The sequence below is a fragment of the Arvicola amphibius genome, chromosome 1 (genome assembly GCF_903992535.2).
Source record: "Arvicola amphibius chromosome 1, mArvAmp1.2, whole genome shotgun sequence".
In the NCBI taxonomy this organism is placed as follows: domain Eukaryota; kingdom Metazoa; phylum Chordata; class Mammalia; order Rodentia; family Cricetidae; genus Arvicola; species Arvicola amphibius.
The window spans coordinates 36,477,324-36,549,412 of record NC_052047.1 but is presented as its reverse complement, the minus strand read 5'-3'; the positions used below and the strand labels follow the sequence as shown (position 1 = coordinate 36,549,412).

General features: G+C 45.6%; 1 protein-coding gene across 2 annotated transcripts; it reads right to left on the bottom strand.

Moving 5' to 3' along the window:
* Nucleotides 1–15,493: 15,493 nt before the first annotated feature.
* Rbm47 (RNA binding motif protein 47) lies at nucleotides 15,494–49,683 on the bottom strand. 2 transcript variants are annotated; one of them, XM_038319595.1, is made up of 6 exons: nucleotides 49,559–49,683; nucleotides 41,422–41,581; nucleotides 22,718–23,877; nucleotides 21,728–21,934; nucleotides 19,241–19,446; nucleotides 15,494–18,180 (listed from the first exon to the last, which is right to left on the bottom strand). In XM_038319595.1, the coding sequence occupies exons 3-6, from the start codon at nucleotides 23,844–23,846 to the stop codon at nucleotides 17,950–17,952; spliced, it is 1,773 nt and encodes a 590-aa protein (XP_038175523.1). In that variant the 5' UTR covers nucleotides 23,847–23,877; nucleotides 41,422–41,581; nucleotides 49,559–49,683; the 3' UTR covers nucleotides 15,494–17,949. The 2 variants fall into 2 exon arrangements, with proteins under 2 accessions (XP_038175523.1, XP_038175530.1); XM_038319602.1 differs by having other exon boundaries at nucleotides 21,728–21,931.
* Nucleotides 49,684–72,089: the final 22,406 nt, after the last annotated feature.

Genomic DNA, 72,089 nt, shown 5'->3' with positions numbered 1-72,089 from the left:
GCCCTGGTGCCCACAGCACTGAATGGCAGAAGAATGGGGGAGCCCTGCTAGGTTTATAGCTCCAGGAAGAGTTGAGGGTGAGGAACCAGGGTTTAATCCAAAAAAAAAAAAGACCAGTCCAGGAGTGCACTGGGAGCAAACTGAAGTAGGTGGCAACCATTCCAAACCATAGGGGCAAGTGCTCATCTAAGGATTCACATGTGAGCTCAGACACCTTCTTATGTGGTGTAGGGTGGAGCACGCAGTACCAACAACGCCGAGAAGAACAAGTGGACCAATAATACTGCTATATAGGGCTAGGGTGCCGAGCGCTGAATCACATTTCTCCCTGCGCATGTCAGCTGTGTAGAGAGAATAGTTAAGCATGACGTTCTATGTTTCTTTTTTCAAATGTTTCTGTTTATTGGTGGGGGTGGGGTCATGACACAGCATGCATGCAGAGGTCAGAGGGCAACCTGCAGGATTCAGATCTCTCCTTCTACCATGTGGGTGCCAGGGATCAAACTCTGATCACCAGCCATGTTGCAAGGTGCCTTTGCCTGCTGAGTCATTTGCTGGCCCCGTCACCCCACATTTCAATAAAAGAAAATCAGCTCCCCCTTTTTGATTTTGCCTTTTCCTTGTGTGTGTATGGTGTATGCATGTGCCCGTGTGTGCAGGTGCACGTGGAGGCCATAGGTCACCCTTGAGTGTTGTTCTTCAGGAACTGTCCACCCTGGTTCTCTTGTTGTTTGTGGTGGTGATTGTGGTTTTGAGATGGGATTTCACACGCAGGCCTACCTGGTCTGGAACTTGCTATGTAGACCAGGCTGGCCTCAGTGAACAGAGTTCTACCCGCCTCTGCCTCCAGAGTGCTGGGATTCCATCTACCCTGTTTTTAAAGAAAGAGTCTCTTAGTGACTTGGTGCTGGGCAATTAGGTGTAGGCTGCTGGCCGGAATACCTCAAGGATCCATATGCCTCTACCTCCCAATACTTGGGATTATAAGCAATCGCTGTCACTCCTGTTTTATTTGGTTCTGGGGACTGAACCGGGGTCCTCATGCTTGCCCAAGAGGCATTTTACCAACTGAACTACCTCCCCAGACCCAGCCAGCCTTTCCTACATCCAGACCGTGATTTCCATTCTTTTATTTTTCTTCTTTTTATATTCTTGGTTCTGGCTGCCAGCCTAGGTAGCTCCTGGGGTTCTATGCCCCTTCGGGACTTGAGAGTTTCTCTTCTTTCTCCTCTACCAGCAACAACAAACACAGAAAGGCGGGAAAGCTCGATGCCATTGTGCTGAAGGCGAGGAGTGAAATTTCTTGTGCACGTGAATAAAGAAATGTAATCTTGAGCATTTATTACAGGACAAGCTATATGGAGAAAATGCCGGAAAGCTGGTCATTTAGTAGAGACATTCCAGCTGGGAAGGGGACCCAAACGCCAGGAATTACCATCTGAAAGCCTGGGGTCTTCGGCTCTTCTTGATGAGCAATGAGTTTTCCTAGGTGCAAATCAGTTTCTTGATTGACATAAAAAAATCTATGGGAAATTGGGATGTACCCAAATAAATCAAGCTCCAAAACAGTCACACATTATGGAAAATGAGCCCTACATATAATCCTAACTTTTCCATTAAAAATATGTTTTTCAGCCAGGCAGTAGTAATGCATGCCTTTAATCCCAGCACTTGGGAGGCAGAGGCAGGTGGATCTGTGTATGCTCAAGGCCAGCCTGGTCTACAGAGTGAGTTCCGGGACAGCCAGGACTACATAGTAAGACCCTGTCTCAAAAACAGAAGAAAAGAAAAGAAAGGTGAAGTTGTGGCAATGAGTTAGCCCCAAATGTTTCCTAGCTGCCCCAGGACCCAGGTCAGACAGAATCTCCTCAGGCTTTTGACTAAGTTCTAGCATACTGTATGCATGGTATTTGGTCCGTTACTGAGTTAGGGACATCGGGACAACATAGAGAATTATTCCCACCAGCTTTCAATCTTCCCCCCTCATCTCCTCCAGCCAGGATACCTAAGTGCCATCTTTAGTCTCTTGCTTTAGAACAACCGTTTACAGGGCCTTTTTAAAAAGAGGCCTTTGTCTCATGCAGTCAGAGTTCAGGAAGAAAAAATCTTCTGAAAGTGGGGATCTGCCTCATCTCTCCAGTCCTGTCTGCCTGGGGCTCGGATCCCAGGAATTGCTTCTGGGACCTTCTGTAAACCCTCACCTTAATTCCATTTACCACACCCAGGCTTGCCGCCCAGTACCCAACCTTCTTTTCTAATCCTGTGCCCCTTGTCCCACAGCTTTGAAACTCAGTTCAAGGGGAGGGAGCGAATGAGCCGTCTCAACTGTCAAAGGTCTTCGCTATCTGAGCATTGCAAAAGCAAGCAGCCTAATCTCTATGTAGATAGGCAGGGGCCAGAGGGAGGCAGAGAATCTTGTTCGCCAGAGAAAAACAGAACGGGAGAACCAGATGCCTCCAAGATCATCTGACCCAAGGTACACAGAGGAGGAAGCATAGACCCAGAGAGATGAAACAGCTTTTTCAAAAGACCCGTGTAATACCTGCACTTAGTTACTCAACTATTAAATAATTAAGCTACCATGCTACCTAGTATTAGGCAATTCTTTTCCTGTATGATTCTCTTCACAACAATCTTGCAGGATAGGTACCATAATCTTTGATTCACTGACAAGAAATAGAAGCCAGGTGAACTGTCCAGGTACCCCCTAGATAAGCAGGAAGCCAGGCTTCCAACACACTCTAAGCTACCCTTCCTCTAACTATGAGCCTGCTTCACAGAGGTGTGAGCATACTGCACCGTCTTCTCAAACATGATTGGCGGGTGGTAATTGGTGTTTCATAAGTGACCAGTACCCTGGAGGTGGGGGGTGGAGATGGGAGAACGACACCTGGGCTCCCCAGGGCAAGAGGATTATGTTGCTAGACTCATCTTTCCACAGACCTCTCCAAGGGGCCTGGGAAATGTTGACAGACCAGTTGAGGTTGGATCGGGTGCCAGGCACACCGGTGCGTTTACTTCCTGCTTCACCATATCGCTGGCATTTTGCGATGGAGGACACGGGAGACTCAAGAGGATGTGAGCATTCTCACAAAACGGTGTGCGCTCCGAGGAGTGGGGGACAGGGGTCACTTTTCTCGGCCCCTTCCCTCCCTACCCCCACCCCCGCCCGATGCCTGCCGTTTCCTTCCTTCTCCTCCCGGTGTCCGTCAACCCCGGACCTTCACCGCAGAGCCTTTGCCAGACCCTCCTTCCCTCTGTCCCATTAAATGTTCTTTTCAGCAGACAGCGCCCTGCCCCAGAGGCTGCCTGAGAAGGTGATTCATGTGTGGTGCTCACAGGTTGAAACCTTTACTCCCTTTAGGTAACACGGTTGACATTTAAAGGTCAAACCGCCAAGTTTCCAAGTGAGGAAGGGGTTACACTAAACCAGGCTCATGTCCCTGTTTCTAGGGCTGTAGGGAGACTCTGCTCCTCCTTGCACGGTCCCCCGGGAGTGAGGCTTCCAGAGCTCTGCCCATGCAAAGTATATAAGCGAAACTTATTTGCATCTAGTCCTCAAACAAATGCCATACCTGCCGGACATTGGATAACTCCCAATCACCCCTCCTGTCCCAACACGGAAAGACTGAGGTCATGATTAAAGCTATAGAGCTTTGAAGCTGAGTGCAGGTGGGGTGAGGACACATGACTTGAAAGTTTCCAGGTTCTTCTGTTCCACGACAAAAGTTGTACCAGACTCACAGGAAAGGTACTAGAAACCGTTGATAAAGGCAAAGGGGTCTGAGGATGGGAGTGGGCTAGGTGCTAGTGAGCTCTAAACCAGCTGCGCTCGGAGAGATCCCCCTTCCCCAGGAGGCTTCTGGTCCTTCCTAGGTCATTTGCATAGCATCCGCCTCTCCCTCATTTGTGTATTGGGGCTTTTCTCAGGCACCCTCTGCTTGTTATGGGCCAACTGGCTTCTTCTATATGTTGATTTTTTTCTTTCCTTTATAAAAAAAACGTATTGGTGTGTGTGTGTGTGTGTGTGTGTGTGTGTGTGTGTGAGAGAGAGAGAGAGAGAGAGAGAGAGAGAGAGAGAGAGAGAGAGAGAGAGAGAGAGAGAGAGAGAGAGAGAGTTGGTTCTTTCCACCAACCCCATGGATTCTAGGGACTGAATCAAGTACTTTTATCCACTGAGACATCTTGCTAGTAGCTGAAGTTAATGGTGATTCCCATTCCCTATGCTCCGACCACTATGGCAAAGGAATAACCATGAACTAGCATTTTTGAGCACCTGTCCTGCATGAGATTCTATGCCCTTCTCTCCAGTCTTTATGAACCCTGGAGAGATGTCGATCACCATTCCATTCATTCTGCCGGTGAAGAAACCAAGTCAGTAAGGTGCGTGAGTTCTCACCCAGGACATCTGAGCCGGGTCCATCTGCCCCCTTGCCCAGCCTCTCCCTTTGTCACAAGCCCAGCTCCTGGTCTGTCACTGGCCCACGCTGCTTGATGAGAAATGGTTGTTGAACTTCCAGAAATCATCAGATTAGTTCATAAACATACCAGTGATTAAAATTCAAGCTATAAGGGACAGGGAGCTGGATGGCTCAGTGGGTAAGAGTGTTTGCTGCTGTTGCAGAGGACGGGAGCTGTGTTCTCATCCCCCATGTTGAGAAACCCCAGTTCCAGTGGATCCGACACCCTCTTCCCACCTCTGAGACCACATGTCCACACACACAAATCAAAATAAATCTTTAAAAAGTCATATACTTTAATTTTCAATAGCATTTAATTTTCATTAATATTTTTATTAATTTTATTAATGTTTAATAAAAATTTCCAATGTTCTATTCTTGCCCTACTTGGAAGGCAGAGACAGGTGAAGGTTTGTGTGTTCAAGGTCAGCCTGCTCCAGGACAGCCAGGACTGTTCTTTCAGAAAACAAAAGAAAGAAAGAAAGAAAGAAAGAAAGAAAAAAAGAAAAAAAGAAAGAAAGAAAAAAAGAAAGAAAGAGAAGGAAGGAAGGAAGGAATGAAGGAAGGAAAGAAGGAAGAAAGGAAGAAAGACCAATGCTAAAGGATCAGGATGGGGCCTCCCCTCTGGGAAGGCTAGTTAGAGCTATTGCTCTAAGCCATTGTTTCCATTCAGGCACCTGACTTTTGACCTTGAGACATTTTCTAGACATTTTATATACATAGCAGATCCTCAGGACGGGCAGTGGGCAGGGCTGGGGCTGTAGTTCAGTCAATGATTGCTCCCTTGCTTAGCACGCACAAAGCCCTGGGCTCTATCCCTAAACCCAAGACAAGTAAAGAAAACCCATAGAGGAAGACTAGTTTGCTGGTCTCCAGACTTTTTTTCCCCCAAAAGTAAGCTATTTTCGTCAAATGTCAGGCGGCAGCATATATGTGAAATGGTGGAGGGGCAAAACTGGCCACATCTTCCTCTCTGAGGCGCTGAGGCTAGAATTCACTGCATCACGCCTGCCAGACAAGAGCGTATACTCACCTCAAGCAAAGTAAACAAAACCATCGAAGAGTAATTTCCCGTACAATGGACCAGTAAATAGTTAAACACAATTGCTTTCTGGCTACTCTGACTCGCACGGTCTGTCACCTTTACTTCTAACCACTGGTGTCCTCTCGGGTTCTGTCCTTGGCCACACCCTCCGCTGCTGTGCATACGCTTCCTGTCCAGTCCCTTTCATGCCACACCCTCACCCACTGAATATATATGTTCAGATATGTGCAGGGGGGGAGGTGGTTTCTCTCTGCATATATATTCTCTGCAGAGAGAGAGAGACAGAGATAGAGAGACAGAGACAGAGAGAGACAGAGACAGAGAGAGAGACAGAGAGAGACAGAGACAGAGAGAGACAGACAGAGACACAAGGAGAGAGAGACAGAGAGAGAGACAGAGAGAGATAAAGAGACAAAGACAGAGAGAGACAGAGAGAGAGACAGAGAGACAGAGACAGAGAGAGACAGACAGAGACACAAGGAGAGAGAGACAGAGAGACAGAGAGAGAGAAAGAGAGAAAGAGAGGTGGTTTCTCTAAGAGGCCAACAAACAGCACCCCATTTCCCTTTCAGGTAAGCTGAAAAATGAAAAAAGAGCTGGAAATGGACACAAAAACCTACAGAAACCAGATTCATTCCTCGACTTTAGGAGCGGACAATTCAAAACTCAAGTCTATGACTGCATTTATAACCACACCAGGAAGAGCACAGTGCTTAGGACTGAACCTAATAAACAGCACTGACAGGAAGACCTGAGTCTCAATGACACTTAGTGCTGGCGGGCGCTGGCTGGGTGCAAGACTTGCTAAGCAGAGTAGCAAGCCCCACAGATGGGGTCTACAGATAGAGCGCACGCAGGATGGCCTTAACAACCTTTCTTTCCTTCAGCAATGGGAAAGCTGATCCTAAAATCCATACAGACCTGCAGTGCATGCCACACGGAAGAGTTCTGTAGAGGAACAGTATTAGAGAAAGTCTTCCTGATTTCACGGTTTTGAGCTGAGCCGTGGTGATCAAGACAGTGCTAAAAGCAAAGGCCAGTGAACAGAAAGAAAGAAGTCCAGTTCTGAGGTCACTCCCTTGGAGGAAAGGGTGCCAAGACCATTCCAGAGGGAAAGAATAATCTTCAGTAAATGTGTTGAGGCAACTCTCTACAAGAACGAAGCTGAGCCGTGGCTTGCTGTCACTGCAGCTCAGGCTGGAGTTTAATCCCCGCTGTTAGGCATATGAGGGTGGAAACTTAATCTCACTACATTGTAAAGAAATGGAGCATTTGGGGGTATGATTAGGATTAGATAAGACATTTAGGATGAGGCCCCCCATGACTGAATCCTGGTGGCTTTGTAAGAAAGACCAGAGGACAGACCTAGACACTTGGACTTCTGTCATGTGTTGCCCTGAGCTGTCAGGAGGCTGCCAGCAAGAAGGCCGTGGGGAGACTTGGCCGCTTCATCACGGGCCAGAACTGTGAACCAAAATAAACCCCTTTATATTTCACCTGGTCTGTGATATTGTGTCATTCGCAACAAAAAACAGGCTAAGACAAGCACCAGTCTCAAACCAGATGCAAAAGTCAGTTCAAATAGTAGCCCAGCGTTGTCTTAGTCATTAGAGAAATGCAAACCAAACCCACAGTTAGATGCCACTGTCTAGCCACTCAGAAGGCTGAATTCAAGGGAAGAATGAAAAAGAAAAGAAGAAAGACTGCTGCTTAGCAAAACAGATTGTCAGTTCCCTAGAAGCCAAACAGAATTTTCAGGTCACCTTGCAAAGTGCCCTCCAACAGAAATCAAAGTATGTGTTTCAGCCGGGCGGTGGTGGTGCACGCCTTTAATCCCAGCACTCTGGGAGGCAGAGGCAGGCGGATCTCTGAGCTCTTGGCCAGCCTGCTCTACAGAGTGAGTTCCAGAACAGCCAGAGCTACACAGAGAAACCTTGTCTTGAAAACCAACCAACCAACCAACCAACCAAACAAACAAACAAAAAAAATAGTGTTTAGACAAAAACTTGTACAGGAATATTGATAGCAACAATATTTACAAGAGTGGAAGCAATATAGATTTCTATCAACCATTGACTTGATAAACAAAAACTGCATATTACTCAGAAATAAAAATAAATGAAGTTGCTGATATATGCAGCAGTATTGATGGATGGGAGCCTCCAGTAGGTGAGAGAATCTAGCCGTACCTGCCGTGCATTCAGTCTGTTTGTGTGACTGTCCTGATAGGCAAGTCTACAGAGACAAAACACAGGTAAGCAGGCACCAGCAGCCATGGGAGTGAATGCTTAACGTGTGTCTTAGTTAGGGTTTTTATTGCTGTGAAGAGACACCGTGACCACATCACCTCTTATAAAGGAAAAGCATGTTGTTGGGGTGGCTTACAGTTTCAGAGTTCTGTATCTTGATCTGAAGGCAACAGCAAGTGAACTGTGTATCACCCTGAGCATAGCTTGAGCAAAAGAGACCTCAAAGCCCACCCCCACAGTCACACACTTCCTCCTATAAGGCCACAAATATTCTAACAAAGCCACATCTCCTAATAGTACCACTCCTTTAAGGGTCTTTTTTTTTTCCCAAACCACCACAATGGATGTTGGTTTTTTGAGAAAAAAGACAGCGATTTTTCTGGAAGTATATGGTGATGATTGCTTATACAAAAATAAATAAAAATGACTGAAAGGTATGCTTTCAACAAAACAAAGCAGTAATATTTATGTTAATTTTACTTCAATAAAAATAAAGGCCAAAAAAGAATGTTGTTTATCAGTTATGGAGATTGGAAGGGGTTGGAGGGAAGTGATTGGTGTAACAAGAAAGTGAGCCCCAAGGTTAGGCAAAGGCACTTCACTTTGTCACAGAAAATACAGGCCCTGGGGAGACCTAGGAGGCAGAACAGAGGACAACCAACCCATTGTGAGGCTACCTCTAAAGGAAACAGGGACATGATCAACCAAGGATGCCCCGTGACAGGTTAATCTTCATTGTCAATTTGACTACATTTATAGCTGCATGGATGTATGCGACAAGGTACGTCAATAATGGCATTTCCAGAAAGGATTAACTGAAGAGGGAAGACCTGTCCTAAGTGAGGACAATGTTACTATCAATAGGCCATGGTCCTGGGCCGAATACAAAGGAAAAAGCGAGCCAGAGACTAGCATTTGTCTCTCTGCTCCTTGACTGTAGACATGATGTAACCAGCTGCCTCACGTTCTTGACATCACACCTTCAAGATCATGAGGGACGGTGACCCAAAATAAGTCCTCCTTTCCTTAAGTGGTTTTGCTGGGACATTTTTGTCACAGCGATGGAAAAGGTAACCAATGCATTTGGGTATCTCCAGGTTCAGCAATCAGACATGAACCATTAGGAGTGATCAGGAAAAGTAGCAGAGAGGCTTCAGGTCATAATTATTAAACTCCTTACTTGGCCCATGAAACCAGTTCTTGCAGAAAGGATAGCATTGCCCCTCACTCACTGGAAGATCAGAAGTAGGTACATGAGCCAGAACAAACGCCTGGTCACACGGCACTTACTTAGTGGAATTCCATTAATCTCTGTGTGATATATACACCATTTTTGAATTTTCAAAACAGTTTTTGTTGTATAGGTATTTTCTGGATGTATAAATGTGCACCATGTTTCTGTTAGGTATCTAAGGAGGCCAAAAGGGCACCAGCTCCTCTGTAATTGAAGTTACTGTTGGCTATGACCTGCTACATGGGTACTGGGAATCGAACCCAGGTCTTCTGGAAGAGCAGCCAATGCTCTTAAACATGGAACCATCTCTCCAACTTCTGGGTTTGTTATTTCTTAATAAAAATAATTTAAGAAGCAGGGCCAGTGAGATTTCTTAGTAAGCAAGGTGCCTGCCACCAAGTCTTGACTTGGGTTTGATCCACATGATGGAAAGAATTGTCCTCTGACATATGCATGTGTAGACAGACAGATACAGGCAGACAGACACACAAATACACACACACAAAAGAAATACATTTTAAAGTTTAAAAATCATTCATACAAAATACTTTGGATTTTGTATGTAAGTATTAGTAAGCAATAAGTATTCTATTGGCATAGAAGTCACTGTGAACTAGGGATGATTGCCGGTGAATGTTTACCTGAAGATTTTTTAACATTATTCCTAAACATATGGGGGAAAAGGAGCAAGAAAAATCAATGTTTCTAAGGGAGGCCTTGACCAAACCTCCCAATCCTTTGGATAATTCTACTGAAAGCTGGGAAATTATGCTAAAAAGGTTATTTTTGTCCTTTTATCTTATTCTCAGAAAATTTCCCTCTGTTATAAAAGCTGGACTATGTTTAGAATCAGGTTTAATCTCTAAAATGTCTGTGAGTGTGAGCGTCTGTGTGAATGTGTGTGTGTGTGTGTGTGTGCGTGCACGCACTGAGTCAGCATAGCACTTTATATACAATTGAGGAAGTGTCAAACAGTCAGATTTGCACTGGGGGGTAGAGACGAGGTTGGTGAGGTGGGAATGAGAGCTTTGTCCCATGGTACACTCAAGAGTTTGGAACAAAAGTTCCAGAAAGGAGAGGAAAAATCCCAGCCAAAGCAAACTGGCACGACCTTGTGTTATAATCCCAGAGCCCAACACGTCTTGACCCCTGCGCCTCTAGTCCAGTCCTTTCAGGAACAATTAGGCTTCAGAGACACGTCCTTCCTGCCTCAGAATGACTAAGGCCTATTTAAGCCTCATGGTTGGTTAATCAGTAATGGAGATTTTTTGACAAACAAAGCAGGGCAAGCCAAGAAATAAGGGTGGCTAAAAATTAGCTCGGGAAGGTTGTATTTCTTGCAAATACAGGATCTGGTACTGCTTTCAAATATGGGTGTTTGTGTGTGCTGGAGAACTCACAGAACAGGCCTACTGGGGAAGCCTGAGCAACTCTCAATTTGTCTTGGGACTCTCCTCCTCTTTCTGTCATGTTGAGGGACAGAGGCCAGCAACACCTCTGCAAAGGCCTGCATTCCTGTGCCATGGTTGGGGTGGGGGGGCATTTGTGTCTAAGTGTGGTGGGATGTCCTGGCAGATGCAAGCAGCTGCCATAGACCCCAGAGAGGAGAGAATAGAAGATCCTGGAGGCTGGGATTTGGACCAGATAGAGGATTCTCCGAGCCTTGGCCATGCTTGAAAACTGTGGAGCAAGGCTGGGGTTGGCTGATGTTCTCCCGGGGCCATGAAGCATCAAACAGGGAGCAGTTAAAAGACACACCTGCAGGTTGATCGACGTGGGTAAATCCTGTTTGCTTGTAGTTTTGGTGGGAGGGGTGCACAGAGTGAGATGGGGATTTCACTACATTCCAGGCTGACTTTGAACTCACTGCTGACTGACCTTGGACTCTTGGCTACCCCTCTGCCTCATCCTCCTGAGTACTGGGATTACAGACATGCACCACCACGCCTGGCCCAAGGACCACCTGTTTTTGTTTTGTTGTTTTGCTTTTAAAATCCTGAAGCAGAAGGCCTGTCAGTGGACCCCAGCTTCCTTGCGACAGCTGCCAGATCACTTCCTCCTGCAGTGACTCCAGGACGAGGCTGCCCAATGGTTGGGGGGGGGGGTCTCACTATCTCTTCCTCCTCACAAGCAACGCCCCTGAAGCTCCCAAGAACACAATTCATGAGGTGCTTCCTCAGACCCTGCTCATCCTGCATATAGCCAGCACACTTGGCTTCCTGTCCAAGCCTGGGGGTGCAGATGCCCCTGCCTCAGAACACCGTCACCTGCAGTGCTGGAAGGAGGCAGAGGGTCAGTTTAGTTGGCTCCTGTCTTTCCTTCTGCACTAACAGAGTTGGCACTCAATAAATATTTACTGCGTAAATGATGAATAAAAGAATTAAAAGGTTCGGGCTGGGGATGTAACTCAGCAATAGAGTGTTTTCACAGCATGTGTGAAGCCCCAGCCAAAGAAAAAGGAAAAAAGAAAGAAAAGTCCCAAAACACAACTCAGGATTCAAATGGAAAGGTTTAAGGTGTTGGCATGCAGAGGAATACATGTTCATACTAGGGCTCAGACCTGTAAGGGGGTCTGTAACTCTAGCTACCCGGGAGGCTGGGGCAAGGGGCTTGAGAATGCAAGACCTGTCTAGACTACCAAACAAGTTCAAGGCCAGCCTGCGCAGACCAGAGACTGTCTTCTCAAACACAGTGAGAGTTGGAGCTGTAATTCAGTGGTGGAGCCCTTGCTTAGTGTGTGAGGCCCTAGGTTCAATGTCCAGGGCTGGAGGTGGGGCATGTGTATAGGGTCAGAGTAGATGGGGGTCAAGGATGGGCGTGGCCGTATGAAAACACGTCTACAACCTATCAGGCTTTTAAGATTTGTGAACTCAATATAACCTTATGCGGTCAGGTGACCTCCCCCCCCCCCCAAGATCAAGTGACTGGAAGATTTTGTTTTCTTCAAGGTCATATGACTGGTAAGAAGCAAAGCTGGGAGTTCCCCAGGCATTCTGATTAGAAACCCAAGCTGTTCAGAGGGACGCTCAGCCTGCTTGCAGAGGGAAGTGTCTGAATAATCATTTTCTATGCCTAGTGGCATGAGGACTTACAAAACAGAGCAGCGCTGGGCACTTCGCAAGGGGAGGGCACAGGAGAAAGGAAGACAGCCGTCCATTGGTTTCTAACCTTCCGAACCCTGAGACCCTTTAATACAACTCCTCACATTGGGGTGACCCCAACCATAGAATTGTTTTCATTGCTACTTCATAACTGTAACTTGGCTACTGTTGTGAGTCATAATATAAATGTTTTTGGAGACAGAGGATTGCCAAAGGGGTCTTGACCCACAGATTAAGAACCACTGCTTTAGCCCTTGGAATTGACAGCACCTGGAGGCAGAGGCAAGCAGATCTCTGTGCACTCGAGGTCAGCCTGGTTTACAAGAGCTAGTTCCAAGACAGGGTCAAACGCTACAGAGAAACTCTGTCTCAAAAAGAAAAGAAAAGAAAAGAAAAGAAAAGAAAAAGCAAAGGAAAACAAAAAACCTTGGAATGAAAGGAAAACAGGGAAAGCAGTCTGTAGATAATTGAGATTTTTTTCCTTATTAAACCCAAACTTCCCTTTTACTGTGGGCTCAGAAATGGGATCTATATCAATGAGTAGGGTGGGAGGGGGTATGCTTGTGTCCTTTTATCTGGTGATTCTTGAAAATATGTTTTAAAAAGGGGGTGACAGTGTCAAAGTCATTTCAGGGGAGATGACTCAGCAGATAAAAGCACTTGCTGCTTTTCCAGAGGACCCAGGTTCAGTTCCCAGCACTCCTATGTCAATTTACAGGCATCTATAACTCCAGTTCCAGGGGATCCAGTGCCCTCTTTGGGTCTCCTCCAGCATGCCATTCCACTGGACCAGCTGTGCCAAAACGTCACAATTCCCACCATCATGAGAAAAATCAAATTAAGGCAGGTGGTAGTGACACTCGCCTTTAGTCCCAGCACTAGGGAGGCAGAGCCAGGTAGATATCTGAGTTCAAGGCCAGCCTGGTCTCCAGGGCAATTTCCAGGACAGTCAGGGCAACACAGAGAAACCCCATCTCAAACCACCCAGCCTCCTCCCCAAATTAATTAAAATAGAAACAATTTTGATAGAAAAACGGAGTGTCCTAGAAAACTTTTACAATAAAAATACTACACAGCATTTGAGGTTATATACAAGAAAAATAAGACAATGCTAATTATCCCAACTTTTACCTAAATAAGTATTTATATATATTTTTGACAGATATTTATGGAATACCTATTCTTTTTAAAAAGATTTATTTATATTCCTAACCATTGAACTGTCACTCCAGCTCTCTATTTAAAAAAAAATTATTTATGTGCCTGTGTGAATATATGTCACCTGTGTACGGGTGCCCTCAGAGGCCAGAGGACCAGATCCCAGGAGAGGACACCAGGTCCCTGAGAGCCAGAGTTATAGGCAGTTGTGAGCCACCAAACATGGGTGCTGGGAATTTAACATATGCCCTCTGGAAGAGCAACAGGAGTTCTTAGCTGCTGAGCCATCTCCCCAGCCCAGAGAGTACTTATTCTATTGAAGAACCAGAGAACAGCTAGGCATGTGGTCCTCGCCTCACCTCTCCAGAGCGCAGGTGGTGGAGGCAGGAGGATAAGCCAGCTAAGTTTCTGCAGGTCAGCTTGCTCTACCCCCTGAGACTCTGTCTCAGACAACAACAACGTTTCCACCCCCAAACCCCAAATACTAAGAAACCGAAATAAGCCAAAACCACCACCAATCAGGACATAGCTGAAGACTGGCTTACAGAACTGGAGTGTGTGCTTAGTGTTGGTGTGGCCCTGGATTTGATCCCTGGTATCAAATAATCAGACAAACATGGAGGAGTGGAGCTGGTTTCCTGACACTGTGGTTAGTCTCTGTCATATCTTTGGGGCGGCTAGTGGCTAGAAGGCCTTTCTTCTTTCTTTCCTTCTTTCTCTCTCTCCCCTTCTCTCTCCCTTTCCTCCTTCCTTCCTTCCTTCCTTCCTTCCTTCCTTCCTTCCTTTCTTTGTTTTGTTTTTTTGTATCTTTAACTTGCTCTTATAGACCAGGCTGGCCTCGAACTCATGGAGATCCGTCTGCCTCTGCCTCTGCCTCTCAAGTGCTGGGATTAAAGGTGTATGCCACCACTGCACAGCTATCCTTGAATCTTGTAAACAGCTTGACCAGCCAGCCTTATGCTGTTCTCTCTTCCAGGGACAGCAGGAACTTCCAAACATCCCATCTTCCAGCTCCACTCCCCATGCTGCACCGGGGAGCACAGAACAAGGCAAGGACAGACGAGTGTTTCTTTTCCCTGTGGACCAGGCGGGCTATGCCGTTAGGGAGAACCTGGGATGGAGGCTCTGTGGCTCAGCTAGTCTCAATAGATAGATTGTGGGGGTTCACAATCGTATCTATCCTCACCCAGTGTGCCCCCCTTTCGGTGTTCTCTGCCTTGGCCGGGCAGCTCCACCAGAATAAGGAAACGAAGCTGCAGCTGCTACAATCAAGCCTGTAACAGCCAGGAGAGATGCAGGGCTGCTCTGCATGGGTCTGAACTGTCCCTAGCATACTGTCAGAGTATGAGGACTTTTTTTCCTTGAAGAAGGACAGAAGGTCTTGTTTTTAATAACACCGCCTAAACCACAAGTGATGTTAATCCCAGCTCCGAGGAAGCAGAAGGCAGAGCATCAGGGGTTCAAGGCCAGCTTTGGCTACAGGAGAGCCAGTCTTAAACAAACAAGCAAAGGAGTTAAACAATTTATTTTAATGGCAATGGGGCTGGAGAGATAAGAGCGCTTTATTTCAGAGGACCTGAGTTCAGTTCCCAGCACCTACACTGGGAGGCTCACAACGGCCCATCACTCCAGGTCCAGAGGATAAGATGCTTTCTTCTGGCTTCTGTGGGCACCCACATTCATGTGACAAGCACGTCTCTCTCTCTCTCTCACACACACACACACACACAGAGAGAGAGAGAGAGAGAGAAAGAGAGAGAGAGAGAGAGAGAGAGAGAGAGAGAGAGAGAGAGAGAGAGAGAGAAAACAAAACAAGGAGGGTGGAGAGATGGCTCAACAGTAAAGAGCATTGATTGCTCTTCCAGAGGACCCACCCGGGTTCAGTTCACAGCGCCCATATGGCAGCTCACAACTGTCTGTAACTCCAGGATTCAACACCCTCACACAGACATACATGCAGACAAAATACCAACGCACACAAAAGAAAAGCAAATAAAGAAATAAAAAACAAAACAAGCCAGGTGGTGATGGCACCACCTGAGATCCCAGCACTTGGGAGGCAGAGGCAGGTAGTTCTCTGAGCTCAAGGCCAGTGCCTTATCCCCTGGAGTAGGAGTGACCGGCAGTTGTGAGCCTCCCCAATTGGAAATACTGAATTTGTCAATCCCTTCACTGTTGCAAAAAAAAAAAAAAAAAAAAAAAAAAAAAAAAAAAAAAAAAAAAAATTAAAGGAAAGGAAATCTGAAGACTGCTTTAAAGAAAGCTTTATTTACCATGTCCACCTTGAGAATGTTCTCTGTAAATGCAGCGAGGTCTAAAAAGCTTTTACAAATACGAAGCTACAAACTAAACTAGTGGCATGTCTACAACTTTAAAACTCTTAAAAACATTTATATTAGTTTGTTCTTAATCCTAAAAAAAAAAAAGTTCACATTTCAAGTTATAAACTTACCTCAGTAGTGTACATGAAATGGTTGTGAAACGCTAGGAGTAGGTGAGACCACAGACAGCAGGGCCGCTGAAGCTTAAGTGGCACCACCGCCGCTCGTTCTCAGGGCAGTTGCCACGTTAAGATAGTGCATTTTTCCTTTTATTATTACTATGATAGTAGTTTTCCTGGCACTTGTAAAATACAGCAAGAGCGTGGGGAGACAGTGTTTCACCTGAGGACCTCCGTGGCTGCCCTTGGCACTTCTCTCACACAGTCGAGGGAGGAGGGCCTGATACGAGTTGCCTTAATGAAGGCACTCATCCCACCCTGTCCGTGCGGGTGCAGCTCAGAACATTGCAGAGCTCGTTTATGCCATTCAACCAGGATGGAGAGAATGCTTAAAGGCCTCAGCAGGCACTGGACAATTTAATAGAACAGTTAAATAAATATTCCTTATATATAAAAATTCATCTCTTCAAGAGAAGGGGAAAAAGAAGACATTCGGGGATCTCTTAATTTAAAAGAAGAGAAAACAACTAAACAGCTATCTAGGAGCATTGGCTAAGGGCATGATCCGAGGACCAATCCACAAATACGAGTTAAGCCCATTAGCAAACGCTGGTGGGAAGATTTGATGGACTCTGTTATGACATAAAATACAACTGTACCTTATTGTGCACCTTATTGCACGCCTCACGGTCCTGACTGAGCCCTTAAAAAATGCACATTGATGTAATTCATGAAGCAGATATTAGCATTTTCCTGTATTTTACATTCACTCTGTGAAAGAGAAGCCTTTAAACAGGCACAAAACACTGCATCTGTGTTTTTACTCCCTAAAAAAAAAAAATAACAAACACTTTTAATAATATTGAGATAAAACAGCTGCGTTTTGCATCACACTACACACCATGAGCTTTGGCAACACAAAATGACTACAAGCAAGCATCAGAAGTTATCACAAACGCCCCTTTAACTCCTACAGGTCGCGCCCCCTCCTGGATGCGTATGCCCCGTGTTCATCTACCAGATGCAGAGTGCCCGAGGGAAGCCTTGCTCAACAAATGCTTCCCACCTTCCTGATGATGGCAGACACTCTGCAAGAAACACAAGAAGCGCACTTCCTGTTGGCAAATCGTGAAGGTCTTGTCTATAATCATATACATTCTTGGCCTCCAAAAACTCGGACTTCAAAAATCAAAGCATTAGGAAGTTAAAAGTCCCATACTGAACAATTTAAACAGCTATGCAAAGATGCCTTACGACAAACATGGCAAAATTGTGCCCTTTCATGCATTCTGCTACTGAAAACGCATAAAGAAGGCGATACCCCCAACAAACTAAAAATAATAATAGTAATAATAATAAAAGACCACGACAAAATCCCAGGAAGAAGTATAAAAGGCATCAGTTGTCTTCTCTATCAGAATTATCCATTTTTCTTAGCCATGCCAAACTTCAAAGAGATAGGAAGGAGGAGAGAAAGGGTGGGGGGGAAGGAGGCACAGTTAATGAAGACACGGGGCGAGAGCCCAAGGGCAGGTGAGAAGCTTTCCAGTGTTGAGACCCTGGGTGTGAACGAGTCTTTTCCATGTTGACTTAAAGACAGATTGTTAATAAAACAAAACAAAACAACCCCCCAAACAGAAACCATGGCAATATCGTCAACCCTTAATGCCAGCGGAAATACAGCAGAGATTTCCACTCCTTGAGAAACTGCACTTTCCAGTATCACCTTTAAAAATAAGGTTTTATGTAGCATTTCAAAGCACTACAGTTTGTATCTTTAAATATTGAATATAGTTTTTAAAATAGTTCCCTATATGCTCGGATGTGCTTCTTTATTTTAATATATATATATATATATAGCTGATATATTTTGAAAGGTTCTACAAAATAGAAATCTCTGGAGTGCAGAAGTTAAGAAAATAACCTTCATACTGAAAATATATCCTTAAAAAACAAAACCAAACCTCTGTACAAATGCAGTAGGGCGTACAAATCTTAAAAGATGGTATTAAGGCGTGAGGCGTTGCAAGTCTCTTAGAAATGTATGAACGAAAGCGGGCCTGCTAAGTTGAAAAGTCTTTTTTAAAAAAAGAGAGAGTGAAAACTTCATGGATATAAAATATTTCAGTGTGATAATCGCTAACATTCTTCACTTGCAGGTTTCGCACGTGTGCCAATTCGACACGTTCTTTCTTCATAAATAATAAAGTGTTCCTTCAGCGGTGTCTGGTGGCTTGCTTGCCTTGGCTCTGGTCCCTGGTCTCAGTAAGTCTGGTAGATGTCGTGGATGGGCACCTGGAGAGCAGCGGGGAAGGCCTGAGGTATGTAGCCGGCGTAGCCCCCGTACACGGCGGCTGCAGCGTTCTTCTGTAGTGTGGCGATGGTGGCAGTGGCAGGAGCAGCGAAGGGAACGTAGCTGGCCCCGTAGATGCCGGCGGTGGGAATTCTCTGAACATTTGGTGCCACGGTGTACACAGGAGTTATTGGGCGGCCCTGAGAGAGAGAGAGAGAGAAAAAAAAATCTTTCCTGAGTGCATGTGCGGGTTCATCAAATCCTTGAACAATGAGCATTCGGTGTGTGGGGGGGAGGAGAAGATGAGCACCCCAGGGAGTGAGGGAGAAGATGAACACTCCAGGGAGGAGGGAGAGAAGATGAGCACCCCAGTGGGGAGGAACAGAAGAGGTCTATGTAGGGAGGCAGAAAAGGAGGGTAACATTCGCTGAAGGAGAATGAGATTAGACAGAGCAAAATGTTATCTTCGAGGGGCTTGACATGTTTAAACCTGTGTCACAGGGGGAGGCTGTAGGAAGATCCCAGAGTTGTCTTACGCTGGGATCTTCTACTGGACCTTGCATTCTGCCAGCTCATAAAGACAAGTAATGGCGAGGCTGGGAATCTACCTTAAGATCACTAATTCTAACCCGTCTCGGGGCTGTCCCTCCTGTTTAAAAGTGCAATACACAGCCGGGCAGTGGTGGCGCACACCTTTAATTCCAGCACTAGGGAGGCAGAGGCAGGAGGATCTCTGTGAATTATAGGAAACCCAGGCTAAACACAGAAAAATCCTGCCTTGAAAAACCAAAATAAACATAAACAAACACCATCATGAATTACATGTCCATATAGACATTTCTGTGCATAAAATGTGCATGGAGGGGTAAGTTGTGCACCACAGGGCACTGGTCGAGGGGTCTCCCTCCTTCCATCATGTGGGTCCTGGGGTTGGGCCATGGGGTTTGGAAAGAAGCACTTTTATCTGCTGAGATATATATATACATACATACATATATATATATATATGGCTCACACACATGCACACACATATGTACATTGTATATATGTACATAGCTATATATATACATATACATATATGTACTTTTTAAAATAATAAACTTAAAAATCTTTATAGAGACAATTTCTTTCCTGTTATTTCCCATTAACTTTTTAAAAAATATCATTGCACAGAGTATATTCTCAGTGTTGAATACTAATGAGTCTATGATTGAGAGAGTCTCCATATATAAATGACAGTGGCCATGGCAAGAACTTTACCTGGAAAGGTGGCGGTGTGGATACCGCAGGAATGACAGCAGCATGGGCGGCGGCGGCGGCGGCGGCAGCGGCAGCAGCGGGGTCAGGTTGCACGGCAATGGGGCTGATCATGTGTTCCATTGTATGGATCTTGCCATCTTCAATTATCTTAGGGGCTGGGGCTGCCTGGAACATGGAGTACTGGGCACCGATGGCAGGGATGGCCACTGCAAGAGAAGCAGAAAGAAGAGAGGCTCATCACTTACAATCACAGAGGGAGAGCCTTCGCTTGCTGGTAGTTTTTGAAAGCCCAGATTCACAGTCGTGCACCTCTGCACATCTGTGCTTCTTGGCCTGGCTCGGCACCATGTCAGGATGGGGTTTCTCCGCAAATTATAGTGGAGGGAGCGTTCGGAGCGAGGCCTCTGCACTGCCGTTTCCTAATATGTGTGAGCGTGCAGCCTGCATACTCCTTCTTACACTACTCACCACCAGACAAGCCCTTTGCCCTTTCACAGTGTTTCAAGAAGCAGGTTGAGCGAAGATATCATTCTGACACCTTGGAGATGGGAGTGTATTCTCCCCACCTTTTATCCCATGTTAGTAACATGGATCCAGTTGGAGGGGCTTTGAGTCGGAAATGGAAAAACCTCCAATGTGCTAATAATCCATTTATAGTAGTGAAGCAGTGGGTAATTGGCTTTTTGCTGGAACCTGCCAACTCAAATAATTTCTGTGAGTAGAGTCCAAAGGAACGGCTTCCAGCAGAGATTCAAACAGATAGAGTTACTGAATGTCAATGTGCAGTATCAAGAGATCAAAAGGAAGAGATGCTAGCCCCGATTTGGGAGAGCTTGTGTATGTGCATGCTGTGTGTGCTGAAAGAATAAGCAGGACCATGAAATGTACACACAAAGAAACCTTTCATTTCTGTTTTCTCTCCAAGTGTAAGCTCGTTTATTCTACTAAGATGGGTATGATCAAAGGTAAAGAGACAAAATGGCCATACAATAAACAATGGCTTGGCCATTCAATAAAAAAAAAAAAAAAATCTAAAATCTTAACCAAATATCTTTTTTTTTTTTTTTTTTTTTTTTTTTTTTTTTTTTTTTTTGGTTTTTCGAGACAGGGTTTCCCTGTAGTTTCTAGAGCCTGTCCTGGAGCTAGCTCTTGGCTGGCCTCGAACTCAGAGATCCGCCTGCCTCTGCCTCCCGAGTGCTGGGATTAAAGGCGTGCGCCACCACCGCCCGGCCTTAACCAAATATCTTTACCTGCCTTCCCAACCAAACCTTCCACCAGTCCTGGGCCCAAATATGTTAGCCTGCCCTGGTATCTGTCAGAAGGACAAAAACATACCTTCAAAGGATGTACAAGGGTTGTGGTGTAGCTAGGGCTACTTGTTGAAGCCACATGAGGGCTCTACGGAGTAACTGCATTGTTCTGGCTACCAGCCTGCAGAACTCTCTACCCCTGGACACAGGACTTCACATGGCTAAAGACTGTTTGGTGCCAATGATATTACTAAGGCATCCCAATGCTGGAAGCCACTATTTATTGTAAAGATGGCAGGGCTATTTCCCCAGTTACCACTGAATTCCTTCAACACGTTAAACCTACGTTCCAAACACACCAATTCCTTGCCTCTTAGCTAGGAGAAGAAGTGAGCAATTAGGAAAGGAGCAGGTGACCCTCAAAAGCTCTCCCTCCTACCCCAGTGAGGCCAAGAGGCCAAGGAGAAAATCACTCTGCTTATCTATGGAAGAAACTCTCCACAGAATCAGAGTTAGCATGTGGGAATTCTGCATACCATGCGTCTGTCAAACTCACTAAGACAGTTAAAGCTTATCCTTCCTTGCAGTGGGTGACCAAGGGGCCACCAAATCCTGGTAAAATAACTTTGTGGGGCCTGGTAGTAAAAGCAAAGGTCATGATCCCTGGCTCAACGATTGATCTCTACTCTAAATCTACAGGTTCCAGTTGTAAAACCCTTCTTCTCTGCCTTGTCCAAGAATGCTGGCGCCTGTCAGACCATCCAGGAAACCTGGCACTATTTGCTCTGGAAAAGAAGTTCCTATTTTCTCTGAGACCTGGTAATACCCATGCCCTCTGCTTTTTGGTGGCTGAAGCACAGACGGGACGCAGCTCAGTGACGGGGCGCTTAGGTTCTCACAAGGAAAAGACGGGTTCTAGGTGACAGAAGAAGCGGGAGCTCTATTCCCTTCCACCCTTTCCTCACCTCTGCCTGCTTAGTCACAGACGGAGAAATAGCCAGATGATTGGCAGCTAACACCTGTGTGAAAACTCCCCTACAGCCTAACGTGAACGTGGCCCAAACTAGACCAGTCCCCTAAATTCTAGGGGGTCAGGGTGTGGGGGGCAGGGGCATGACATGTGGACCTTCTTTTTGCCGATGGATTCAAGAGCCAGGAAGACCGGAATCACTTGAAAGAGAGGGTGGGGGGGGGGTGGTTAGGGCCAAATGATGCATTTGCACTGGTTTATACTGACCTGCGCCGGGTTTAATGGCGACTGGGTTGACAGTAGAGATTTCCAAATTTGGCACAAGTTCATATCCTTTTTCTTGCTGTTTGCCTTTGCCTTCGTGATATCGGCTATATATACCACGGCCAGCAGAATATCCTCCGAGGTAGGAACCCCTGGGCCCTGGGGCTCTGTTTCCAGCTGCACCTCGGCCTCGGCCTCTTATGCTGCCTGCTTATAATACAACACAAAGAAGGATGAGCCGGCGGCGGCGACGGGCGGGGCCTCTGGCCTGCCCTCTGTCTAAGTAGCAGGTGGCCACAACTCTGGCCTAAACGGACTAATAAGATGCTCCTGACAGTCTATTTTTGCCTACTTCGCCATTCTAATCTGTCTGTTTAGTGCAAGGTGAATTCCCAGGATTACAACTTCAACTTCAGTGATAGAGGGTAAAACAGATCTGGAAAGGGATGTGCCTGTCTTCCTTCCTTGTTTCGTGCTTAAGAAAAAAGGCAGGGGATATTAATTCAGACCCAGCGAACCAACAGTGGGTCCCTGGACCTATGTTATGTTTTCTAGTGTCATGCTTGGTCTTCTATCCTGAGCGATCTTAAGGAACTACGGCTTCACCAACCAATACCCTAAGATTTAACTTGAGAAGCAGTAACCCAAGAATCCTCAAAACTAGGCATCCTCTTTCCTCCCCCTTTAGAAGGCTGGCATCACCACCTGCCACCACCATGCTGGGGCACAGAAGCAGAGTTTACTTAAACCCCAAGGGATAGGCAGACCTGCTGCTCCACATGGGTTAAGCCATAGCAAGGGACAAAGTATCCCAAGGATTTGACTGTTCAACTAGAGGGATGTTTCTCTCAATACAATAGTAACTGGGAGCCAGCACTTAGAACCTCAGCCTAAATGGGTAGGGCCTAGTATTTGCCAGCCATGCTCAATCTGACACCCGTGCCTATGGGGTCTGGATACCCAGGGGCCCTCAAGAAAAGAGTCTCCACTAACTTTTCACGAAGTAGTCCCTGTTGGGCCCGATGAGCGCGTTGTAGGGGTAGCCATAGTAGGCCAACGTGTAGGGGTCACAGGAATACACGTAGCCGGGCTGCTGAGCTACCACCTCGGCTGAGCCACCGCCGCCCTTGGCTGCCTTCTGGTAGCGGGAGTATTGCTCCTTGTCCACAGGCTTGGCCAGCGTGACCTCCAAGCAGGAGCCCTCTAGCTCTGTGCCGTTGAGGTTGTTCATGGCATGCACAGCGTCCTCACGGCTAGTGAAGTGCACGAAGGCGTAGTCGCGGATCTTCTTGACCCGTTCCACGCATCCTGGGTTGAACTGGCCGAAGCTCCTCTTGATGGTCTCCTCGGTGGTCTCGATCATGAGGTTGCGCACGTAGAGGATCTTCACTGTCTGCATCACGTCCTCGTCCACATCGATCTCGGGCTCGGCCCAATCCACGGCGATCTGGTGGCCCCACAGTTGGATGCGACCCGGCATGAGCTTGCGGCGAGCCATCGCTGCAGCGCGATGGCTCTCGTACTCCACGAAGGCGAAGCCTCTGTTTTTCATCTTGTCTGCGGCACTGGCATACACGATCACGTTGAGCACGCCTTCGGTGACCTTGGCGATCTCTTCTAGGATCTCCCCACGCTTCTTCATCTTGGGGATGCCACCGATGAAGAGGCGGCAGTTGTCCACGCTGCAACACACGCCCAGCAGGCGGCCGGGGCGGATCTCGTAGTTGTTGAGCTCACGAACAGCTCGCTTGGCCTCATTCTTGTGGCAATACATGACAAAGGCATAGCCGCGGTTCTTGCCGTCGAAATCCATCATGAGGCGCAGTTCGTAGATGCGGCCTACAGTCTCAAACACAGGTACCAGCTCATCTTCATACACATCACGCGGGATCTTCCCCACGAAGACCTCGCAGCCTCGCTGGGGATGCGGACCTTCCCAGCCGGGCGGAGGGCCACCATACTTGCGCTGCCCATTCTCCTGTACCATGCTGTAGCCGGTGCGCTCCATCAGGGCCAACAGTGCAGCCTCATTGGGTGCGCCCGCCACGCCCTCTGGCACCTTGGAGGAGGACCCAACTGTGGGATCGCTGTTCATGGCTGTGGTGGAATCCTCTGCGGTCATACTGTCAAAGGCATCCACGGCTGGCGGTAACCTGCGGAAAGAGAAAGGAGGAGTATGAATGGGAAACCTGGCAAAGACTTGGTCCTGAACTTGCCTGGGTTTCTGCTCACACTCTTTGGCGAGGCATGCTTGTGAACAGGCAGGTCATGGCGTGCTGAACTGAGATTATTAGATGGAAGAGGCCGCTGTGGAAACGCAGGTGGTCTTAAAATAGTCAAGCTGTGAGAGCCCGCTGTGGTCTTAGGGGAAAAATCTTAGCTTTCGCAGCAAGCAGTGACTTTAGTCTTACCCCTGCACTGTCAACTCGGATTCCATTTCTCTAGGTCACTCTGCCAATTTCACTTATTGCTTTGGTGGACACAGACTTTTTATTTATTTTCTCAAAGGCAGACCTTTTCATTGCACCAACAGAAACTGGATGACGTAATTGCCCTCCCCCCCCCCCCCTGGTGGCTCCGGAGTTGTGGGGGAGATGACCTAGGGCCTGGTGCGCTAGGTAAGCATTCTACCACGAGCTAAGTCTCCAGAGCTAGAACAATGTAATTATTAGAGTAAACTTCAGGGAAATGTTTTCATACATGGTGGTTACTGGGCTACGTACTGGAGTTTTCAACAGGAAATGGGATGTTTCCACTGCAGAGGAGCCGGCCTAGTAATGAGTCCGATTTTTACAATATTCTGGCAAAATCTTGGTATGAACCATTCGCAGATTGGGACTCAGTTTATAAAGAGTCAGGGTAACTCAGGAAGCTGCGAAGCAATGTTTCCATGGGGAAAGACAGCCCTGGCTAAGAACTGTCAACTCTGCTCTTAGCTCGCCTTCCCAGCCTTCGGGCACAGTTGCTGACTTCATTCCACCTGCTTGGGGGAAAGAGAGGCTGAAGTTGAGTAAACTGCCCCAGTTCACACAGGAACCTGGGCGTTTGGCTCCAGATCCCATCCTTTTTAGAACTGTGCTGTGCAAAACATTTATTTTTTTAGGAGGGTCTCGCGCACACTAGCCCTAGGTGACCTGGAATCCATTCTCCAGCCTGGCTGGTTGAGATCTCATGGCAATTCTAGCTCAGCCTCCTGGATGCTGGGGTTACAAATGTGGGCCATAAACCAAGCCCAACTTTTGGTTTTATTTTGTTCTGTTTAAAGACCAAGTCTCCATAAGTAGTTTAGTGGTCTTGAACTCACAACCTTCCTGCCTCAGCCTCCCAAGGTCTGGGAATATAGGTAAAAGTTACCACACCTGACTCAATACACTTAGGAGGAGATGATGTCACTGGCCACCCACGACTAATAGAGCTTAAATAGGGGATAAGAAACTAAATTAAAGTTTTTATTTAAATTAAGTAGCCATGGGTCTGAATGGTGTTTGCCTTTATTCAGAGAGCACAGAGTAACGCAATGCTTGTGTAATGAAAAGGTTAGTAGCCCTGGCTGTCCTGGAACTCACTTTGTAGACAAGCTGGCCTAGAACTCCAGGAGGTCAGCCGGGATTAAAGATTAAAGGCACGCGTCACCACTACCGACTCAGAATGAACTTATCAAACAGCAAAATCTATCTCATTATTGGACAAATGAATTCTATAGAAAATTCAAGAAATGGTTGGAGGGACAGCTCAGCAGTTAAAAGCACTGACTACTCTTTGAAAGGATCCAGATTTGATTCTCAGCACCCACATGGTGGCTCACAACTGTCTGTAGCTCCTGTTCTGGGAGCTCTAAAACCCTCCTCTGACCTCCGTGGGCATCAGGCATGCATATGGTACACAGACATACATGCAGGCAAAACGCCCATACACATAAAATAATAACAAAAAGGAAACAAGAGTCACGGCTGAGTGTCCCCCTAACGACAGCCACCATAGAACTTTCCCCACAGTTTTCCTATCTTGTGGGCTAGTGTCTGAGACATGGCTTCCTCCTCTTTGCCGCTTCCTGTTTAGAAACATTCCCACACATTCTCAGGCTTTGTAAAAATGTCACTTTAGTGATAGCCTAAGGTTTCATCATTCAGCGAGAACCAGGAACACTATTTTTAAAACGTTTAACTATGACCTGAGCTTGAGACTATTCAGGGAAAATTCAAGAATGATCAAAGTGGCCGAGGATGTACAGGTCATTGGACAGTGCTTGACTGGCAGGCGTGAGGAGCCCCACTCGAGACCCAGCAACACAAATTAAAAAAAGAAGAAAGAAAGCTGAGTATGACATCACACATCTGTAATTCCAGTACACACGCGGCAAGAGGGTTGTAGGTTTGAGGTCAATATAAAGAATGAGACCCTGTCTCAAAAAGAAAAAAAGGAAGAACCTTAAATCTATACTGACACGCGTATGTATACATAGATACGTATTTGTAACTTAGCCCAAACAGTCCCCTTTTGGCTCATTTGCTGTAACAAGAGCAGTGGGGCGTTCAGAGTGGGAGGGGGCCCCTGTGGTCAGGCAACATGGTGAGTCCCAGTTAACCCTCCCTAGTTGTATGACGCAGAAGGAGGACACTTGGCTATTGTATGAATCACGTTCCCTACCTGTAAATGGGAATCCTAATGATAGTATTAATGTCAGCACAATAAATGAGGTAATAGATACAAGATACCATGGCAGTTTGAGTGGGAAATGTCCTATAGTCTTGGTCCCCAGCTGGTGGTGTGTTTGGGGCAGTTTAGGAGGTATATATAGGCTTGCTGGCAGAGGTGAATGTTTATGGTTCAAGATGTGAGCTTGTTCCAGCCTCCTAGACTGCTGCCTGCTGCCACACGGTCCCAGCCATCACGGATTCTAACCCCCTGGAACTGTAAGCCCAAATACTTTTTTTCCAAGTTGCTTGGGTAATGTTATCTTATCACAGAAACAGAAAAGTAACTGATGTAGACACTTCGACTTGCTGCCCGGCATAGCTTTGAACTCATAATCCTCCTACTTCAGCCTCTTCAGTGCTGAGATTACACAAGCATGCACCACACCACACCCATCTTGAATAAGGAACTTTGCTCTATGCCCAGAACACTGTAATAGCTCAAGAAATGCAATATTACCTTTGATTCAAGTTCTGGTGAACACTCCTCAGATCAATTTTTATTTGAATTTTAGTAATTTTCAAGATGCATTTTTCTCATATTTTAAAAGTATTTTTAAAATTAAAAAATTCCTATATTTTAAAAAAATATCTTTGAGGGCCTGGAGAGATGGTTCAGTGGGTAAGGGCACTTGCCACCAGGCATGACCTGAGTTTGAGCCCTGGGACTTATAGGGTGGAGAAGACCAAACCTTACAAGTTGTCCCCTAACCTCTACACACATGCCCGCTCCCCTACCTGCACAAATAAATGTCATAAAGAATTTAAAATGTATCTTCGGATAGGGTTTCCTTCTATCTGTTTATCTTGTTTCCTTTGTGCTTCAGTGTTCATAAGTTAGCTTGACAAAAGTTCCTTATGGTAAAGATTTTTTTTAGTGTACATTTCGAATGATACATTGGTTCCTCTAATCTCAATGTGAAGATCTCTCTCCTTCCCAATGAAAGGTGAGCACATGTAGTTTAGGGGACCATTTAAAATCTGTGACTGCAATGGAGGGTGCCAAATACATGTACAAGCATAGGTATGATCAAGAGGGAGATTCTATGTGCTACAATACAGAAAACATGCAACTGGTGGATGGTCACAGGAGTGGAACTAAGTACACACACACACACACACACACACACACACCCTTTAAAAAAAGGTGAAAATTTCAGAAGCAAAAAAGAAAAACAAAAGACAACAAAATTGGGATTTTGATAGAGGCCCTTAAAAATGATAGGCCTTTAAAATGTATTCATTCTTTATTTTTGTGTGTATGTATGTGCCTGTGTGTATGTACATGTGTGTGTGTGCATGCGGGTGCCTATGGAGGCCAGAACAGGGAGGGTACCAGATCCCCTGGAGCTGGAGTTACAGGTGGTTGTGAGGCGCCTGATGTGTGTGCTGTGAACTGAGCTCACATCCTGACAATAGCAATAAGCCCTCCTAAGCCCTGAGCCATTTCTCCAGCCTTCCCAAACATTAGACCTTCCAAAAAGGTATACTTGCTTAGCATGCATGAGGTCTTGGGTGTGATCCTCAGCATTGCAAACAATAAATCAATGAGATTCTGCGTCAGTTAGGCACATTTATGAAAATCTTATAGTCTAAAAGCTCTGCCCTCCCTAGCATCATGCCGTAGGTAAATAAGTTATATGCAATCTTGGTTCTTAAATTTGAGGCCAAAAGTTTGGACATAATAAAAGGTAATCACTTACTTAATGCCTTAAAAACAACTTTTTCTCTCTAAACCCAATAGCAGATTGGACTTAGGACAACTGTAAATGCTTTAGATGGGCTCAGCAAATTCCAGCTGCGGACCAAATACTGTCTGCCATTTGTTTAGGATAAAACTCTATTTATAAAACCATATCCTTAATATGGGGTGAGGGGAGAAAGTACATGGGTGACGGCCGTGGTGGAGTTATGGAGCTGAATAGTTGGGGTACAGGCAGCATGGCCCACAAAGCCTATCATGCTTGCTCTCTAGCCCAGTCTCTGGTTTGGGTGCAGAGCCCATCACTACATATATACGTGAAAATGTCAGCATGTGGTGACGTCGCCAAGCTAAATCATGAAGATTTGACTGGCTAAGTCCGTTAACTTGCACTCTCTTCTCCTTCCCAGATTGATAATGGATTAATTTCAGGACCACTGTGAAGATTCTAACACATCGACTTTCTGCATCTTTGCGTTCGTGTTTGTGCGTATGTGCGCGGGCAGGTGAAACTCTTACATGGTGACTTTCTGTATCTGTGTGTATGCGTGTGGGAGGTGGCGTGTAGAAGCCAGAGTTTAAAGTTGGATATGTTCCTCAGTTGCCTGGCACCTTATTTTTTGAGGCAGGATTGCTTACTGAACCTGGCGCTTGCTGATTTCACTAGACAGGCTGGCCAGTAACTTTCAGCGAGCCACCATTCTCTGCCCTCTAAGCCCCAACCCCTAGCATTGAGATTGCAGTGCATTGCCATGCCCAGCTTTTTATGTGGGTGCTGGTGTCCAAATCCAGGTCCTCACGCTCTTCCAGGAAGCACTTGGTCGAGTGCACCATCTCCCTAGCCACAGCACATTTTATGTACAGTGGTTTGTTGCTGCTTTGTTTTTTTCTGAACAGGGGTTGGCCTGTCCCAGCTTAGCTTCCAACTCATGGCAGTCACCCTGCTCAGCTCCTGAGTGCTGGTATTTCAGATAGCATCACCTCTCTCTCTGACAGTTTCATCCACATACATAATACATGCCCATAGTCCCACACCCATCCCTCTCTCACCCTCTTGGTCTCTCATCGTATTCTAAGCTGCTTTTCCATTTATAGGGATAGCATTTATGGGGACAGTATTTATGAAATCTGGAAGAAGAAATATCTTGTGAATGGGGATGGCTCAGCTCCTGACACTCACATGTGAATGCTGGTTTCAGAGATAGAGCTTGTTTTCACTCTTCATCCATCACTCACCCACCCATCCACCCATCTATCCATCCATCCACTCACCCACCCATCCATATGCAACCCACCCACCCATTCATCTATCCATCCACCCATCTATCCATCCACACATTCATCCATCCACCCATCTATCCACTTATCCACCCAACCATTCATTCATCCATCCACTCACCCACCCATCCACCCATCTATCCATCCATCCATCCATCCATCCATCCATCTATTCATCCATCCACATACCCACCCATCCATATACCACCCACCCATCCACCCATCTATCCATTCATTCACCCACCTATCCATCCATCTACCCATCCATCCATCCATCCACCCATCCACCCATCCATGCCTTGTATTTTGAGCAGCCTCTATTGGTTCATGCTGTGCTAGCTGCAGGTGGGCCTTGTCCTCAAGGAGTTCACCTCCCAGCTAGCTGAATTATGCTTAACCACAAGGAAGCTGAAGTCTAAGGTACTTTGCACTCACGCTTACTGACCAGGAACTGCTTCAAAAGGGTCAGACTTTAATATTCTTAACAAATTGCTTCTAATAAGTTTACAGTCCTCAGGGCTAATGCCCAGCCATCTCAAAATTTTGCTTTTAAAAATTAGTCATGGATCTGAGGGTGAACAAGGAGGGCTGGGTACATGAGGGGGATTAGAAGAAGAAAAGGGAAGGGGGAGATGGTGGCGGGGTGAGGGAGAAATAGAAAAATTAGCCCTGGGGAGCTGGAGAGATGGCTTTAATGGTTAACAGTGCCTGCGGCACAGCCGTGTGAGCTGGCTGTCCTGTAAGCATCTGTAACTCCAGTTCCGCGGAACCCACACTGACAGACACAAACACACATAAACAAATAAGCAAACGAATATAAGCCATTTAAAAAAAGAGAAATTAAAAATTAGCATTGGGCTGGGTGGTGGTGGTGCATGCCTTTAATCCCAGTGCTCAGGAGGCTGAGGGAGAGGGTCACTCCTTCTAGATTAGCCTGACCACAAACGAAACAACAAAAATAGCCTAGAATATTCTCTTTAGAAGGGAAGAATAGGAGTACATGACAGCACACGCTGAGACAAATACCGACTGTTCAATGATGGCAAGATCCCCGCTTACAGCAGAGGTGTGGACGCAATAACAGACTGCAGAAGCTGACTCTCGGCTATGAGTAAATCAAGCATCTAGAATCCAGATTCGAGATAAATAGCATAGACTTTCTCAGCTTCATTTACATGGCAGGAAAACGTTTTTCAGGGCCAGGCAGAGCAACTCAGGCTTTAGAGCACACTAAATAAATGGAGTCAGAGTGAGCAAGGCCGATTCTGGCTCCTCCACTGGTGTGCCGTGAGGGAAACCCTGTAGACTCTGAGAGCTCACAGACTCATCTTCACACCCTACTGTGCAGCGGAGTGCTGTGCTCAGTGGATGTGGATGGAGATGAGCTCACTCCAGCCCTCCTGTCTACAGGGAATATTATTAGGGTCCCTACCTTATGGACAAAGAAACCAAGGCACAGAGCAAGTAAGTAGAGTCTCAGGTAATGGACACCAGTAATGGTGTCAGTCTGGTTCAGAGCTCACACTACAGGTGCCCCAAATGATTGCCATGATAGGGCAAGGATTCGATGAAATGGTATGTGAGGGGTTCCTAGGGCAGAGACTCAAAAAGAGGGGCAGGGGAGAGGGAATCAAGAAAAATTGAACTTGAATGTGAGACAAGAGTGCTGGCCCTGTGTAAGATTCTGGTGTTTACAGGAAAGCAAGCAACAGATTCCTAGAACCAGTTTTAAACCGGTCAACGTGAGAAGCCTAGCCTGGGAGTTTCTGGTGGAGACTGGTGTGCCAGCCTCCCAGGTGCCATTCGTCACAGGTAAGCTGGCCAGCTGTGGCATTCTCCGCTGATGATGTGGCCCAGGCATCTGAGTGTAAATCTGTTTCTCACCTCACCCTTGGCTGGTGCACTTTGCCAAGGCTGTTCCAGAAAGAACCTGAAGAGACTTGCCACCCTGGATGTAAATGGTCCAGGCATCCCTGGAGATGCCAGATTCCTGGGGAGGCAGAACCCTCCCAACACATGCTCCCTTTGCTCATGCTGAAGACACATTACCTCTCTCTGAGGGCTGCCAGCATCTAGTGTGCATGGCAGGATATCTGAAGGAATCCATTCGCTCAGCTTGGCATCTGCAACTGCATGACAAGATACTCTCCAACTAAGCTATCACTATTCTGGATTCCGTTAGAATTTTTGTCCTAGGTCGCAATTGCACTGACAAGGTAAACTCACAATAGAAATTCTTAAAGATTTGAATTATATTTTTAGTGCGGTTCAGAATATCTTTCATTCAGATTTTAGCTTTTAACTGATCCAACAAAGGTTGCTAATATACTCAGAAAATACTTGCAGGGTTCAAAACCCAGTCTTTACGGTCAAGTATGATTTTGTTCTAGAATTACTTGGACTAACAGTTAACTTTGGTTCAAAGCTCTGTGAGCTGTGTGTGTGTGTGTGTGTGTGTGTGTGTGTGTGTGTGTGTGTTGGGGGAGTTAAACTATGAATGTGTCCCTTCTGTGAGGTGTGTGTGTGTTGGGGAGTCTGAACGACGAATGTGTACTTTCTCTAAGAGGGGTGTGTGTGTGTGTGTGTGTGTGTTGGGGGAGTTAAACTATGAATGTGTCCCTTCTGTGAGGTGTGTGTGTGTGTTGGGGGAGTTTGAACTATGAATGTGTACTTTCTCTGAGAGGGGTGTGTGTGTGTGTGTGTGTGTGTGTGTGTGTGTGTGTTGGGGGGAAGTTTAAACTACAAATGTATACTTTCTATGAGTTCAAATCATGTGTGTGTCACTTTCCAGGCCTGTCCCATGAGTTCTGACTGCCAGTCTCACACTCACCGCTGAGGTGACTTACACAGAAGCTACCTGAGAGGATTCGGTGATGTTTGAAGATGCCTGACTCACGACATATTAGAAAGGTTAACAACTGCTATTGTTGTTTTAAAGACTGTCACTGGAACCAGTATTGAGTGGTTCATACCTACAAGGCCAGCACTCAAAAGGCTGATGGAAGGGAACTGGTAAGAGTCGAGAGCCGACTTGGATGACAGAGATGGTGTGTGTGTGGCGGGGGAGCAGACACGGTATGGGCTGGGAGGGAAAGAGAGACAAGAGAAAAGGTGGGGGAGTCACTTTAAGCCAGACTTCAAATTTTAGGGAGAGCTTTGTCACTCGCTGTAAATAACCCCCCATGGCTTACAGAGATGCTGTGTGTGAAGAAAGGGAGGAAACCAGGAAAGGAAGATTAGCTTCTGCAGAAGGCTTCTAACATGTGGCATCCAGGCTTTTGCTTAGTGCCAAGTCACTACCACCCACTCGAGTAAACAGCGGGGAGGCCACTCCCACTCTCAGGGCTCTGGCGTCAGGGCACGTCTGTCAATCCTAAGACTTAAAAAGCAAGAGGAGTTCCACTGAAAACGTGACGGTCAAGGAATTTACCTAGATGCCCAAACAATAAGTGGGGGACAGGCTCATCCCGCACCCCCCACACCTGCCTACACTAATTGCCCTCTGCACATGGGAAAAAAAAAAGTTCTTTCTGAGCCTCCTTGCTGCAAGCAAGATCCTAAAGGATGAAGAGACAGGAGACCACGACATGCTGACATGCTGGGCCTCTACCTTCAGTTGCCTGACTGAGGGAGAACTCGCATCCCAGGGTTCGGCCATGTTGATACTGGTACAGGCTTTGTTATGGCAAAAGACACCGTTCCGTGAAAAGCTGCGTTTGATAAACAGAAGCAGAGCCAAGAGGCTCAGTTTTCCCAGGCGCTTCTATCAACATGGTCGACTGACGGGCCACAAATGAGACTTCTGAAATCAGGTGAAGGACCTGCCAAGCTATGGCCGTGTCTCATTTAAATTGAGAGCAACTGCTTTCAGTACACCTGAGAACGGCTGACAGCATAGTTTCCAAGACTTGGGGGCGTTCTCAAAATCCCCCACTGGCTTCTTTAATGACATAACAATTCTCACTTAAGAGTCACGTCTTTTAAGGCAAACTACGAACACTCACTAGAAATGTGGTCTTGGAACACAGTCAGCTTGTCGGTACTAAAGCCAGCCTCTGCTCTCCAGTGGCAATGATCTGATGGAGCAGACGAGGAAACAACATGTAGACTTCATTCTCGTGCTAATTAGGTACACACTGTGTACAGGCTGTGCTAGGTGCTTGGGCATGCAACGGTGGTCGCTGCACAGCCCTTGTGGTCTAAGTCCAGCGAGAAAGACAGGAGAGCAGAGGGAACACCATAGGCAAAGATGCTGGAGTTGTCTGGAGTGGCTGAACGGAAGAGGCACGGAAGGGCTAGGAGAGGCTCGGGAAAGAAGTGGGGCTGGGTGGCGACAGAGCCGAAACACAGCCCTTGTTTTGTGAGGCGGCAACGGGAAACCAAAGGCCACTGGAGAATTATCTTAACAGCAGGCTGACCCAGCGTTCTGGTTAGTGAGCTCACAGCAGCTCTTGAATTCATGAGTATGTGACATCCAAAGAAGTTCCTTAGTTCTTGTGATAGTTCTGTGAGCAGAAGTTTAACATGTGTGCTCTGGAAAAGAAGTCAGCAAACCAGAGCCAGGAAGTCAAATTTGCCTTTCTGGCAATTTCCCCAGTTTTACTGCGACACACCCATGAACAATGGCGTTAGCACTGCCTATGGCCACTTTTATGCAACAAAGGTAGAGTTAAATCGTGGTGGCAGAGATTGTAAGGCTTGCAACCCAAAATGATTGACTGCCTCGTCCTGCAAAAATCTACCAAATGCTAGAAACCCCGATTCCCTGAGTTTGAGACCAGTTCCCCCATTACTCCCTCCCCCCTGCAACAACATTGCCGTATGATATCATTAACTTTTCCAGAGTCTAGGCTCCCCATTACTCTAGCCTACAAAGTGAGCAGTGCCAACGGTGATCGACATCTCAAAGGGTAATGAAGGAGACACCATGCGCCAAGTACCCACGCCCAAACCAGGTATGATTTTCGCAGGACGGAAGATTGGAGCTGAGACAGGAGGATTAAACCTGACTAAGGACACAGACAGACGTGAGGCGTAGAGCTGGTGGTAAAACTCACGCTCACTCTACCAGGCTATTTTCTCTTTGCTTCTTCCTCACGTATGGTGTTAGTTCCGGCCAGTGTAATAAAATCACAAACAGTGGGGAACTGGGGAACGGGCCTAGATCAACACAGATGACAAAGGATAAAGCCACTGCTCCATGACAGTAGTTGGGAAATTATCCCTCACAACCATAGCCCTACTTTGCCTTCCAGCCCTCAGAGCTCTGCACAGTGTATCTTAGCTACTTCTAGCACTGTCTATAGTAGCTAACATATCCAAACTGTATTCTGAAATGAACAACCCATGGAGTTATTTTTTTAAATTGCAGGGTCTCATATAGCCAGGTTGGACTTGAATTCATTATGTAACTCTGTGGCATCTCTAGCTCCGACTGTCCGGACCCTGCCCTCAGGGTGCCAAGCAACGGGACCCTCCCCTGGAGTTGCCTCAGTCCAGACTCTGCCCCTGAAAGAGCCCGCCATCAGCGGCTCACTCCTGGTGGGCATTAAAAAAGCTCCCATTTCATGAGCTCCCCTAGTGATCATCTCAACTTCCCCTGGGGCCACACAGAAATGCTTTGCACAGAATAAACCTGAATTTATTAATCCGGTTTGATTGACTTATTACATCAGCAGCAGTGGATTTCCAATAACCAGGGATTCAATTTAACAGTAACCAAGGGTGGTCTAGAGCTCCTGATCTGCTTTCTTCTGCTTCCCGAGTACTGGGACACAGATGCCACCGACCATCTGACTTAAATGGAACCCACACAACCTAACCTCCACAATGGGGTACGGGCTGCACAGCTAATAGTGTGGGGTGGCTGTGCACCTGGACCCTGAGTTATATACCTTCCCAACCTTGTGCATCCTTGGGGAACAAAACCTTCACAGAGTCAGTCAGTACCCCCAACCCAGATGGCAGTTTCACTATAAAATGCTGATAATAATATTAACTAAAGAAGCTATGAAATATAAGGGTCATCATAAGCTTAGCAAAAAGTCTTACATGGTGTTGGGGGTAGAACCCAGGTTCTTAAACACGGCGGGCAAACACCTTACTACGGAGAGACACAACTAAATTGGGGATTATAATTTAGTAAAGATGCTTAACTTTTGGCAGTAATGTCAATTTATATTTAAGATAAAACCAGACAGTCTGAAAGCAATAGACTTGGATGTCTTTCTAAAAAATTAAAAACTGGTGTATAAAACATATTTAAAAGAAAGACCACACACAAAAGAAAAAGATGAATATATTTTATGTTTTTAAAATTAATCTTTCAAGAGATGTAGGAAAAGCACTTCCCCAAATATAAAGTGAAGTTGCTCTGAGGGTGTGTGTCAACAGCACAATGTCCTCCCACTCTGAACTACATTACCCATAGCTACACGGTGAAAACACGGAATACTGCTACAGTTCTATGGTCTATGAGCACATGCTCCCTGGAGCGTGTCCTAGTATGACCTTGACCTTGTGATGGTCTATGTGAAATAGTAGTTTATAAGAATCTCACGGGTCTCTTGGTAAGAAACATGGCCAACTGAAACGAAACCTCTGGAGGGGATCGACACCGGCAAACATTAGCCCAGTGTTGGGTGTGTCCTGGCTGTTTGGTTAACATTAGTCACTGCCGTTCCAACTGTGAAATAAGACCTGCTCCCATTGGAGCAGGGGTGACATAGATCCTGTTTAAGGTGGATGCCCTAGCGTTTCAGTGACTTTAAGGCAAGAGTCCCAGTGAAAGAGAATTTCCAAGACTCTCCACAAGAAGGGGAATAAACCAAGGATTATTTTTTTGTGTGTGTAAATGAAGCTTTTTTTTTTTTCAATTGCAGCAGATGGAGACGCGTACAGAGATCTACCACTGGCCAAAATACAGAGAATAAGTGATGGTGGGTCTAGACCCACGATGCCACGACACACTCCTTACACGTAATGCAAGTCGGGGAAGAAAGATACTGAGCGCCACAGGGCAAGGATGCTTGCTGCTGGACAGCACCTTCTCGGCACACCAGGGAAGCTGCACTCGTGAAATCTCAACCACATGGCTGCCTAAGCAAGACCTACATGATGAAAACACCAGTTGACCTGCCGGCATGGGTGGGGGACGTTTCATGAGGCCCTGCCCCAGAAGACGAGCTCTAAGCAATCAATGGCACAATTAGCTTTTTTCAGGGACAAAATAACTCCAATAGCTTTTCTAATCCCAAGTGGTCAGACCTAAAAAACACATGTACACTGAACGATGCTGCATGGACTCAGTAGGTCTCATATATGTGTAATTAGAATAAATAAAGAAGAGGAGGTCATAAATTTGAGAGGAAGTAGAAGGGGTCGTGGAAGGAGTTTGAGGCAAGGAGGGATGGGTAGAGATAATGTAATTACAGTAGGTATATGTGAAATTCTCAAAAATGTGTTTAAGTTGAGTGTGAGGTATTTTTGAAGTTAAAAAGATTCCATTGAGCTGGAGACATGGTTCAGCGGTTAAGGGCAGTTGTTGCAATTACAGAGGACCCAGGTTTGGTTCCCAGCACCCACATGGTGGCTCAAAGCCATTCACATCTCCAGTTCAGGAGACCCAACAACCTCATGACCTCCACGGGCACCAGACACACACGCTGCCCATACATACATGCAGGCAAAACATTCACACACATAAAGTAAATCTAAAAACATCCATTTCAAATGCCATCACTGTATTATAGGACACCACAACTAGAGTCTCTGCAGAAAGGAAAATGGGGAAGTAAATATTTTTGTGAAAGACATAAAGCTGGAATGTTCCGGAATGGAGTCAGAGCAACCTTTCCTTGGAATATTGCTGCTGCTAAGGAGTTCTCTAGCACACAGTGGGGGACCTCGCTGGCAGTAACTCACAGGTTGACCTGATAGCAACCATATAATGCAGAAGCTCACAAATGCCCCTGTATATGAGACCACAAAACCCCTGACCCTCAGCCCTCACTCACTCACTCACTCACACAGCCCTCTTTCCATACAGGGGTGAACACTCGGGGCCATGCTGAGGGAAGTGGGTGGGACGACCACTTCCCCATGCATCCCATTGCCATTCGCCCTTGCTTCCCTTTTCTCGTCTCCCCCCCTCCCCTTCTTAGGCTCCCATTTGCTATCTCTGATTTCCAACTGTAATCACCTTGGTTAATTAGTAGCCAGAGGAACAAGTGGGAATTGAGCTATGTGGTTGTCTGAGTGCTACTTGCTTTTAGTGCTTGTTGAAACAATTTCCTCCAGTATGGTCATACACGGTTCATGATCAGTAAAGGGAGAGCTTGGCTATGAAAACCTGAAATGTCCGTTTATCTACAAACGAGTTCTGAAGGTCAAATGAGCATGCTATTTGGAACAAACAACTTGCTTTGCTTACTTCTGAGGCTATGAAAGTCACAGACAGGAGGAAGGGAAGAGAGGGGCGGGGAGAACCATTTCCGAGTCTCTATACAACTTACGTAGGCAGTAAAAGTTGAGACAACTGCCTGTATTAACAGTTCTAGAAAGTAAAGCAATAATGAAGGCCACCATGAAATATCCACTTAGTAGACGGGTGGAGGGAAGCAGAAAACATGGTTCACTGAGTGGTAAGAAATTGAGTGGTTTGTCAGGGATCTAGAAACAGGTGTTGGGGTTGATTGACGGCATGACTCATGAGTTCTCTGCTTCCACCCTGCACGCCTGGAGTTAATATTTCAGCCAAAAGCTGAAAAAACACCCCTGATCTGAGCTAATCATTTATTCTCAAGCTCACATGGACATGTTGGCTGCTCTGAGTCACATGTGAATAGACTTTCAAGGGACAAGCACTATGCTAGTCTCAGAAGTTATTTTTAGAAAGCACGGGCTATCTTAGGCTATCCGGGGTGAGAAAAGGCGATTTGCTCACTGATTTCTTCTTTTTCCAAATCCCCATTTTATGGCAAAGTGAGAATGAGAACCCACAATGGCCAAAACAGTTTATCCCTTGTAAATCAATCCCAGTGAAAACCAGAAGAGGGGTGGGCCTGGTAAACCCTGTCCCGAAAACTACCTTAACAGATTTAACACTAACTGATTTGGAATTTGGACACGGACTCCCCGTGCCAAGTGTCCCGATGTTGAAAGTCTAACTGAATCTTGCTCTAACAGAGGAGCCTGAAACTGTGGGTTGCATAAACGCAGCTCTGCTGTTATCTTAAGCCCCACAGAGAGCAGGCAGCTCACTGCAGACCTTTGATACTAGGAGGGGCAGTGTACACAACCACGAGTTTCTTCCTCCTCAAAATTCTGCCCAGGAAGGTGCCGGGTAGACCTTCACATTTTATACCGGAAGCGAACGTAGGTTCTGTCCGCAGGAAAACGGGACCAGGGAAACTTCTGGAAACACAGCTTGCCCACAGTTCTGTTGGTAGACTAGTTTATAGTTTCTCTGAAGCGGCCTGAAGAACATTTGATTTCTGTGCAAATGGTGTGTCAGCCGCCGGCAGCTCTCTGCCCCCGGCCACACTGAGTACGACCTCTCTCGTTCCTTCCGCTGTCAAATGTATATTCTCAAGCCACACACACACAGCTGTGCACAAACATGCTTCACACACTATCAATTTCTGCTGTGATCTTCCTGGGAACTTCATCAGACAAAAACGCTGCTAGTTACGTGTGCGAGCTGCTTCCCCAACTCTTCTCTCATCGAGCTGTGGGGCGAGGAGCTGGAGCCTACTAGAAAAGTAACGCAGACGAATGTTGAGTGTGAACGTCTAAGCCATCGGAGTAACTTACTTCTGGCCAGCATGTGCCTTCATCCAAGATTTGGCGGTATTAAAAAGTACTTATTTACAAAGAATCCTGGCCCTAATTTTACACTATATGCAAAAACTAACTTAACAGAGGCCAAAGGTCTAAATCTAAGGCACCAAACTAAGAAAGAAAATAGAAGGAAAGGTTCATGGACTTGACACTGAACCATAGGTAGCAAAAGAAGAAAGAGATAAACTTCATTAAAATTTTAAAAATTGAGCCAGGCATAGTGGTGTGTTGGGAGACTCCTGTAATCCCAGCATGGGAGGCCGAGGTAGGAGGATCAGTTGTCAAGGCCAGCCTGGGCTTGAAGATACTGTCTCCACATAAATAAATAAAATAAAAGCTTTAAAACTTTAGCTGTGCTGTGGTAGCCTCTGAGTTCGAGGCCAGTTTGGCCAACAGTTCGAGTTCCAGGACAGCCAGGGCGACACAGAGAAACGTGTCTCGAAAAAAAACAAAACAAAAAAACTCCAACCAATAAATAAAGAAAGGAAGGAAGGAAGAAAATAACCACAAAACAAACAAACAAACAGACAAACAAAAAACCCAACAAAAACAAAAAAGCAAGCCAAAAACCATGCAAAACTCGACTGGGATGTGACTCAGTATCAGAACACCTGCCTGGCATGCAAAGGCTTTGGGTTCCATCCCCAGTACTGATTGCAAAAGAAAAAAAAAATCAAATCTTGTTAATCAAGTAACACCATAAACAGAAACAAAAGGCGCCCCACAGTGCAGGAGGAAAATATGTGCAAATCATCTTTTAGAAAAGACCAGTGCTCAGAATCCACAAAGAACCACAAACTCAGCCAAAGCCAGCAGGCAATGGACTTGAACACACACTTCTTCAGATACAACAGATGCATGAAAAGTCCGAGCATCATTAATCGCTAGGGATGAGAGAATCAAAGCCGTCTGATACAACATTTTATATCATTATAATGGCAGTCATCAAACAAACCCTCACACCATAGCCAGTTAAGAGGACAAACTGGACCTCTTCGAACAATGTTGGTGACAATGTAAAAACATGGTGGAAAATATGTTGGTGCTTCAGGACAAACAAAACCTATAAATACTTTGAATCCACCAATCCCATCGCTAGATGTCAATCCAAAATAAAGGCAGGACTGAGAGACGCTCGTGGGAGTCTCATTTACAGCAGCCCCAAACCGGAAGCAACCCAGATACCTGCTGATGGATAAAAGACAAACAAGACTTGGTCTGTATCTTATAGCAGAACAATAGTCAGTCTCCCAACGAAATGAGCATTCTATGAACCTTGAAGACATGCTTTGTGAAGTACGCCGGCACAAAAGAAAGAACAAATGTCATGAACTGGAAAGTCTGATATGACAGTTATTTCTGTTTTATAGAACAGGCAAGAAAGCCACTTTTTTGTTGTTTATTTATTTTGAGACAGGGTTTCTCTGTGTTACAGTCCTAGCTGTCCTGGAATGAGCTCTTGTAGACCAAGTTGGGCTCGATACTCAGAGATTCGCCTACCTCTGTCTCCCGAGTGCTGGGATTAAAGGAGTGTGCCACCACGGCCCAGCACAAGAAGGCCAGGCCAGTTTACAGAGGGTATGAGGATGGCTCCAAAATCACAAATACTGTCACACCAAATCTTCTGTCTGCCTTGTACTGAGAGCCTTCCTAGTGTACCAGGCATTGAAAGATGTCAAACTGATGGCTGCAGGCTGTGGTGGCGCTACCAGTAACCCCAGTACTTGCCTGGTGGAGGCAGGAGGATCGAGGGTTCAAAGTTATCTTGAAAAACAAGAGACTGTCTCAAAAACATACAAACAAAGAAGCAAAGCAAGAAGAGAAAGAGAGAGAGAGAGAGAGAGAGAGAGAGAGAGAGGAAAAGAGAGGGAGGGAGGATGGAAAGAGGAAGGGAGGGAGGGAGGAAGGAAGGAAGAAAATGTTAGTGCCCTCTGAGAAGTCAGAAGCAGACAGTAAGCAGCCTGAATGACCCTCTGTCTCTTCCAACAGGCAGACAGGAGAAGATTTGTCCTCTCAAGCCACAAAGAGGTGACGTGTACAAAGAAATAAGGATCTGTAGCGCAGCGTCAGAGTGACCCACCGTCACGTGTAACGCACCACTAATTTGCCATGTAAACACACATCAGGCCTACAGTGACTGACAGCGATGTCCTGCTCGACAGGAAGGGGAACTGTGTTCTTACTTAAGAAGGAAAGGGTTCCAGGAAGTGCACTCACTAGATGTCACCAGTTCAACCGCTCCTGGTTCTTTCTACAAAGGCAGAACAGGGGAATGCAGGCCGATTCAGGCAGCTTGTTTGGGATTTCTCTGTTCAGTTCTTGAAGAGTCCTTTGGGACAAATCCTAGAGGGTAGAAGAGAAAAAGATGTTAGAAGATGCTCTGTTTTGCTCTATTTCAACGTCGCTTTCACATGTGCCTGGAAATCAAGGAGGTTTTCTTCAGAAAATAAACCCGCCACTGCTCCCACTACTCAAGAAACCATTACTCTAATGTTCTCGAGAAACCAAGAAATGTAACTCTTTATCCCACCCTGGAAGAAGTGGGGAATTGCGACGGGAGTGTGACCAATTTCTTCCACGTGGTATGTTTTGACCTTCGACGTTGCTACGACTTAGAGACCTGCATACTGCTAAGGAAGGGCACAGAGCAGCCAGGAGACTCAAAAGAGACGGGCCGCCTGATAAACACATACCTAGCTGGTGCCTCGCCCCTGCTCCGTGGCGCAATGCTGCACCCCATTAACAAACCAACACTCCTGCCTGACTGCATCCCATAGCGGGTCCACACAACCACGGAATCAAGGCACTCGTGATCCACCTCTGTCCTGAAGTCAGCCAAGACTTTCGAGGATGTTTCCTTTCAAGGCGAGGGTTATGAGGAATGAGAAGTACTAACTAGTTCTGGTTTTAGGTTAATCGTGAAAGCCACAGTACAAAAATATTCAAGTGAAGAGAACATAAAGTTCCAGTAAAACTGTTCAAGACACACAGATACATCAGATAAAAGTATCACAGTATATCTTTCCTTTACTCCATACCTGGAGATACACCAACTACCGACAGACCCGCTCAAGCTACTGGAAGATCCAAATGGCTTATGGCCACATTTCTAAATGCAGTATGGCGCTACAACTGTAACACCAACTGGAAGCTAGGTGAGACTTTTAACTCCATTCTGAGCATATCCTGGTATGTGTGTTCTGAGACAGACAGAGGCATGCTATCTATCCCATAATGGCCTGAAATTTGCAGTCCCCCTGCCTCTGCCTCTAAAGTGCAGGAATTACAGGCACACGCCACCACTGCCTTGACCGGCCATTGTCTTCACCTCCATGCAAAGCCCTTCACTTGTTTGCAGTACAAAATACAGTTGACTTGCTCGGTTTAAAGAGCTGGTTTTGCCACCGTTGTTTGTTTTGGGTTGCATTATGTGTTCTTCCACCCAAAATTTAGCTAAACCTAAAAACAAAACCTAGAAAACAAGAGCCAGGGGATTCATGGGGACATTGGAGGACCTTTAGAGCTCTGCAGAGCACAGTTTGGAATCTTCTGGATTGACTGGCCTATAAAGTCAGTTAAAACGCAAAATTGTTTAGCCACATCTCTATCGGAATGGCTGGTGTTCTGTAGGATCCATGGCTTTACGAGAACGCAAGCGACAACCTCAGCCGGACCCCAAGTCAAATCTGCATCAACAAAGGTTTTCTCAAAGAGGAAAAGGCCACACTTAAATTGGAGGATAGTGGATGTTTAACACGTGACCTCTCGATGCACAGTCTTTATCCAGCCCTGAAAAAAAAATGGCCCTGTGTGTTGCACTATGGATAACAATCCAACATGACAGTTTGATAAAAACCTTGGAAATTAAAGTGTAAATTAAAAGCCCTGTCGTAAAATTAGTTGCAGCGTCAAGACAACAGAATAAAGTGTGTACTCCGACACCAAGCTCTCCTGAGATCTTTCACCGGAAATATCTATGAAGCCCAGATATCTGCATAGAACTTTGAGGGATCCCACTTCCATAATAGTAAAAGATCCCCCTCAGCAAGGCAATATCTCAGAAGTGGACACAAACTCTGTAATCTGAAAACAAACTACTAATGTATACTGAAACTTGGGCTTCATGGTTTTATGCTGTGCTTTAGGGAAAGAAGGCTCACTGAGGGGCAGTCATAGCTATTAAAGTAAGAAAATCCCTTAAAGTATAACATGTAGGCTCAATTGTATACTTCTAGAAAATTCAGACTTTCTACAATGAATCTAAACAGAATTTATTTCATAAAACTTCAGTATTTGCTATTCTGATTGCTCACAAAGATCTTCAAATAAAACCCACAAGTTTGGCTTTATACATCCTTCTCCCTCCCTTCCTTCCTTCCTTCCTTCCTTCCTTCCTTCCTTCCTTCCTTCCTTCCTTCCTTCCTTCCTTCCTTCTTCCCTCTCTTTGTGGAGTAAGACTCGGAGCTGTTCGGGGCTCCCAGCATACGAGGTGGGATCCTCAGCTGATGCTGGATGTCACCATTTTTGCTGTCTACTCTGACTTCATTTCAGCTCATATTCTTTCTGTATCTGGTCAGAGTACACATAGCTTGTTGGTTTTGGTGGTAGTGGTTAGCTGGATTTTGTTTTTGAGACAGGTTATTACACCATATGCCAGGCCTGGAATCCATAATAAACCTTCTGCCTTATACTCATGAATGTAAAAAATATATATAGATATAAAATATGATTATAGATATAAACCCCTGTGCCTGGATGCCACACTGGGTTTCTTTAAGTATTGTTATTATTATTAATTATTGTTACTTTGCTACTATCATCTGTGCGTGTGTGTATATATGATGTACATATGTGCAGTTCTTTGTAGAATTCTCTCCTTCTACCTCCATATAGGTTCCACGAATTGAACTCCAGCAGGCAGGCTTGCAGCAGTCAGCAAGAATAATTATATCCTGAGCTACAGCAAAGGTCCACACAGTAAAGCAAAAACGACAACAAAAAACCCAACCAAGCAAACAAAAACTTTACAACTGTTCTTTTCCTTTAAAATTAAAACTTCTCTTTAAAAGATTTCATTCTTATTTTTTCATTTTATGAGTTTGTTGCAGTAAATAGGGGGCATCATGCTCGTGCAGTATTCAACAAGGCCAGATGAGGGCGTTGGAGCTATGAGAACTCCAATCAGAGATGGTCGTGGGTGGCCACACGGTGCTGGGAACTGACTCCATGGCCTCTACAAAAGCATTAGATGATGAGCCGTCTCTCCAGCCCCCTGTGCATGTGGTCTTTAAAGTCGTTTCAAATTCAATTTTGGAATGAGGCCCGATACACTAATATTCAAACAAACCAACAAAGACCAAAAAAAAAAAAAAAAACCTTAAAAAAAATAACCTTAAAAAAAATCTTAGTCCAAAGTCAAGACCTGCGCTGTGCTGCTTCAACCCTCCTCAGTCACAAGCTGAGGCTAAAGTTAAGATTCCCACCCCTACTCTCTACCAGTTTCTAGAGACATGTACTTAGGAGGGTGTACGTGTGAGCAGAGGCCAAGAAACGACTAAGGAGCTCGTGAGCATAGAGGGAGAAAAGAGTTTTTTCAGGGACATGAGGGGAGGATAAGAGAACATTGTAGAGAAAGAGGCGGGAGGAACAGAATGGAGAGAGACAGCAGAGCGGAATGTGTGTGGTGGGGGAGGGGTAAGAATCAACCAGGCGTGGATAATGTCATAAAGAAATATGCTACTTTATCTAGTAATTAAAATGAATTAGTAGCAATCACTTATGTCTTTCATTTTGTAAGACTGGGGCAGCTTACGTAGCCCAGGTTAGTCTCAAACTCAGGACAAAGCTCAAGACGACCTGGAAGGCCTGATACTCTGGCCTTCGCTCTTAGTACTGTTTGTAGGTATGTGCTACGCTACTGCCAGGCAGGAATACTTTTTAATGGAAACAGATTCCGTCTTAAGATAAATAAATCACTTGCCCACTCTTGAGGAGGAAGTAAATGGATTTAAAACTACCAGGAAACAGTGCAGGCCGGCCATCAGATTTCTGCTGGCCACTGGTCTTCTTGCACTGCTGGATCTCAGATATGCTCTCAGCGGTCCAGGCCTCCGCCTTCTCGGGTGTTTCCTGAACTTGAGTATCATTACATGAATTAAAGCTCTTACATTTGGAAGCATACTGCAAATGGCCAGCCCCTAGCTTCCGTAGCCTCCTGGACGGCCTTTATCCTGCTCGCTGCTGCCCGCTATGAATCCAGCTCTCACAGCAGACGGTGGCCTTAAACCCACACTATTCGGTCCCATCAGCCTCTTGGTGCTATCTTTAGAATAACGTCGATATCCTGCTAAGATGTGAAGAGCCTCACTCCTCATCCAGCTTCATGGCATGCCTCGGTTTCCCTTACAGGTTATTCCTGGTGCTTCAGATCCCCTCAGACCCTCTCTGCCTGGCCAGGCTGAACTTCAACTTCCCTCCTCCAGTGAAGCAGACTGGGGAGGCTCCTGAGACTTGTGCCCACAGTGTTATCTAACACTCTTCCTGACACATAGGAAATTGCCACATTGATGACAAACATGGTAGAATTTTGGCATATGATTTAAGCTTACAATAACTGTTCGAACCACGCTCATCTTCAACTAAGTTAAAACTTTACCAGGGCAGAGTCTGGTCTGACTCACATCTAGATCCAGAGCAGGTGTTTAATTAATTAACGTGAGATGTCACTGTGACTTTTTTAAATGATAAGTACTTAACATTGTTACTGGTAGTTAAAATCATATGCTTTAATCCAAAATTTTTGATTTTGATAATAATGAAGAAACAGAATAAATAAGTTCAAGGTAACATTTCACATCTGGTATTTTTGCAAAAATTTGAGATCAGTAAATATAACAATTTTGTAATGTATATCCCCCAAGGATAGAATTCAGCCTATCCATATGGCATTATTTATGAACTTATTTTAAGTCTCAAATGTTTCTCACTGCTTGGCAGCACAAAAAGAGCTTGCAAGGGAAACTAGGGATTTGGATTTAGCAATTAGCTAAGGAAACATAGCCTCCAAAGAGTGGTGGAGCTGGACCGGGCATTTTAAAGAGCCCTTCTGCCTGATAGTTAGAAGAACACCTCCTGACACCTCCCACATCACCTTATCCAATACACACGTCTGTGTCTACCCTTCCTGAAATGAAGAAACCCAGGGGAAGGCAAGCTGGAATGGGATGTAGGGTGGGCAAGGCTAAGTCAGCAGCTAGGAGCCAATGACGACAGCAGCTGGGAGCAAATGCCACAGCAGCTAGGAGCCAATGACACAGCAGCTGGGAGCCAATGACACAGCAGCTAGGAGTCAATGACGACAGCAGCTGGGAGCCAATGACACAGCAGCTAGGAGCCAATGCCTCAGCAGTGGCTCAGTTCTTGAATCCTCACTGTACATGAGGCACTGTGTTAAGCATCCCTTGTGTGACATCATCTTACTTCTGCTACAATAAGGAAGCAAGAACTATGCTGCTAGTCTTTGGGGAGACAGAGAACCAGCACAGAGAAGCTGACCAAAGACTATGGCAACACAGATTCGAACACGGAGGGTCGGAGACCAGAGCCTGAGCTCTAAATTAGTATGTTCTCTGAGAGAGTCCAATTGATCCAGGATGGGAGAGCTGAAAATTCCAATTGGAGAGAGAGAGAGAGAGAGAGAGAGAGAGAGAGAGAGAGAGAGAGAGAGAGAGAGAGAGAGAGAGAGAGAGAGAGACTTATGGTTTAGATCATCGGTGTTTCCTCAAAGGCTCACATGTGAAAGGATTGGGGGTAGTAAGAGGTAGGACCTCATGGGGAATCTTGGACCACTGCTTGAGAGTGCCCTGACAGAGATGGTGGGGTCCTAGGCCCTATCTTTATACTTCCTGGTTATGAGGGAAGAAGCTTGGCTCCACCATGCCATGTGTCCTCATCACAGGCCCAAATCAACAGGGCCCGTCAATCATGAACTCTAACCTCTGAAAGACCAAGGGAAAATAATCTATTCCTCTTTTTAAAAAAGTGGGCCTCACCCTGTAGCCCAGGTTGACCCAAAACTTGGCAATCTTGCCTCAGTTTTCAGAGTGCTGGAATTATACCTCTTGTTCCCTAAATCTTCTCTCTCTCTCTCTCTCTCTCTCTCTCTCTCTCTCTCTTCTGAGACAGGGTTTCTCTGTGTAACAGTCCTAGCTGTCCTGGAACTAGCTCTTGTAGACCAGACTGGCCTCGAACTCACAGAGATCTCCGTGCCTCTGCCTCCGGAGTACTGGGATTAAAAGCATGTGCCACACCACCTGGCTTGTTCCCTAAATTCTTAAAACGCCATCACATTTTGGAAATATTTTGAGAAAAAGATCCCATGAAATAATTAAGCGATGTCTACAACTTCACTTTTTACTTCTTGGTTAATAGTCCCTAATCAGACATCTCTTACTTGTTAACGTTTTACAAAAGGACCCATCTTTTGAAGACGGAGAAAAAGAACATGTTAAATTTACACCACAGAAATACAAATTAAACAGACTAGTGAATCTCTACGTACAGCTCATAGGTGGTGCTGTGAGAGTGTCACCTCCCACCTCCTTCATCTTTGCGCGTTGACATCTGACCCTTTTTATAACATGCACCTTGTACCAGTGAAACCTAAGGCACCAGCTAGTTACTTATTAAACGTGGGTGCCAAAGGCTGACTTGTACAGATTACACTGTTAACCGCCCAGCCCGGCCCGTGTGCAGGACTGGACACGAGCAATTCATAGCTGTGAAATTCTGTCGTATTGGCAGAATTCAGCTACAATCTGTGTCTGACCTCTGATCTGCGAGGTTCATCTGAACCTTCGGACCTCAGCTTGCGGCTGAGAACAGCGATGGTTACCAAGCTTTAGCCAAAGCCAGGTAAATAGTTAACACTGTGACTGCTGCTGGCCCTGCCCCCAAGCCTGATCCCTGAAAGATCAGTGAGAACCAGAGCCGAGTCACTGAAGGCAACGTTGAGAGCGAGCTTCAAAAAAACACGGCATTTCGAGCGAAACTTGTAGAAAGTAGGATATTTTATAATGAAAACCTCTTTAAATAAATACCAAGAAAAGGGGAATCTGGGGCCAGAAAGAAGGCTCCTTCGGTAGAGCACTTTGCTTCACAACCCTGACAATCTGGCTGATCTCCAGAGTCCAAGTAGAGGCAGGAGAGAACCAACGCCATAGAAGTTGTTCTCTGATGTATACAGGGCACCATGTATACATGAACACACACACACAAGAACACACATATACACACACACACCTTTAATATCCAGTGATAAGCTCACTAATATTCTCTTTACAAATTAGACAAAAACAACACATACTAAATGCTTTGTAATGTTATGTTCTTATCGAACAGTACAATGCCTCAGCTTATTTTAGATTAATGCACTATCACGTTACAAAATACAAACCCATTTTGAGCCACTTTCTGAACAAAGTACTCATGGAAAACCAGTTACTAATATTACAGACAAGTTTACCTTTGACACTAACAATATAGTAGCCATGAATAAGGCTGACACTAAGGGCTGAGTGGACTCCCGGGCACTCTGTGTCCATACTGACTGATGGCAGTGAAGAGCTTCTTCCCACGACAGTGGAGGAGGGCTCGTTATGACCAGAGAGATGTTCCTCTTGACGGTTAGCTTTCACTTTAAGTCCTATCCAAATTGCTTCATTTTTAGGTAGAAAGGTGAAAAAGAATTCTGCTTTTCCAGTCGTGATTAATATTAGAATGGACCACATAAAGTATATAAAGTAGTAAAGTAAAAAAAAAAAAAGCATAGCGTCTACAGTTAAATAATTTCATTTCTTAAACTTAAATGACAGTTTTGAAAAAAGTGACTCAAACAAGAGGAAATATCACTGGTACAGTTTTATATATTATCATAATGCTAATTCCTAATTTATGTTTAGTTATCGTATTTTCTTCTCTAAAGACTGAGACAAATTATTGCTTATATTATATGGTTTAAATTGCAAACTATAAATATATATTTGTGAAGACCTAGATTTTTATCAAGTATATGAAGTAAAAAAAAAGCTGTAAAACTAAAGAATGTTTTTCAAATCCCACCCATAACTAGAAAGCTGGAGTTTTACCAACAGTAAGGCAAATGAGGTAGTGTTTAAGATTCTTAAGAACTTAAGATGTATATACCACTGTTAATTAAAACAAAGCCCAAACAGATTGTTTGATAAACCTAATAATAAATTGCCTTAAGTGAACACAACCACCTTCTTCATACCTCAATGAAAATAAGTAAGGTTTCCCTACCTTTCCAGTCTTGAAATCTGGACGCACAGGCTAATTGTAACCACAGCCAGGCTTCAGTAACCTTTGTCCCTAACTCCAGGAACAACGTGACTCTGCTCTACCTGGTTCCTGGTTCTCCACTGGCCAATGGGTTTTGGCTTTGGGAGTCATTTGCTAAGGACACTTGGAGTGAGTTTGAAGGCGGGGCTCAGAAGGCAGGGAGGGTTCACAGCTGTCACGTGGAAATGCTTAATAACCATATGGAAATTAGTGCGAAACCCACTCCGTCCAAGAGAAAATTGGGAAAGTCCAAGGCAACAGAAACACTGGCATTTTATAGAAAAGAAATTTAACTGAAAGATTTCACTCAAGCTCCAATCATGACTAAAAGGAAATCAATGATTTTCTTTCCAGTCACCCTTTGGAGAATCGTGTGTGTGTGTGTGTGTGTGTGTGTGTGTGTGTGTGTGTGTGTGTGTGCGCGCGCACGCATGCGCACGCCCTTGCTCCACTTCATATAAATAAGAGACATAGTAATTCCTACCTCACATGGGGCGCTGTGCGGATTAAATAAATAAATATGTTTAAGTGAGCAGAAAGGTTTCTGGCAAAGTAGAAAGCACTCAGAAAATAACACTGTCTCTGGAACACTGAACAAGGTAACACACAGTTCGAATCCCAGAACTTGGGAGGCTGACGTAAGAGGCTCAACGATTCAAGGCCAGTCTGCTTTATCTAGCAAGGCTGCCTCAAAGTCTTAGAGAAAGACGAGGCTTCTGGGAAATGCTGTATTTTTAGCGAACGTGGCTTTCCCTCCAGCCCACCTTTATCTCAGGTAGATAACCTGGGTTACTGGGCACTTTATCTCAACCAATCACTACCAAAAATCCTACTTATAAATGTGATAGAAAAAGATGCAATAATCCCACATGAACTAAACCCTCATTTTATTTTGTTTATTAATTTGAAGCTGAAATAGAGTGACCGCCGAAACAAGTAGAGGGGGCACAGAAAGACAAAGAGACTGGTAAAATGAGCCTCGTGGTAAGAAAGACTCAGACAACATTCCAAAACACTTCAAAGTAAATACCCTCCGCCAAAAATCCAGAAACAATCAAACAAAAAAAAAAAAAAACCCGCCTCTGCAAGTGGAGTTAGGGCATCAGAGGAAGAGGGAGAGGAGAAACTGAGAGGGCTCTTGATACCCATGTGACACCCAGTACTCTCCAAACGTGGATCAAGATGAGCTCCTATAAAGAAATGAAACCTGACTCTCTTCCTAATGCAGCGTTTGGGCACAGAGCAGTGGTCCTGTATGTGAGCGCAGCATGCTCAGGGCTCTGGGCTGAATCCCCAGGTGTGAGCGGGGAAGCTGGATGCGAGGAAGCTCTCTGCAAGGCCAGCACTGGGGAGGTGGCAGGGTCAGGAGTCAAGGCCAGCCTGAGGTCAGGAGGCCGCGTCCCAAAATACCAGCCAACCAACAGTCTAAACTGTGACTGCAGGTTTTCCCTTAGAGGTTATTGTGTCTGTCCAATTCACTGAATTTATGACAGTTTTGAAGTGGACAGTGTCAGAGATCAAAAGTCCAGAGGGCCGAGTCTGCGTTCAGTTTATTCTTCTATCCCAATTTTATAAAAGGAAATTTTATTGCTTCTATATAAAGCGATCAATACTGAGAAAGATTAGTGACTTAATAAAAGGTCAAAATCCTCATGCTCCGGTGAGTACAAAGGCAGCACAAATTGGACTCACGTGGTTTTGTTTGTTTGTTTGTTTCATTTTTCATTTTTGTCTAGGGGGAGAGGCCACAGGGGTGGGGGGCAGGCCTGAGAGGACTGAGAAGTGAGAACGTTCGGGGTACATAGTATGAAATTCCCAAATAGTCAACGAAAATATTACGAAAAAATAAATAAAAATAGTCAAAATTCAAAACAGATCTTAGATTATAAAATGTCAACTATTACATGAAACCAAATTTCTAGGCTAACCAAAATGGAAAACCAAAGATTCCCTAGTTACTAAATCAGTCTTTTAAAAATATATTTTAAACAAAATTTTTAACAACAAATAGGACTGAGAAATTTGATTTTTTTTCCTTAACACTTATTTATTTAGGGTGTCTCATGTGCCTCAGTGGGCATGCAGAGGTCAGAGGGCAACTCATAGGAGTCAGTTCTTTCCTTCTACCACGTGGGTCCCAGGAATCAAACTCAGGTTAGCAGGCTTGGTGGCAGGCATGTTTACCCACTGAGACTTAGACTCAGAATTTGCTTTTATGTAAGAGTACCTTGGGGTCAGACAGATAGCTTAGCAGTTAAGGGCACTTATCCATGTAGAAGACCAGGGCTAAATTCTCAGCATCCACAAGAAGGCTCACAACCCTCCAGCTCCAGAGGATCTAATGCTCCCTTCTGGCTCCTGTGAGCATTGCATGCACGTGCTATGAAAGACATACATACGCTGCAAAACACATTTAAACATAAATAAAAATAAATACAACTTTAAAAAATAGTATACCATGTAAGAAAAAGTCCTGTGCTTACAGGATGTTTGGAACATTAGATCGTATTTCATGTTTGGAGAAGTTTTTTTTTTTTTAAAAAAAAATGAGAATGTGCATATTTATGAGTAAGCATATTAAAATAAACACTAACTCTAAAATACAAAACTTTGGGAAAAACATTTAAGGATGGCAAGTTTGAAGGTAGGGTGGGGTCTGAATCAACCTGGAGTGCTTACTCAGCATGTGCAGGGCGCTGGCTTTCAGAAATAAAAGAGCTAGTTAGGTGGTGGGACCAAGTGGTTCTCACAGAATACTTAAAAGCAGCAATTATGACTCCAATTATAGTCTGCCTTCAACACGAAAATGAGCCAAATCCTCATGCTCTGACTTTGAACAAAGTGGCTTTAATAAACTCAAACAATATAAGGAAAAGAAACCCAGAAAAATGTAGAAGTTAGCTCTCTCATTCTAGTGAGCATTGTTCTCCTGCGCCATGCAGCCCTCCAGGTGAGAAAATGCATTAAAATGCATGGTCCCTCAGAGGCCATGGTATTGTGAGCCAGTCCAGATCCAATTGGCTTGCAGCAAGCAGTTAGGTCTTCTGAAGAAATGGCCCTCAGCCGTCATAAAGCACTTTTGCTTTAGAGTCTAAATAGGAGGGGACCATACAAGTGCGTGCGGAAGCCCTCGGGTGGATAGACTTAGTTCTGGAGAGGAAAGAGACAAAACTGAGCCTAGTCTGGGGAGGGGAGGCAGAGACATGATATAAAGTTACATGGTTTTTTTTTTTTATTTATTTCAGGCTTTTTAAAATTTATTATGGGATGTACATGTATGATACATGTGTGAGTCGTGTAGCGGGGGGTATGAGGGGACAAATTTATTGAGCTTATTCTCTCTGTTGATGTTTATATGGATCCTGGGACTTGAACTTGGGTCGACAGGCTTGGTAGCAAGTGCTTTACCCTTTGTTGTTTCTCTGAGACTGGGTTTAATATATCCAAAGCTGTCTCCAGACTCTCTGTGTAGCTGAAGATGAACTCCTGATGTCTCTCTCTCTGTCCTCCAAACGCTAAGACATAGGTGTGTGCCACCACACCAGTTGCTGAGGACTAAACACAGGGCTTTCTGCAATTCCCAGCCCTTCATGGACTGTTTGAAATACAGGGGATATCTGATCAGGCCAAATCAAACCCTACAAAGATAGAATGATTTTTAAATTTTAATTCATCTATGGGTTAAAATAGGACCAATATAAAGGCCTTGCCAGAGCCGGGCGGTGGTGGCGCACGCCTTTAATCCCAGCACTCGGGAGGCAGAGGCAGGCGGATCTCTGTGAGTTCGAGACCAGCCTGGTCTACAAGAGCTAGTTCCAGGACAGGCTCCAAAGCTACAGAGAAACCCTGTCTCGAAAAACAAAAAAACAAACAAAAAAAAAGGCCTTGCCAGTAGGTATTTGCTTTTACATATAACGCTAATACACTGTTTCTAGAAATACATTTGGCAATATTTTCGATAGGGAGGCATATGTGTGGAGATCAGGGGATAACTTGCAGAAGTCGGTTCTCGTCTTCCACCCTGAGGTTTCCAGGGCTCTCAGGACATCAAGCTTGGTGGCCAGCGCCTTTAGCCACTAGGCCACCTACCTCATCAGTCTATTTGGTACTACTTTGATTTCCAAAAACTTTGCTGAAATTACTGCCTATATCAACGCATGACTAAAGTATAAGAGGAAGAAATTGTTCACATGCACGCACGCATGCACACACTGGTGTGTGTACACACACACAGCATTGAAGTAGTACCCCGTACCAAACATTGGCACTGAAGCCGCAAAGCTGAGTTAATAGTGCTAGCAGTAGTTGGCCATGAAGCTAATTATAACCCGTAGGAAAGGAGAAGGAATATCCAGAAGTTCCCACAGACCGGAATGAACAAAGGCCCCATAGTATTCTTCCCGAAGTTAAATTGTCAAACACTGGACTAAAGCACAGCTCAGCACAGAATGCAGTATATGCTGGAGTAAGGTAGGAGTAAAGCCCTGAGGTATTTCAGCTTCAAATTTAAAAAATGGGGGTCAGGAGGTTAGCTCAGTGGCATGGTGCTCGCCTAGCATGATCAGCGTCCTGGTTTAGAGCCTCAGCACACCAAGGTTAAAAACCGACTGACCTACTAACAAACCAACCCACCAAACAAACAAACAAAAGCACAGAGGTGAGCTTTAGTCCTAAAGACGATTCTCTAAACTATTTCATTGCACTGCGTGGATTTACGAAAACTTAAACCCAAGCCGGGCATCGTAGCTGTTCCAGTTTGCTCTCTGTGGCTGAGATAAACACCACAGCCAAAACTAACTCTGGGAGGGCTTGCTTGGCTTACACGTCTGGATCACAGTCCATTACTGAGGGAAGCGTGAGGGTCGGGGGTGGAGGCAAGAACTCAAGGAGAATCTGGAAGCAGGATCTGAAGCAGGGACCATGGAGGGATGCTACTTCCTGGGATGCTCTCCGTGCTGGCTTGCTCAGCCTACTTTCTTATACAATCCAGGACCACCAGCCCAGAAGTGGCACAGCCCATGCTGGGTTGGGTTTTCCACATCATTGGGGTGGTGTGAATGAGAATGGCCCCCACAGGCTCATAGATTTGAATAATGTTCAATCCCCAACTGGTGGAACTGTTTAGGGAGGATTAGGTGTGGTCTTGGGAGACCATGTAGCCTAGGGAGACACTGGTCACTTCAGGGTGGATTTTGAGGTTTCAAAAGCCCTCACCATCCCCAGTTAGTTCTCTCTCCTCTCTACTCCGCTCTCCTCATACTTATGGATTAGATGTCAGCTCTCAGCCACTGTTCTGGCACCATGCTTGCCTGTGTGACTCCCGCCACACTCCCTGCCATGAAAATGAACTGATAACCACAGAGACATGTATGTCCACAGGTCAATCTGATGGAGGTGGTTACTAAATTGAGGTTCCCTCTTCTCAGGTAACTCGAGTTTGTGTCTAATGGACAAAATCTAATGAACAAGGTAGCACATTCCTGGAATCTAAGTACTTGTAAGGTGAAGACAGGAGCATCCTGGGCTACAAAGGGAGTCAAAGTCAGCCTGGGCTACATGAGACTCGGTCTCAAAATCTGACCAAAACAAACTAAATTTATCATCCAAGCAGAAAGGCTCCAAACTTAAAACTGATTTTAAAATAATAAAAAAAGACATTCACTTCTTTAAAGGGTAAAATAGTGATTAATAACAACTCCATTCACAGAGTTCTTTCAGTCTGATTGGAAGAAATAATTCTAGGTACGGGGGCTATTGCAGTGAGCAAAACACCAAAATCCCACTCTTATGAACCTTATAATGTCATGGGGAAACAGACAGCGAATGAGGTCATCAGTAGTATGGTAGACAATTAAGTTGGCTGTGCAAGGCCAGGAGGAAAGGCGCAGCAGGGAAGGAGAGCAGGAATGGGGACCGGAGTGTGTCACCAAGTCCTCAGAAAGAATATGTATGAGGGGCTGGAGAGATGGCTCAGTGGTTAAGAGCATTGCCTGCTCTTCCAAAGGTCCTGAGTTCAATTCCCAGCAACCACATGGTGGCTCACAACCATCTGTAATGGGGTCTGGTAACCTCTTCTGGTGTGCAGGCAGACACAGAGACAGAATATTGTATACATAAAAAAAGAATATGTACGAGTTACTACTTATACAAATTAAGAATGTGTGCCAGGCCTGGTGACCCTGCCTGTAAACCCAGCACTTGGGGAGGCAGGAGGATTGCTACAAGTTTGAAGCAAGTCTGGGTTATAGTGAATGTCAAAACTAAAGTGTGAGGGGTCCTGTCTCAAAAACACGAACAATAACATCGAGCATAGAACATGAAAATATCACAGCATGCATTAATCTTCTCATGGGATGCGCTGTTCATCCATCTAAGCAGATGTCATTTAGCTCATACTCAAATGCTTGCTGCTTATGTGGACACGTAAGGCCGCAGCCACTGTGAATACAGTAGAGGCTGTACCTGTTACTAGGAGAGAGAATCCAGGCAGCTGGAGCAGTGGGCCAGAGTGCAGTCCACTCACTTTTGACTTTTTATTCCAAACTTAGTCTTTCAGAAAGGAAATCCCACCCTCCAAACTGAACCCTTCTTTATCCATGTACCAGGCTTCAGGGAACTGGTGGTTTTCACCTTGAAACTAATGGATTCTTTGGCTTGTGACTGGGCTTTTGAGACAGGGGCATGCTCTATGTAGCCCAGGCTAGCCTCAACTCACCAATCCTCTGTCACATCCCCTGAGTGGCAGGATCACATGTGTATTCACCAAACCCGGGCACATTTTAATTTTATCTGAAGGTTTCAGAATAAGGAACAATCCAGATACCTTTGCTATGTTTCTTGTTGTAACAGCATGGTCATTGTTTGGCTGTGGGATGAGAATGAAACTGTATGCGTTTTTAAGCAATTCCCCGAAAGCACAGAGCAGCTCCGGCTGCAGACTCTCAGACAACAGATCTTCAGCATCAACTGGTGAGTTCAGAGGGGCATGGCCAGCCTTATACAGAGAAGGCCAAGTACTGGAGACCTAAATTAGAATTTCTTTCTCAGTGAGTACCATTTTCATAATTTATGGACCCTGCCCCTCAGCTTGTTTCAGATTTGTTTAGGAAAATTCATTTCCTGCTGCTGTTCATTGCTGTTTCACCCTGGATGGGTGATTGAATAAGCAAGAGCAGCAGAGCGGCTTAGCGGGCGGCCAGGCTGCAGCTGGAAATGCGTCTCAGCCAGGCAGGAAAGGAACATCATGGGTGGTGACGGAGATGAAGCAGCCAATGGAATCACAACTCCAGACTCGGTAGCTACCTGTGGTATCAGCTCAGCATAGGCTCGTATTAGTGCAGTGCCATTAAGTTAGGGACAGCTAGGAAACAGTAGACATTTAGCCGCTGCCAACTTTGGGCTAAAGGTCTAACCCTCACAATGGTAGTGACTGTCTTATTCTATAAATAGAACACACGGCAAGACTTAGATGCTTTGCTCAATGTTTTCTAGTTGTAGGTGGCAGACAGAGAACTCTCACCCAGTCAACAAGACCCCAGAACCTAGGCTTTGGTCCTAGAACCACTAAGCCGCATGGATTCCATCCCAGGGGAGCAAGAGGACAATGGGGCCAATGCTTCTGCGTGCCGCTTGTTCTCCGACACAGTCTGTATGGGGAAGTCTGCAGGCTCCCACTCAGCGTTAGCAAAGGTCGTTCATACCCAGTCTCCTGCAATGGAGAGGGGAGACAGCAATCTAACCTTCTGCTTTCAGAAATCAGAAAGAGAAGGGCAACCAGATCATGTAAGATGTAAGGACTGAAGTGGAAATAAAGGTGGTTAGAAAAGCAAAAAAAAAAAAAAAAAAAAAAAAAAAGCTGGGCTCTGAGACACATGTCTGTAATTCCAGCACTCGGGAGGTGAAGGCAAGGACTTTTGGGAGTTAAAGGGCACCCTGGGCATAACAGCAAGTACCAGGCCAACCAAGGGTACCCAGTAAGACCTTATTAACCCCAAACATCAAGTTCCAGGTAAAGGCCACGTGTCCATGAATATAGCACAGCACAGACAGAACTTGATGGGTAGGAAACAAGAAAAAAAGGTGGCACAAGGTTGGGTGGGTAGTGAAGGAGGGGAGGATCTGGGAGGAGTGTGGGGGGGACGAGTCATGAATCCAGTCAAAACTCACACAAATATTTCAAACAACTAAAAAACACAAAGATGGAAAAGCTATGAAATTAACAAAATCCAAAAGTTAGTGTTTTTTTTTTAAAGTTTTTGTTTTGAAATAACAACATTGACAGACCTGTAGCTAAAATGACAAGAAAGAGAGAAAACTCAACCTACGAACCTCAGGAAAACAGGAGACATCACTAGTGGCTCAGAGACGTGGAAGGGTTGCATAGAAATGCTATGAACAGTGCATGCCAGTTAATTCAATAACCTGAAATTAAGAACCTAGGACATCTGAACTACAGAGAAGGCCCAGTAGGTGGGATCGCTTGATGCTCTTCTGGAAGACTCAAGTTCCGTTCCCAGCACCTAAATCGAGCAGCTCACGAGCCCCCTGCGATTTTAGCTCCAGGAGTTTTACTACCCTCATCTGGCCTCTCCAGACACCTGAGATCAGCCAGGGTCCTGCTCCGGCTAACTGCTGCCGGCCACCCTGCAATCATGCACTCTCCCTCTAGAACCATAAATCGAAATAAACTCTTCCTTAAGTTGCATTTGGTTTCAATATCATCACAGTGAAAAGTAAATCATAAAAGGCAGGCAGATCAAGAGTTCAAGGCCAGCTTAAGCTACATGAGACCATCGTGTCTCAACCCATCAAAGAAGGCTGGCATGGTGGCTGAATGGGCAAAAGGCCTGACACCCTGTGTTTGTTCCCAGAACCCATATGTTGGAAGGAGAAAACTAACATCTTTAGCTCTTTAGCTTGTCCTCTGACTTACACACACACACACACACACACACACACACACACACACACAAATTTAAAAAAAAATCAAAGTCAAACCAATTTTTTAAAAAGTATTATGCACCATGACCAAGCATGATTTATCCCGTAGGCTTACCAGATGAAAAATATCAACCAATGAAAACACATGATATTAGCAAAGATAGAACTACAGTATTATCTAACCAGACATGGAGAAGCATGATACAATCAACAAACTTTCATAACTCAATCAGTAAACTACAACAGAAGAAACTTCTGCCATCTGATTAAAAACAAAATAAAATCTTACAACCCACAGTTTCATTGTAAAAGACTCACCCTACCTCCCCAAGATCAGGAACAAGATGGAAAAAATGCATTTCATTCCACACTGTACTGGATGCCCCAACCAAGGCAATTAGGCAAAGAAAAGAAACACAGGTTCTATCCAGAGGAAACGCAGAAGTACAACTATAGATAGATGATGTGCCCAACACAGGAAGAAAACCAGTGTGCTCAACGCTCTGTGCAGGACACAAAACCAACCCCACACCACCACCAAATGCATGTGCGCACACTTAATAAACAATCTAAAGTAAGAAATTGCAATAGCATGATGACTAGAGGGGAGAATCAGCTACTGAAAGTTATCCTCCAACCTCCAAACAAGTGAGGTGACGTGTACCCTGCAGCCCCCATAAATAAATACATATAAAAACTGTGGGCTGGGGTTGTAGCTCAGTCGTACAGCACTAATCCAAGGCCTTGTGTTGAAGGCAAAAAACAAAACTGGTGAAACAAAAAACTACAGGTAACTAATTAAAAAGACAGGCGATAAAATAGGAGAAAACATTTGCAAAGCATATTTCTGATAATAGCTTATCTACAATATGTAAAGAGCTACTATAAATTAATAACAAAAAGACAAACCAATTTAAATATAGGTGAAGAAACCACATAGACTTTTCTCCAAAGATTCATCCATAGCCAAGAAGCACATGAGGCTGGTTAAGTTATTTAGGGAAATGCAAATTAAGATCACAATGAGATTTACTCTATATCCACTGGAATGGCTATCATTAAAAGATTAAAAACAACATATGTTGGCCAAGACAAGAAATCAAAATGTTCATACACTGCCACTGGTGCTGTCAGATGCACAGCCATGCACACACTACAGCTGGAACTGTCAGGTGCACAGTCGTGCACACGCTGAAGTTGGAACTGTCAGATGCACAGCTGTGCACACACTGCAGCTGGAACTGTCAGGTGCACAGTCGTGCAAATTGCTGATGGCTCCTTCAAATGCTGAAAAGACATTTACCACACTATCTAGAAATCCCATTATAGATGTGTGCCCAGCAGAGGAAAAGAGCCATCATGTCACAAAAATCTGAAAACAGGGCTTGGGAAGACAGCCCACTGAATAAAGGGCTCCTGTAAGCAGGAAGTCCTGAGTTTGGATCCTCTGTACTCTAACAAAAGCCAGACACAGTGCCTACACCTGCGATCCCAGCAGCAGGTGGGGAGGGGAGGCTGAGGCAGTCTGATTGTGGGGGTGGGGTTTTCCCTGTCTAGCTAGTCAAGCAGAAATGGGAAACTCCAAGTTCATTGACAGACTCTCCAAATAACGTAGAGAGTGAGAGGACTGAGAGGAAGACACCAATGTTGCCTTTGGCCTATTCACGCATCCACACTCACACACACGAGCCCACACACAGTGTGAGAACACACACACAAGCAATCACAAAACCTGCAAAGTCATAGTAGCATTACAATAGCTAAAAAGTGGGGGGGGGGGAACGGACAAAAGACCTCAAATGTACCCAAACAAATTATAGAATACTCCTTTGCAATAAAAAGTAATGAAGTCGTGACACATGCTATAATATAGATGGATCTTGAAAATTCTGTTTCAGAGTCAGGCAGTGGTGGCGAACGCCTTTAATCCCAGCACTCGGGAAACAGAGGCAGGTGGATCTCTGTGAGTTCTAGGCCAGCCTGGTCTACAAAGTGAGTTCCAGGACAGCCAGGGCTTTTAAACAGAGAAACCCTGTCTTTAAAAACAAGAAGGAGGAGGAGGAGGAGGAGGAGGAGAAAGAGGAGGAGGAGGAGGAGAAGGAGGAGGAGGAAGAGGAGGAGGAGGAGGAGGAGAAGGAGGAGGAGGAAGAGGAAGAGGAGGAGGAGGAGGAGGAGGAAGAGAAGGAGGAGGAGGAAAGGAAGGAAGGAAGGAAGGAAGGAAGGAAGGAAGGAAGGAAGGAAGGAAGGAAGGAGGGAAGGAAGGAAGAGAATACTGTTCTAGGGACTGGAAGGACAACAGCGTTTACAAACAGTTGCTGCTTTCCCGAAGGATCTGCTCTCAGTCACCAACACCCTCATCCCGTGGCTTGCAGCAGCCATTCAGCTCCGGGGGATTCAGCACCCTCTCTGGTCCCCATGCCCCTACCCCTCACTGCAATGTGCATGTAAATAGAAAACTAAAACTAAACATTTGGGGGAGGATAGGGAGGTGGGGAGAGCCGGGGGGGGGGTGTTGAGGGAAATATGATCAATATATTGTAGTTAAGAAAAATATTAATAAAATTAAAAAACAATATTTTTTTTTGGTTTTTCGAGACAGGGTTTCTCTGCAGCTTTAGAGCCTGTCCTGGAGCTAGCTCTTGTAGACCAGGCTGGTCTCGAACTCACAGAGATCCGCCTGCCTCTGCCTCCCGAGTGCTGGGATTAAAGGCGTGCGCCACCACCGCCCGGCTTAAAAAACAATATTTTTAAAAGAAAGAAAATAGTATGCCAAGTGACAGAAGACCTCATGATACAACTTCTTATTGTAAAGCATCCATGATTATGAAACACGTTTATGAGACAGAAGGTAGGTTGTCAAGATGTCAAGAGAGCCGAAGCGGCTGGTAACGGACACGGGATTTTCAGGGTGAAGACCTGGTCCTGAAAGGCCTGCACTGGTGAGGTCCCAGCTATGAGAGCACACGAAAGCCCCCCGGGCTGCCCGCGTTAAATAGGTGCATTGCATGAAAGCCCCTAGGCTGCCTGTGTTAAATAGGTGCATAGCATCTTGAGAAAGTTGTTACTTTAGAAAGCTGTACAATCAAGTTGTTCAAGGCGAGAAACCTGGCTGAGTCGCCACCGACCGCCTGCCCTCAAAAGGGAGGCTTTCAAAGTGTGCCCACCGACCGCCCGCCCTCTAAAGGAGGCTTTCAAAGGTGTGACCATGACGCCTTTGCTCCACCATTCTTCCAAGGAATGAAATTCAGGCGCGCTGTTTCGTAAGCTGGGAGGCTCAGGTTAGATATTCTCCCCCAGTCTCGTTTCAGACTCAAACATCATAAGTAAATACTTACCGTGCAGAAGAACATCGGAGAAGCCTCTACTTTGACGCTATTCTTATGTCTGGGTGAATGGCTAAGGGTCCCAGCTCAGTCATGCTCACAGTGAATAGAAATGCAGCCAAGGGCTTTCTCTGGTCTGTGTTCGCTCGGCAGCACCAGTGTGACCTGTCCTCTCCAGCCCCCATGGTGTCCCTGTGCACCCACTGACCGTGGGGACCGGTGGGCACGGGAGCCCAGAGTCAGGGCACTTCTGTGGTAACTGGCCTCTTGTTTGCGCCTCAGCCAGAAGTCCCCTTCCTCATCTTTCCTTCCAGTCCTTCTCCAGCCTCCTAATCTCCCTATCAATGCTGCTCTTCAATATTCCTAAGAGACCGACCACACACAGCAAACGCACGACCAAGCCATAGAAAGAAAACAGGCTTTGGAGGATGGTAGGCACCGAGTCCAAAACCTAACCCTCCCCCATGCTGCTCAGTTATCTTGGGCAAACCTCAGATGTCAGAGCTGCCCAACAAAGACCATGCAAGTCCCCAAACAATGCTAGAGTTGTCACTCTGAGCTGGAGGCTGAGGGCACATCACGGAGTCACACATAGCGCTGAGTGATCGGCCGCCTGGAGACAGCAAATGTGACTCATGATGAGGAGAGACAGAAGCCATGATAGATGGCACCCTAGAGGAAGCGTAGGCTGAGGAGATGAGAGACCTCACTAGGACAACGTGTTCACGGATGGATACCTTCAGTTGACACCTAATCACCGACCCTCCTTCATGGGTCATCAGGTTACAGCCATACCGAGTAGCACTCAGGACAAACTTAATTTGACTAGGAAATGCAAAGCCTCCTCACTAATTATGTTACCGGGCAGAACAGAATGGTAGCAGCTGAAGGTTGGGTATTTTGCCTTTGGGTTTAGTTCTTGAGACGAGCTCTCAGGTAGCTCTGGCTGGCCTTGGATTCCCGACTCCCTTCCTAAATCCACCTACCTACCAAGGACAGGGATTACAGTCGCGTGCCGCCACCTCCCCCAGCTACAAGGACTTCTCCAGTGAAGCAATCTTGTTGACAATGGTGTTTTTCTGGGTGAATTTCTCCAGTATTCTGCTCATTTCAGGAATAAGATATTCATAATTGGGCTCCCCCAACCCTCCAGGTAAGAATAAGAAATGATAATTTCTCAAGAGAGACAAGGCTCAGCTGTGTATACTCCCGGAGCCAGCAATGCCATGATAGGACAAGGACCAAGGTAGAGCCTGTGGCACAGGATGAGAAGATTCTTAAACCGGAGATCAATAGCATCCGCACAGAGAGGACCCTGGAGAGGCATCTTACATTTGCCACCTCCAGGCCCCCAGCCCTCTTCCCATGCCTGGAAAACACAGACACCATCAACGTGTACAGTGTCACGCAAGCAAGTAAGCATGTTCTGGGAACAGACAACATGAAGGAACAAAACCGTCTGGCATGGTGGCCTGTAACCCTGCTTACCCACAAACCAAGGCGGGGCTAGCAGCCAAAGACAGAGCTTCGAGTTCTCATTTGGTCTACGTGACCACGCAACAAGCCCCGGTTGTTGTACTGGTTATTTTTCTGGTCGCTGTGATCAAATAATGTGTGACAAGAAGCAACTTAAGGGAAGAAAGGTTATTGCTGGCTCGCAGTTTGAGAGCACACACACACGTGCATATGCACACACACACACACGCGTTAAACAAATAAAATGTAATAAAATTAGTTTAAAACAGAAAAAATAAGGCTCCACTTTGCATAAGAAATGTAAGTACTTACTAATTTATAAAAGAAATTCTAGAAAGTACAAATCAGAGTCAAGAGCTTTCCCCTCCAATCTCGAAACTAGCTTTGTTTAGCCTGGTGATATATAATGGGTTGAGGCCACAAAATTGAAAAGTGAACACTCTTTTAAATCACATCCCAGGATACAAGTTCCTAAAACTGATGAAGATTCTGGGACTACCAATAAACCTGTGCTTCCTTTTAGTGATGCTGACCCAGCAAGCCCAGGTACAGTAAACACTAAGTGTGATGCTGGGCTTGTGATACGACTTTGTTCTCTAGGTCCTTGGGAGGCTGACCCAGGAAAATTGGAGTAGGGAGCTTGCCTAAGTAATACAGCTAAACTCTGTTTCAAATGCAAAAAAAGAGCCAGGCATGGCGGTGCACACCTTTAATCCCAGCAGAAGCAGGTGGATCTCTGGGAGTGAGGCCGGCCTGGTCTATGTAGTGGGTTCCAATACAGTCAGAGCTACAGAGCACCACTGTTTCAAAACAGGGGGAAAAATCAATAAAAAACAACAAAACCAAACTAGTAAGCAGGCAAACAAAAACTAGCAGGATAGTCTAAGGCCTGGGAATGTAGACAAGAGGGGTCGATTGCCTAGCATGTGTGAGGCCCTAGGTTCACCCATCTGTACCACATTGTACAAAAAAAAAAAAAAAAAAAAAAACAAAAAAAAAAAACAAAAAAAAAAAAACAGATTTTCATTATAGTGCAGGGTGTAAATTTATTATACCTTCAATCTCAGGTTAGGTTCTCTTCCACTCTGTGGTACTGAATCACTTTCATACTTTAATGCATCCAATAAATACCAAATAATGAATACATTAAAAGGTGGGGACTGTAACACCAAGATTAAGGGGGTAATGACTTCAAGCCATCACCACTACAAAAATAACAAACAAAAAACAAATTGGGTTTAAAAAGGGGAGAGGGAGGGAAGCACACAGGAAAATGAAGCTGACATCGGAACACAGGAATCAGGCATATTGACAAGATGACACCGTTTGCTTGAGTTTTCAGGTCTGTATGAAGACAGCAAGGAGAGGCTTCCCTACAGACCTGGGAGGGACCTAAGAATGCCACCCTGCTAGATTGCTTCACCCAGTTGTTCCCAAATGCACTGTGTTTTGGTTACAGCCGACTGCAGACGTGGAGGGCTGTGGTAGGAATACAATGCTCTTGAGACCCAGGGCTTTGTTCTCTCTCAGCCTTCATCCACTCATTCCTTCAACTTCTCTGTCTGCTAGCACCCAATAAGAGGCTGATATGAGCTGGGCAGTGGTGGCACACGCCTTTAATCCCAGCACTTGGGAGGCAGAGACAGGTGGATCTCCGTGAGTTCAAAGCCAGCCTGGTCTGCAGCGCGAGTTCCAGGGCAGGCTCCAAAACTACAGGGAAACCCTGTCTCGAAAATTTAAAAAAAATTTAAAAAAAAGACATTGATATGAATCAGAATATGAAACCTGTATCTGGGGACCCCATACTGGCTCTACCCTACAGGCCAAAAGTCGTGGCTCATTCCTGCTGGGGCCCCAGAGCTTGGGTAAACTTGAGAAATATTTGATGAACTGAATAAGACATTTAAGACATCCTAGTTCAAGCCTCATTTCCTGTTGGCGACCTACCTAGTACCTGGCAGTACTAGGGGAAATATAAACTATTTGATAGCTCGTGCTATCTATACTATGGCAACAGGACTACCGGCCACCACATCAGACATTTCACAGGGGCACCCTCTGACAGAAGACTCAGAATCCTTGACATACTACACCTCTTCTGGTGGAGGGGCTGGAATCATCCACACCTTCCATGTATGTAGGAAGAAACATCTCCAGTGCCATTAGCACACTGTTAAATAGTTGGCTTTTCTTAAGACTCAGTCAGTGGAAACTAGACAGGTGACTCCATTGTTAAGAGCACAGCGCCTTCTGCTCCTACAGAGAATCCTAGTTCTGTTCCTAGCACCCACAATAGACAGCTCACAACCATATGTAACTCCAGCTCCAGGGGGATCTGAAGCCCTCTTCTGGCCTTTCTGGGCACCCCACGCACAGGCTCAATCACACATATACATGCCAATTAAAAATAGAAAAGTATTCAAAAGATGTTTTAAAAGATTCAATTCATGGTCACATAAGAATCAAATGAAACTCCGTAGCTACAGTGACCTTTCTTCCCCCTGTCGTTGAGGGCTTCCTCTCCAGGGGCAGTGTGCGCTTTCACATCTGCTCCTTTCTCAACAACAGTCACCCCGCATGCTACACACGTGCACACGTGAGGACTTGGAGGGCGCAAGAGCGGGTGCACGCATTCTTCTCCCTCTCCCCATCTCTCCACCGCCACCCTCCTACTTTCCCCGGTGTGGTTTTCATCTGTACAATCTTCAACATGCAAATGGTTCGTAGCAAACACCCTGACTCCGTCCAATCAGCACAACACAATGAGTTTCCACCAAGGTCAAATGCGTTTTATAAGAGTTCCTGATACCCTGGGAAGCGACGCTGCCTGCCTCGTTACTTGGGTTACAGGGGTGAACAGGCCATGTTGGACACGCCACCTGTTGTACTGTAACCACGCTGACACTTTTCCCACGGCAAACGATATGTCCTTGCTGCTTTGTCCACAGAAAGGAGGACAGAACCTCACTGGATGAATCGAGCCTGCTCTGAATTGAGGGGAAGTCAAGCATGAGGAGGAAGTGAACTGAACCCCACCCCCTACCACCCCCCAGCGTTGCTAAGAAATGTTTGACCCAGCTAAGACCATGCCTTTCCAAGTGGTTGGCTAGGAGGGTGGAGTGAGCAGAGAGAGGCCAATTACTGCACCTGAAACAGAAACCCTTTGATGGCACAGAACTTGACAATGTTAGCATTGGTTAAGCCTGGACACCGGGTGGGGTTTTTACCTTGGATTTGGAGCCGGTGGTTAAAGACTGGCATTTTTTTTTTTTATCTCCCCTGTCCGTTTTTCTTCTCTCTCCAGTTTTGAAATATGCACTTTAAATAATTGAAAATCAGAGTGGGACGGGAAAAAAAGTAATAGAATAATGTGGGTCTTTCAGGGCAGGGGATCTCTCCCCAAGGGGGCTCGCAAGGCAGAAGATGGTCACAGGGGGAGATTCTGCTGGTGTTTAGGGTAAGGGGTGCTGTGAAGAGAAAACAGTCTCCTAATGGTGGATGAGAGGAGGCTTATTGATGGGCAGTGACGAGGTTTGCCTTTGAAGGAGGGTCCAGGACAGTGGTGAGTACCAGCAGTCCGGAAAAGCTACAGACAATTCGAGGGTTTGAAAAGTGCTAGCGGTGAACCACAACCAGGTGGTTAGAAGTCTTCCCACAGGGTGGGAGAGCTGGCTCAGCAGGTAAGAGCACTGGCAGTTCTCCCAGAGGACCCAAGTTCTAGTCCCAGCATCCACTGGGCACATCACTCCACCCGTAACTCAGTTCTAGGGGATCTGATGCCCTCTTTGGCCTTCCAAGGGCACCAGACACACATGCCGGTAACACATCTATGCTTATAAAATAAATTAATGACAACAAAACAACAATAATAAAATTCTACTCAGAGTCACTGTTCTCCCCTGTCCCTCAGCTTGGTGCTTAGTGACTGTCTTACAGATTTACAAGCAGGCACATGTTAATAATGTTGGAAATTTTACTTACAGAATACATTATATGTTGCTTCTGAATATTCTGGAAATCTATGTAAGCTATAGAACTCAAGAAAAGCCAAAGTAGAATGGTAGGCTATTACACACACACACGCACGCACACACACACACACACAAATGGCTAGAGCTTCCTTATAAACTACTGAAAGAGGTGGAATGAGGGATATTGAAAGCCTCATGCCTGTGACCCATCATCTTGTGATGGGTGGAACCAAGCTGTCCAGATTCTGAAGATATTTTGTGATTTTGCATTCCATTTTCAGAGCTCAATCCCATTAAGGGGATTCTCAGGTCAAGCACTGAAGTTTGTTCCTCATGTGGAAGGGTGTTGACCTCCACATACAAACTTCAGCCTGGGTTCCCAAGTCTTTACTAAAAGGGTCTTCTTGGTTTTACGTGTGTATTGTGTTTTTAAAATTTATTATTATTATTAATGAAAAATGTTTGGAATAGGAGTAGAATTGGGGAAGGGGAGATTTTTGTCTTGTTTGGGGTTAGAAATAAATAAGAGTACAGAAAACCAAAAATGCTTATACTTTTGCCTAGAATCTCAAGGTTGTCATTTTTTTTTTAAGATCAGAAATAAAACAATTCCAGTGCTAAGTTGCCTTTTTCATTCACGAACCAAGTTCAAACAGTGTAGAGGAGGCTGACCATCCACCCCCTGCCTGCCTCTCCGTTGCTGGGATTTCAAGCCGGCACCATCTCCCAGTCAACAGTCCCAGGCAAGCACTGTCTGGGCACCACATTCCTGCCTGCTGTCCGCAGGTCAAAAGTGGGTGTCAGATACCCCAGACCTGGAGTTATAGATGGTTGTGAACTGCCATGTGGGTGCTGGGGTTGAACCGGGGTCCTCTGAAAGGGCACAGCGTTCTTAACCGCTGAGACATCTCTCCAGCCCCCATGACATACTATGTTTTCCATAGAGTACGACGGGCAAGGTGGCAAGGCAGAGAAACAACTGGACTCATCTGCAGGAGGAAGTAGTGCTTCAGTCTGAACTCGTGGGTTATCTGTAGCAATTTTCTAACTTAAGCTGCAAGCCACAACTTTTATTTAGTGAATTAGACTGTTTGTACTTCCTCCTCTGCCTCCCCACCTCCAATTTTGTGATAAGGTCTTGGCAGAAGTCAAAATGGGCGGGGCATGGTGGCACTAGCCTTTGATCCCAGCACTTGGGCAGCAGAGAAAGGCAGATCTCTGTGAGGCGGAGGCTAACCTGGTCTCCAAAGAGAGTTCTAGGGCCGTCCAGGACTACACAGCGAGACCTTGTCTCCAAACGAAACAAACACACAAACAAAACCCATATCAAATTAATAAGATTGGATTACTAAATGAATTGCTCTGAAACTCTCCCCCACCCAAAATACTGTCATTCATCTAACTGGTACACATTTCGCTCAAATTCCTCATTTCTGCCACAATTATTTAACTTCATTTTTATCACAGTTTTTTTCTAAAAATTGATTTATTTTTATTTTAGGTACAGGTGTGAGTGCCTGCATGTATGCAAGCATACCCTGTTTGTGCCTATTACCCACGGATGCCAGGATATCATTGGATCCCCTGAAACAAGAGAAAGCTGTGAGCCACCACGTGGGTGGTGGGAATCGAACCTGGGTCCTCCGCATAGAGCAAACAGCGTTCTTTCCCATTGATCTCGCTCTCTCACTGATGACAACAGGTCAGCTCCGGGATGAGCAGGAGTGCTTATTTGTAAATGAGAACTGTGAAAACCGAAACAGCCCCCTAAAAATTCCTTGTATCTTTGGGTTTCAGAATAAAACCAAAAATTTCCCCCCCTTCCTCTTTTTCCCTTGTTTTCTTGAAGTAGAGTCTCACTTTTTAGCCCAGGCTGGCCTCGATCTTACAGTGAGTAATCCTACTGCTTCAGCCTCCTAAATGTTAGGATTACAGGCACGAGCACCAAGCCTGGCTAAGACTCTTATTTTTAAACAACACTGGACTGCCAGGTGTAGTGACTCACAACTTAAATTTCAATACCCAGGAAGAAGAGGCAAGTGGATCTCTGGGAGTTCAAGGCCAGCCTGGTCTACAGTTAGAGACCCTGTCTAAAGGGGAGCTGGGAAAAAAGATGCTCCGCCATCATATAAGCGAGCACCTCCGGATAGTTAATTTCTCCATTAGAAATACACTCTCCAAATCGCTATTTTTCCAAATCTATTTTTCCTACAGTATAAACATAGAGTGCTCGAGAGAAGCTTAACCCTCACACCAGCTGAAGGAGCAGGCAAGAACGGAGGGAAGTTTCTCTAAGTTCCCAGCCTAGAGCGAGGAAGGCCCAGAGGTGAATCGGGTCCCTCACCTGGCTATGTGTTCCCTCAATAGAAGCCACTTCCTTCCATTTCTTCATTCAAATTTTTATATAGCACAAAAATCGTACAAAAAGTGGATTCTAGTCAAAGGTGGGTGTCCTTCGGTCTGCCATCTTCGTAAAGAGCTCTTGCTTTCTCAGGCATCAAAACAACCACAGAAAGGGCACTCAAATTGCTCGAATTTTCTTGTTAATAAGGAAAGATAACCAGTTCTCTAAGCCCAACACTTGGGGGGCAAAGGCAGGAGGACCATGACTTTGAAGCCACCCTGAGTTCCAGGGTGAGTGAGATTCTGTCTTGAACAACGAAAGCACGGGCAAGCAGGTGTTTCCTATGCTCTTACTGAAAGAGCCATTATTGGGAAAGCAGAATGAAATACTTGTTTGGTCTCTTCCCAGAGTTTGCATGTGCAGCTGACATAGAGAAGGTACTCATTTAACAGTGGTTAATTTAAATATTGGGGTTTCACATCATTAATGGAGGGAGAGGCCACTTGGGCCAATATTCAGTCTACTGAATTCACCATTTAGGAGTCCAGGTTCATTCATGGTCACAAACTTCCTTCTAGGAATTCTGTTGGAAAGGAAGGCCAGCAAACATCACTGGACTCCATCAGGGTGCCAGAAATACGACACAGCAAACACTACCTCAGCAATGCCCCCTAAACCCACCTCATGTTGATATATTTATTGAAAAAGTTAAGTGTCAAACAGAAAAGGCCACTGTACTAGGGCAAAGGTCCCAGCTGCTAACTGGTTTTTTAGTATACAACCCAGACTTGAGAGGGTTTTTAGATCTCACCAACATCCTAGGTAACTCGCTGGCTGCCTGACAACTCGGAGACCATTCTGGCCACCAACCACATCTTTTATTACTTGGCGACTACTTGATTTCAGTTCTGCTATTGTCCCAAACAGGAAAACGACTCACAGAGATGAACAAGAAACAATTTTGATGCACCTCTGCCATTCCTTCACAAGAATCCTGAAATTAAAAGTTTCTGGGGGTCAGGTATGGCATATATGCCTGCAATCCCAGTTTCCGGGAGGCAGAAAGCAGACTGCCACAATTTCAAGGCCTCAATTACATAACAGGGAGCAGGCCAGCCAGAGCGACATAGCAAGAACTTGCCTCAAAATATCAAAACAAGGGATCTGGAGAGACGGCTCAACAATTAACTGTGTTGGGTACTGCTCTTACAGAGGACTCTTACAGAGTGTTGCGAGCACCCATATTGCATATCACAACTGTCTGTAAATCCAGTTTCAGAGAGTCTGATGGCCTCTTCTGGGCTCCTCTGGTACCAACTATACACATGGTGCACAGACATTCATGCAGGCAAAACACTTATACTTAGAAAATAAAAATAAATCTTAACAAAACGAGGGATGGGCAGACGGCTCAGTGGAACGCCGCTCACTGTGCGTGAGCTCAGATGTTCACCCCAGAACCCATGGTAAAAGGCAATGGCAGAGGACTTCTGTGACCGCAGTGCTGACGACAGTAGGATTTTTGGGGCTCACAGGTCCACCAGCCTAGCATTTTCAGCAAGACTCGGGTCCCGGTGATAAACCCTGCACGGTGGTTTGAATTAGAAATGTCACCTATAGGTTCACGTATTTGAACACTCAGTTCCTGGCTGGTGGCCCTTGTCTCCAGAAGGCTGTGAGACTTTAAAGAGGAAGCATGTCCCTGGGGGTGGGCTGTGAGGGTTGTTGTACCCCCCATTTGTTTATATGTTGTATATATGTGTTTTGCCTGAATAACAATATACGTGTTCTATGAGGGTACCATACGCATTCTATAGAGGCCAGCAGAGGCTGCTGAATCCCCTAGAACAGAGTTTTAGACATTTGTGAGCTACCATAAGGTAGAAAGTCCTCTGCAAGAACAGCAAGTGTTCTTAACTCCTGGATTTGAGGGCTTTTTTTTTTTTTTTTTTAGCCTGGCCCCACTTCCTGCTCCCTCGCTCTGCTCCCTGTGTGGTCATGAAATGTGAACAGGCAGCTTCCTGCTTCTGCCACCAAACCTGCCTGTTACCATGCCTTCTCCTGCTTCTGCCACCATACCTGCCTGTTACCATGCCTTCTCCTGCTTCTGCCACCATACCTGCCTGTTACCATGCCTTCTCCTGCTTCTGCCACCATACCTGCCTGTTACCATGCCTTCTCCTGCTTCTGCCACCATACCTGCCTGTTACCATGCCTTCTCCTCCTGACCGCTGGCCTCTATGTGTAAGCACACACACACACACACACAGAGAGAGAGAGAGAGAGAGAGAGAGAGAGAGAGAGAGAGAGAGAGAGAGAGAGAGAGAGAGAGAGAGAGAGAGAGAGAGAATCTTGAGGATTATCTGACCCATCTGCTGCCCAAGGAGCTGCCTTTTCCAGGATTCCCCCAAAGAGGTCACTGGTCCTGTTGATGAACA

Excerpts from the sequence above, each read along its gene's own strand:
- Rbm47 (XM_038319595.1), bottom strand. The coding sequence starts at position 23,846 with ATGACCGCAGAGGATTCCACCACAGCCATGAACAGCGATCCCACAGTT. Across the intron at positions 21,935-22,717 it reads CAGGGACTACTTCGTGAAAA|CAGGCAGCATAAGAGGCCGA; the intron begins GTTAGTGGAGAC and ends TTGTATTATAAG. Across the intron at positions 18,181-19,240 it reads CCACACCGCCACCTTTCCAG|GGCCGCCCAATAACTCCTGT; the intron begins GTAAAGTTCTTG and ends TCTCTCTCTCAG.